This window comes from Anabas testudineus, chromosome 2 (assembly GCF_900324465.2).
Source record: "Anabas testudineus chromosome 2, fAnaTes1.2, whole genome shotgun sequence".
Taxonomy (NCBI): Eukaryota; Metazoa; Chordata; class Actinopteri; order Anabantiformes; family Anabantidae; genus Anabas; species Anabas testudineus.
The window spans coordinates 474,170-545,895 of NC_046611.1; the positions used below are offsets into that span (position 1 = coordinate 474,170).

Genomic DNA, 71,726 nt, shown 5'->3' on the forward strand with positions numbered 1-71,726 from the left:
TACCTGCTGTTGATTATCAGCCGTCTTCAGTCAACCATGGAGGGAAGTGCAGGGATGGTTGGAAAACAAGCAGGACAGTGGCCATCGAGGAGCAGGATTGGACACCCCTGCTTTAAACTATGAAAGTGTTGGGGAGTCGATTTCAGGACCACTACTTTTCCATCTGTTTATATACTAGTATGTTACGCCTTGCAGTGTCACAGAAACTTTCTATATGGCGATGACTCCACTTTGTGTGGCTGTATCTCCTGATATAACTTTACATTTTCTGTTTGTTTTAATTGTGACATGTTTGGTGATTTTACACTCAATGAGACAAACGTGCGATGGTGATGTGGAGCTGGACTAATGTGATACTCTGGTTTCTGGACTATATCATACAACTCTAAATCTGTTTGCATCAGATTCAGAATCCTGGTACACAAATACTGACCGGGACTGAAAGGAGAAACACGCTACACTTGTTTTAAAGTCCTTTCAGCAGTTGCTTTAGTGAGTTTAAATTAATTTGACTTGTTGATAAAGCCCTTTGTGCTTCTACAGTCAGTGAGGCAGCTTTTAGAAGTGTGGGAACAGTTCGAATCCTTTGACAACTAAAATCAAGAAAATTAGACTTGCTGCTTGAAACTTTCTGAAACAAACTGATGAGAAAGGCAAAAGTGTATTTTCTCTTGCGTAAGGGAGCGTGTACACATCAGCACACGACTGACAGAAACACACAGCTCCTTTCTTTATGAGGGGTAAGTAACAGAAGTCCTGTGACAGTGCACTTGGTCAATTCCTCGTCAGAACATCTTATCTGACTCCCTAAGATAAAAGTCTGGGAAAAAGGCATGCTTCACAAGAATCCCAGTTTAATGAGAGAAACAAATGTCAAAGAATAACTCAGATCAGGACGACAACTGCTCCACACTGTCAACTTTAAAATATTCTTCTTGTTCCTCTAATTTGTGAAGTTGTGGATAAACAGTTTTATTAACAAAGAAAAACAGGAGAATACATCCAATGTTTATTGTATCTGAAGATTTACTAACTATGTGGTGGTCACCATGTCTCCAATAATCCTCAGGAGATCATCAGGATTAAATAACGAGCTGCAGATGATGTAGAGCTCCACAGTCCAAATGTCTTTTATCCCTAAGCCCAGTTACAGTAGGTCGTGATGGTGACAAAGTCAAACAATGAAGGCTGAAATACCTTCGTTCATGTGCTACAGAAACATCCAATAGAAACAGGAACAGGAATATTGAGAGAAAATGAAGATTTCCAAAGATGTTTTATTTAAAACAAGCCTTTTACCTGAGCAGTTTTAAAATGTAGTGAACATCAGGTTCATATTCAATAAACAGTGGTGAACCATTTGAATGGTCTCTAGTTCTGACAGCGTGAAGTGGAGTCTGCCTTATTATATGAATTAGCTATATTAGATTGGAAGGTGTATGTTCAGGGTCAGTTGCAGCGGTCAGTGGTACAAATGTAGACGTTAAAACTGGGATCAGCCTTCAGAATTTCAGCATCAGCTCTCTTCATGCACCTCTTAAAGTATCTGTACTCTGCAGTAAACACAACAAAATTAATGTGATGAGAAGTCAGTGGACAGCTGGACACACACACACACACACACACACACACACACACACACACACACACACACACACACACAAAGGCTCCTGCTGATTTGTATGTTTGAAATATTATTATATAATAATTCTATTTATCAGCTTAGCTTCCAGGTGTTTTAGAATAAAGCACAAATACTGAATTACCTGGATATTTACTGACTGAATACAGGAGGAAACACACTGAAGAACAACTTACTGTTGGCTGAGAAATAAGTGACCGAGACACAAACGTCGTTGGCTCTGTCGCAGGTCTCCACCCTGTTAGAGCACGAGGTCCCGCCGCCAGCGGGAACACAGCGGTTGCACTTTAGAGCCAGTGCTGGAAAACAAACAAACCGTTGATCAGTTACACATTTAGCTTCATGAAGAAGAAGAAGCAGCACTTCCTCCCTCAGGAACACCCGTGTGGAGCCCTCGAGTAAGACGCTCAGTCCCGGCTGCACCAGTGGCAGCGGACCACCAACGGCCACTGGTCCAACAACAGGTCCAACAGGTGCTGTTCTGAGGAGCTCTGAATAAGTAGGAAGGACTGAAGCTGTGCACCAGTAAAAACATTGGGCTTGTTTAGCTGCAGTATGGTCTCGGGTCATGTGATAAGTTGTTTGTATTTTTCTTTATTCATTTAATAATGTTTGTTGTTGACCTTTGACCTGTGTAGTCTCTGACTCACCACTGCTGATGCAGACGATGAGGAGGACCACAGCAAGCTGGAGGCTTTTCATTCTTCACTTCTGGGGAATAAACATTTCAAAACGTCCTTATTTACCCTGAAAACTCAGACGGCACATTTCATCCTGCTGGAGATTTAATAAGCACGTAGTTAAATTCAATCTGAATTCAGATTATTTATATGAAGGCACTTACAGAATTAAACTGTTCACAGAATATTATCATTATAATATAAAACCCAACAAGCCCACAAGAACAAGCCACGGTGTCCAACGACCCTCGGAGCTCAGTAATCAAACACAAACAACATGTGAATCAGTGTCATCTAAATACCTGCTCGTTTCCTGGAGGAGACACAGAACTCCACTGGCCTCAGATCGAACATTTTATATCCTGCTCAGTTTCATCCCAGCTGCACCGATCCCAGGTGAGACAGACTTCCATACGTCCTCTGGTGTCCGTGCAGCAGGTTGAACAAAGACAAACTTTCCCAGTGATAACGTGGTGATGTAAAAACTCTCCTGTACGTATCGACCTCTGACACGGACATAAGATAAGGTCGGCTTCATTTGCCGTTTGCCTGCAGACACGTTTCTGTACATCACAAGAAAACAAAATAAGTGAAGTAAATGCCGACAACAGTACCACACAATAATACTACCTAGTAATAATAGAACCTCGGTAGACAGAGAAGCCAGGAATTAGAAAACGATGGCTTGTGGCTTGTTTTCAATTGATATCATATTATCATTTTTACTTTATTTGTTCTCTTGTTATATTTCCTGGGCCTAATTAATCCTGTTTAAATGCCAAAGAATCAGCATTTTACAGTGTAGCTGCTGACAAGGCAGTGACACAATGAATGAATGGATTTTTGGTTGTGACCTTCAGCTGATGATGACCGTTTCCACTGAGAATTGTAAATTCTAAATTTTATTTCAAGGAAAGATTCACAACATTATATTAAAAATGTACACAACTAAATCATTTGTTCTGAGAATTTAAGTCCTTTTACAAAGAAATGTTAAATACTTTTCACACCTTTTATCATAAAAAACAATTTGTTTAAGTCATTTTTTAACCTTTTAAAAAGTATTTTTCCTCGTATTAAAACCGAAGCAGCGATTTCTACACACATCACTTATTTTTAAGTATCACAACTTGCTTCTCAATACATGCTGTAAAAAAACAGAGTTTTAAAGTCTCTGTACTATCGTCTGTGTCACAGCACAGTGAAAGGATGAAGTGCTGCAGCTCAGGAGGTCTAGCTGTGATCTCAACCTGTTCAAGCTGCTCTTGGAAGTGACGTCAAACTGTTGCTCAATTTGCAGCTTGTGAATGAAACGCAGCCTGGCTCCCTTTAGATGAAACTGATAGTTTAAAGCTGCAAAAGCAGAAAAAGCACACTTCACCATTCTGAGCTGTTACGTAACAGACACTAAAAGCCTCTGACAGGAAGGGCAGCCGAGTCTGAATCCAGACCCGAGGAGGGGAACAGTCAGAGGGGCACTTGTTCTCTCTGACGACTGTGTTTCTCATTAAACCTCCACACGGCCAAGTCCGGATACTTTCCACTCACTGGAAGATAACTTTGCAAAGAGGCACCTGCCCGACCACAAACACCGTGGACGTCACTCCAGCTTTGGTTTGAACCTTCATGTGGCCTGCAGTCTACTGGTTTATTCAGTGCAGTGCGAGTTGTTCATACGTCCTGTGAATACACCCTACAGCTGTGGCCCCGCCCTGTCCCACCAGTTCCCAACCTACACTAGTTTTTACCCTGATGGAATTCAAACAAATGAACAGAATAGAACTGTTCATTCCAACAAACCTACAGGAACACGTCATCGGATCCTTCCCTTCCTTTACAGCCTCACAGGTCACTAATGGGGGTCCAGGTTAAGAGCATCATCTTGACTCCGGGACCCCGACGCCTGACATGTTTGATCCCCTGAACTCCGACTGTCAACACACATCATTTTCTTTAATGTCCACGTGTGAACCACCTGCACCTGGTATTAATGCTGTGACACAAAGCATGCTGGGAAATAACTCGGAAAAGCTTATAGTGAACAACAAAGACTTTAATCATCAGTCTGACTGAGACCCTCAAAGAGACCCCCATCCAGTTCAAAGACGTCAAAATCCTCAGTCCACGTTCAGGATCAACACTCACAATCCAGTGTCCCAGTCCCAGGAGAGCTGAGGTTGGAGCTGCCAGGCAGGAGGCGTAGAAGAAGAGACAGAGGAGGTTAATGGATGTAGACGGAGAGGACATGAAGTTAGCTGGTGAGACAGAAGAGGAAGCAGAGGAGGAAGATGATTCACTGAAATGAAAAAGCTGAAAGGAAAAGACAAAGAAAAAATTTAGATCAATAATCAGAAGCGGTTCATTTGCCAAGTGTAGACGCTCATCACTACATTTTCTAATTGTTTTTATCCAAATTTCATTAGTAATATTTTCTGTAATGTCATGAGAATATTAAATACTTTACTTTTTAGCATTTGCTGGGATTTTATTTACATCTGTTTTTTCTATTTTCCATCAATTGATTGCTTCATTATAGCATTTACAAAAACGAAAGAGAAATCTGGTATTTCTCGTTTAACCACAGACGTCCAGTCGTCCACCACAGAGACATAAACCGTCTGGTTTCATCATAGTACCAACACCAAACTAAACAAACCCCTGGATTCATGATTCTGCTCTAAATGAGTTTCCTCCAACCAGGAACACTGTCAGCACAGGGTCCAGGTTTTCCCGTGCTTTTCCAAACACACTACACTTTAATATTCTGTCATTGAGAACGTGCAGGAAACTGCAGCTGGTAGAGTAATTCTAAAGACCAGTTCACTTCAGTTTGTTACAGACACAGCTCTGCAGATTTCAATCAGATCCATTTCTGAATATTTAAAAAATCGGATTTTTCTAATCCAGAAGAGGAAACAGAACTAAAACACTGTCACAGTCTCCAGTTCCTGGTTAAAGTCAGATCGGATCTGAGGTAAAGTGTCTGGTTCTGATCGTCGGCCCGTCAGCGTGAGACTGATCTGATGTTCAGTCCAGATCCTGGACCAGGTGCTGGTGTGTCCTGTCTGTCTAAAAAAAAAAGTAGCAAAATCAGAGGGCTTCTTGTGTCTGAATGGTTCATTTGATGCCACATTATCCTGGATCACTTCGTGTTTGTGTGATTCAGTTTGATGTTTTACAGTCAGAGCTGTCGATGGTGGAGCTTCAGGGTTTCTCCTCCATGGAAACATTTCTGTGTTTGTACTTTGGTTTTATGACTGAATTCAGCTACACAGAATCCAAAAGTGGTCCTGCTGAACCTAAAGTCTCCACAGCGGACTGATTTGGATCCAACAGATCTGTAGGATGCCTGCTTCAAATTAGGGAACCTGGTCCTACGGATGATTCTATTTCACTTTAATGTCTGTGGACACACTAAGACTCTGGACTTGTGGTAGTTTTTCAGTGTGCGCCTCATCCTAAACCAGCTCACACTAAAGTTTTATTAAGCTCAGAGGAAGAAGTGATGACAAGGTCATTTGTGAGTCTGTAAACACGAGGAACAGAAAAGACGAGAGAGTCAAAAACGTGCATCAGGTTTTCTCCTGGGAAACAAAACCAAACTTTGGAAAAAGCCAAAAATAGAAACTGGAGGAGAAACGAGGAAAAAGAGTTTAAAAAGTGTTGAAACAAAGTTTCCGAACATCAGACGGCAAAAACATCATCGCCACCATGGAAATAAACTGTAGTATACTTCTAATTAAGCCAGAGGAGGCTGAGTATTACGTATTCCAACACACACTGCAGCTCAGTACTGAGAAACATCGACAGTACATTAAAACGTATATGAGGATCATAAGAAGGCATTAGAATTAAACTGTGATAGTACGACATGTTACAGAAAATGCTCATTTGTTTTGTGTGACTGTTTGGTTTTATCCACGTTATCCATCGTTTTGACCCTGAGCCAACACGAGTTTGTTCCAGGTGAACCGAGCACGTCCTCACTGTTCCACACCAAACACCATCTGGTTCCTCACGTTAGAGCCTCAAACATTCCTGCGTTCAGAAGTGGATGAAAGTCAGATATTTCCCAGTGTGTTTGTCGTCGCTGTGTCTCAGTCTGTTTGACTTTTATCTTTCACTGCTGAAAGTGAGAAGTGATGAAACGTGGATCACACACTGTACAGTGGACTGTTAAAGACATTTGGAAACAGCTTTAAACTAATAACTGAAAGAATCCTAAAAATCCAAAACAATAAATAAATAAGAAAAAAGAAATTAACATTACTAAAATTGTAAATATTGATATTGTTAATATCACGTTTAATAAACAAGAAAAGAAATGTAAGAAAATCCAACAACTCTTAAACCTTAATGATCAAGTGATCATTAAAATAAGAAGAATCTAACTCGTGAAAACCTCCTCCATCCTTTATTTACCTCTCACTCACCTGTCAGCAGGTCGTCATGGTGATGAGGTTGACGGACAGCTAGTCTGTCTCCTGTATTTGTTGAACTCGGTCAAATTCCTCCATTGGACATGTTTGTTTTCTCCTCACAATAGAAAATCAGTAGATTCTCAGTAGAAACCTCCAGCAGGAAACATCTGACTATGACTTTCGGAGGATTTAAGGATTAAAGTCATTTTGTGATAAAACATGTTTTAAATGAAAGTGATTATTTCGGAACGTTTGTTTCTCTTGACACAAACTCAGCACGTCAAACACCGTGGGACTGTGTAAAAAAGATTGTGGCTTTATTTTAGAAAAATGTGCCAACTTGCACTTACACATCATCGTTTCCATTTTTTCTGCTCACATTCTAGTTGGATATAAAATACAATACAAAAGACAGGAGAGCCGGAGACCTGCACACAGACAGGAGGAGAGAAACCGTGACGGTTTAATTCTGCTGGATCAGTGGATTCTGGGGATCAGGAGCCTGTTTGAAAACCGTCAGACTCTCTACTGAGAAACACACACAGCACATACAACGATCATTATCACCTGAGGTTCTACTGGAAACATTTCCACCTACATTTGAGATTGTTTAAGTTAAACAAGTGAAGGAAATTCTAGAAAAACATGATGTCTGGAGATATTTTGCTGGTTGTTTGCTGACTGGGTTTTAATCCTCTGATATTTCATTCTCCTCTTAGTTCAGTCTGATCCCCCAAAGTCCTGGAACAAGTCGTGTTACTTGGTTCTAAAAACGTAGCATCTTGTTCTGACCATTTCATCTCTTCCATGACCAGAATCGTCTACAACACAACACTGGACGTTGCACAAAGAAGAAATAGATCTTGCTCTTTTAACGTGACGCCTGCAGAAAACAGAACTCTTAAACAAGGTGAGTTGCACAGAACAAGAGAATGAGACGGTGAAACAACAATATCCGATGTGAAGATCATAACTTGGATCTTATTTTAACACTGACACCTGTTAGTTAAAAACACACGCACGCACACACGACACGGGCAGGCTACATGTTCTACACATGTTCTACACATGTTCTACACATGTTCTACACATGTTCTACACATCAGTTAACACTCCAGCATAGATGCAGAATTGTAAACACTTGTGCGAATGGCAGGCGCACACGATCAACAAAAGTGAGGAGGGAAAGCAGAGCAGTCGTGGAGCTATGGGAACGCTGGTGTAACGTCAAGGACATTGAATCCCAAACACGCTAACAGGGCGTGTGAAGGCACTGAGGGGGAGGAGCGCTGCGAGTCACGGCTGTCTCAAAAAAACACATCAGGAGACACGAATTCAACTCCAAACTCAAACCATCCGTCAGTGACACATTTCCTTCTGTGACAGCGGTGATGTGCAGCTCAGGACAAAAACAGAAACCCTTTAATCGAGCGGAGGATGTGAAATCCGTTTAGCAGAGTAAGACAGAGGTACCGAGCAGTGAGGAGTTAGAAAGCAAGAAAAACAGTGGCTGAAGTGTAACTCGAACAAAACAAGTATTAAAAGGTAAAGCTAAAAGGTCAAGGGAAGAAGAACAGGCGACCTCGTCAGGGTCAAAGTTCAGTTCACCCGCCCAACACATCAGAAAGTCTTCAGGAAATAAACTCCCAAAGGGTTCAGCATCTCGTCTTCTTCACTTCCAGTGGAGTGGACAGACGACGAGCTCCTCTTCCATCCTCAAGTCGAAGACGAAGGCAGGTTTCTGTAGAGGGACACAGGTGTGAGGACAGTCCACAGACTTCAGCTCCAGTTCCTAATCACACACATGACCGAACAGTGTTTCTACAGTGTTTCAACACCTTCGAGGCCGAGCAGACTAATGTTTGTCAGGTGGTATTTTAGCATCTGAACCTTTGCTAACAAAGCAGAGATCCAGGGAGGTGGATCTGCAACCATCTGAAAACATCGAACCTAAAGAGAGAAGAGCTGGAGACGTTTGGTTCTTTTTGTGTGATTTAGGTGAAGTGACCCTGAAGAAATCCCTCAGTGATCTTTTCTCATTTCTCATTTTCAGATATGATCCAATAATCGATCACACAGAGAGAGAAGACATTAAACACTCTGCCAATGGTCGACTGTCACAAAAACACATCTTGTTTCACTTCCATTTTTATTTCATATTTATTTTTTATAGTTTCTGGGTTTGTGCATGATTCACCGAGGCCCAATTTAACATTTGTTCATTAGAGCTGAGACTTTTAATCCGTTCAGCTACTGTGGGACTAATGGTCGAGAGATCTCATTTATTCCACTGGAACGAACAGTGTCCTTCAGTCCAGTGGTGCGTTTCACTTTAAATGTAAAGTGGTCAAAATGTTTCCAGAACCCGGGGCTCCAGCTGCTTTTCTACGTTAGAGCTGATGTTTTACACGCAACCTGAAGCTAATAAAAGAAAATGGATGTTTGTCATGTCTGAGAACTGATGATGAGACAACAACACACGTGACAGTTTGGAAAGGGCGATGTTAAAATCAGCAGATCAGATCAAATCAGTCGCTCCACAGCAGATCACAGCTGGATGTTCTTACCTCGAGGTCACCGACTCCCTGCCCACTATGTGGTGGAGCTCCCTCGCCTCTCCAAGAATCTGCTCCTCAAAACAAGAGAAGATTGGATTAGTTGGTGGTTTTGGTCCCCGATGAGGCACAAACAGAAAATAACCCCAAACATAAACAGGAAGCGAGAGGATTGTTTGGCCATGTATGTATATTGATGATAACTGCCTCAACACTGCATTTAATTCACTATTAGACTCTAAATGGAAATAAACCCACTCACTGTTTTAATCACACCCTTGAATTGAATTTGAATTTACAGTACCAGACTTTATTAAACCTACAGATAAGATTTTAAGATTTTATAAATCTTATAGTTAGAGATGGATCAGGTGACAGGTGGCAGGTGGCTGATACACTGAGCTCCTCTCCTCTCTCCTTTCTCCTCTATCCATTCTAATTCTACCATTGCATGTCATTAACTTTGTGTCTTCTCTCTCCTGTAGTTGTGTTTCCTCCTCTCTGTCTCCCTCTCTCTGTACTTTTCTGCAGGTATCCTCGGCCTGGAGCTGTACATCTCCAGAATCCAGTTGACTTGTCCAATGTTCTTGCTGCTTGTTGTTGTCTTTATTGCCTGCTGTTCTTTTCTCTCTTCTCTTTCCACTCACCCCAACCGGTCGAGGCAGATGGCCGTCCACTATGAGCCTGGTTCTGCTGGAGGTTTCTTCCTCTAAAGGGAGTTTTTCCTCTCCACTGTTGCTTAAAGCTTCCTCAAATAGGATTGTTGGGTTTTCTGTATCATCTGTTGTAAATTGGCGCTATACAAATAAAACTGAATTGAGTTGAATTGAATACTAGAAGAAACTGAGCTCAGATAGTGAAAACAAAATGTCAACACGTACTCGACCAAACACACCTTTAGACTGTTGACAGTGAAAATTACAGGTTTAAACTCAACCAATCGAAGGTGACAGTCACTTCCTCACATTACATTTTAGTGAAATCTCCATCTGTCTGTCTGGGAATCAACACCTGGGGCAGGTGGACAACAGAACCACAAAACTACAGAGCAGGTTTCTGAAAAATCAATGAATTAGGTGATTTATGTCCTCAGTTCATCCTCTGAGCAGGAGGAAAGTGTCCTGACAACTTGCTGAGTGGATGCTGAGATATTTTTCTGCAGAGTAACAACTGATAAAATCTGATAAAAACATTTAAATGAAATGATGAACACATGACTCACTGCTGAACAGGTGAATCTAAATGAAAGATAAATATGTGGATACGAAAAGAGAACACCTTCAACTCAACATACCCAAAACTGAACTTCTAGTCTTCCCTGCCAGACCTTCAACTCAACACAACATCAGCATTAACATTGGATCTGCGGTGATTGCCCCTACTAAGTCAGCCAGAAACCTGGGGGTCATCATTGACGACCAGCTGACCTTCACAGATCACATCGCCACAGTCGCTAGGTCGTGTAGATATGCCCTCCACAATATCAGAAAGATCAAACCCTATCTGACGGAGTACACAACCCAACTCATTGTACAGGCGTTGATCTTATCTCGCCTGGATTACTGCAATGCACTACTGATGGGTTTACCGGCATCCACGACCAAACCCCTCCAGATGATCCAAAATGCGGCAGCACGCCTCATTTTTAATCAACCTAAAAGGTCTCATGTCACACCGCTCTTCAGATCTTTGCACTGGCTTCCTGTGGCTGCAAGGATCAGGTTCAAAGCTCTGTCTCTTGCCTACAGAGTGGTCAACTCCACAGCTCCATCTTATCTCAATTCAATCGTTCAGGTCTACATCCCCTCCCGTCCACTGCGCTCAACCAGGGAACGTCGTCTGGTGGTACCAGCACCACACAGTCGACACCAAGGAAAACTGTTCAGCTCAGTGATCCCACGATGGTGGAATGAGCTGCCTATCTCTGCACGCTCAGCCACCTCACTTGCAATCTTTAAAAAACTGCTGAAAACAGAACTCTTCCGCATCTTCCTTTGCACTTAAAAAAATAAAAAATAAAAAAATAAAAAATTCTACCCTTTCTTTCTCACATCTCTTGAAACAGAAACACTTTTTCGATAGCACTCTGCTTTGATGTTGTTTCTCCTTGACTTAGATTTTGTTTGCTTGCCTTGTTCCTCACTTGTAAGTCGCTTTGGATAAAAGCGTCTGATTAATGACTAAATGTAAAATGTAAATGTAAATGTAGAACTGTTTTATTCATATCTAGAGTCTAGTGTTATCTTTTAATTTTAAACTCATCTGTCTCAGGTACAGGTGGAGGTGGAGATGGAGCCTAAATCCTGGCTCACCTTTCAGCTTTACATCCCCAGAAAAAGTTTCTCCACAAAGAGTCTCTTTAGTCTCTATGAAAGACCATTTGTGTCAGAACATTTTGACACAAATATAATATATAAATACATATCATTCATATAAAGTATTAATATAAATAAATATTCTAAAACTCAAATCTCAGAGTTTTTATTATCCTTCTGTTTTGAATTGTAGCTTTTTAAGAACAGAATCTGTTTTTTTAAAACTTGTATGCAGATTTGTAGTAAGTAAACATTCACATAAATTCACTTCTGTCTTTAGATTTCTACCCTGTGAACACACAAAGACTTAAAGTAAAAAATACATTTAACGTGTTAATGGTTGAATTTAACTAAAACAGGTTTTAGTTTGTTAATCATCTTCATAAACACATTAAATCACTCACACTTGAGTCTGTCGCACAAAGTCTGCAAAGTGTTGATCCCTGGCACACAACTCAATTATCCTCAAACGCTCCTGGATCTCCTGCAGAGAGGTCAGAGGTCGACAGAGAGAAAACATGTTTATGTAACAGTCTGAACAAGGTACAGACTGAAGATGAGGAGGAGGAGGAGGAGGAGGAGGAGGACCTGCAGGTAAAAATACTCATCAGCATAGTACAAACCTGCAGTTTAGACTTAAAACACCTCTGAGCCAAAACAATGTCACGACACCGAGCCGCCCTTTTTCCAGTCTGATTTTACTATACTCCCTGTGGTGTCAGAAACAGAAGCCAAAGCTCTCTGTCGAAGGAGAAAGTAAAGTAGGAGTTCTGGGACAGAGTAAGCGTCAGTACGCCACACATAGAGCTGGATCTCCCAGAGACACACAGAACTCTCACCTCTTTGGTGAGTGCAGTGTTCTGGTAGATCTGTTGGATGTCGTCACTGCTGACGTCTTTGGACACATCAGCAGTAACAGAGCTGCTGTACTGGGGCGGGGCATGATCACAGCGCCGGTAGTACTGGGGCGCATTGTCTTCATAGCGACGGTAATACTGGGCCGTCACTGGGTCACTCTCAAACATGGGGTTGAACTTGGTGGCGCGTTCCAGCGTTGGAATACTGTCGCCCCGTCTGAAAGAGGGACGATGCCAAACACTGAGATTTACTTCAAAAGTATTAAACAAAGTGGTCAATCAAAGTAACCTGTCCCTGCCCACCTCAGGGGGTCCTCGGTGTCCTCCCCATCGTACTGCTCTCGCAGCGTCCTTGCCAAGAAGAAAATGATCCCGGCTGCCACCATGAGGAAACCAGCCACCGAAGCAATGGCGATCCCCACCACCAGTGGCTCGGACACATACTCCTCACAGTGCTCACCGCGGTACCACCAGTTCTCGCCAACCCGGCACCTGCAGCAGAGGTCATAGGTCAATTCCCAGCAAAACCACCAAAAATAAAACCAAAACAGAAAATGTTTGGCTCAACTTTGGATCCTCGTCGGCATTTATATCACTGACCTTTATCTGCACAGACGTCAATGTTAGCGTGTAACCTCCTCTCACCTGCAGATGGCGCCCTTGCCGGGGATGATATCACATTTTCCATCGTTGAGGCAGAAGTCGTGTTGCACGTCACAGATGCTCTGACACGGCAGACCGTCCACGCTCAGATAGCCGGCGTCACAAACACACTCGGCCTCACCGGACCACTGATTGACCATACACCTGGAAAACTCGTTGCACGCCTGAAACTTACATGGATCTGCTCTGTCGCCTGAGGGGAAACAGGGTACATATAAAGAGAAGAACACATTTTAGAGACAAGAAGGGAGACCTGTGACTTTTCACATGTGTCTGAGGCTTTAGCTTTATGACATATGATTTATAATTAAATATAAAATTAACCTTCAGAGGAAACAAGCAGAGGAGCAATGGCCACATGGTTATTTCATGAGATGCTTCCTCTTCTTATTGCTAAATTAATTTCCATCAGTAATAAACATCCCTGGTCACTGAAGTGGGACAGCTCCACAATAAAGGGTCAGCTGAGTCCAGGCCAGACCCGTCTTTAGAAGTGTTTAGGTTAGAATTTGTGTTATGACAGTTGCAGATCCAGCAGCGTAGTACTCACTGTGTTTGACCATGTGCTTGTGCAATGGAAAACGAAGACTGCAGTGAAGATGAGGGGAGTAAACTGATTATCATGTCCACGGTGACTCACTGCTGCAGATTAGGGTTATCAGGCTGTCAGGAGCTGCTCTGATTGGCTCAGACAGATTAGAGCGCTGCAGCTCAGTACAGATGAACACGGTGAAGGAAATAACAGCACCTCTCACATCACAGCCTCGTCTCAGCTAGTGAATCATGTCGCTGCTCATTCATACAGACGTGAGTTCAGTTGGTTTATTCAGCTCAGTTTTTTTTTTTTTTTTCTGGTAAAAACTAATTTTAGGGCAAAGAAAACCTGTTGGAGATCATTTCAGACGCCAAATAATTAAGATTAAAAAATCTGGACCATTGTGCAGACTGATCCACAGTTTACCCCTTTATTTATTATTATTACTATAGTCCCCAAGCACATTCAAGGTTCCTTAAACTTTAGGAATCATCATTTCTAGCATAGGAACTGGCTCTACATATTTAACCATTAGGGTTATGCCATCTTGTTCTTTACAGTGGACAACTGAGGTGAGGTTAAAGTCACAAACAACCAGACCAGTGGTCCTGTAAAACTCAAACCTACTAATAATTGAAAAAACTGTGAAACCTGCCAGCGTATTATCTTTTCTATTGGCATGAATGCTTGGAGTTACGGTAGTGCTGTTTCTACTTGGTTTGACAAAAAGCTTTAATTTCAACACTTCTAGAACATACATAGGGATACTAACGCCTTTAAAGTAGCTACATCCACAGGTTCTCAGAGATACTAATAAACTGTTCAGAGAGTTCAGATGAAAATAAATACAGAGGACAGGCTCAGACAGATGGAGGTCAACAAGGGCCATGATGTTAATTCATCAGAGTGAGTGTGCTGCTGCTCACGTTCCTCCCAGACAGATTATCTCAGGTATTAGATGAGAGTCCTGACAGGAGTAACAGTGTCAGAGCTGCTGAGATGCTGCAGATACACAGAGGATCCGACTGGATCTGAACCTTATGAAACAACTAAGCGTCTAAAACACTCGCATATCACACTCAAACTCCAAAGATTTTGAACTTATCTGCTGGTTGGAGGTCCAAGTCTCCATGTAAGAAGTTCTTCACATTATCAGACTGAATGTATACCTCTCTAAGACTTCTGTGGCAGTCTGAGAATGTCACACTAATTTGTATTCTACAAAATGTAAGTAACGGAACTTAAAACTTCCTTTTTTCCTAAAACGAGAATCAAAACATACTGCGCTGGTAATTATGTTAGAAACCTGTAGAGATTCCTTTTACTTGTTTAGAAAGGTCGCAGCATTTGCAGATGTATGCAAATAATCATTATATGATCAAACAATTCTAATATTAACTATAGTATTAATTAGTTTTGAATATAACAAGTCATTTTGTCTTACTGCATCTTTAAAAAGTCTAAGGAAGATCTTTGCTTCACATAAAGGAAAATGCTGCTTCATTCTAGAAAGTGCTGCAAATACAGAAAACAAGATATTTTTTCTTTTATGTTTCTGGAAGTCAAGTTGAAAATTGAGTGTTCAGACCCACACTGTCCAAAGCCTGAAGCTTCACTCTCACCTGATTCAACATCCAGTGAGTATTTGTCGATGGCTAGGTTCATTGTCTGGTAGGCGGTGTTGGCAAAATCCTCTAGGATCAGGTAGACCACGTTTGTGACGCCACTGGGAACTGGCTTCCCAAACCTCATTCTGCTGTTCACCACGATGCTGCCATTCCTGAAGTTGAGAATTTCCAAATTCTGGAAGTTGTTCAGGTTGGACTGCAGGTATGGGACCAGCTGCAAGGTATAGACAAAGACATTATATGAAGAACATTACATAGGACAATAATCTTATCTACTGAGTCCAGACTTTTTGAGTTCTGACCAGTTCTAGGAACCGCTGCTCCAGGGCCTTGTACTCAGGGGAGCTTTTGTTAAACAGGTCCATGGAGAATGCCATGTTGGTCACCCTCAGGCTGAAGAAAACCATCAGTGCCCTGCCTGGTCGAGTTGGTAATGCAATTGCATCCAGGTCTGAGCCCTGAGCCCCGCTGGAGAAGCCGCTGCTGTCCCCTTCAGTTGACACACTGAACACATCGAAGCTCACATTAATGTTCGGCATGTCCGAGAAACCATGCTCGAAGGTTTGGAGCTTGGTAGCAGGAACGCTGTCTTTGACTTCCTGAAGTGATGAAGGAGTTGTCTGCAGGACATCTGTACGTACTTCCATCATGGAGGTAACCAAGTCTTTGTCTTGTGCTGAAGCACCTGGTGGCTTTTGTGTTACATCTGTTTCAGAACTTTCTGTTTCATTTGAGACCACCACTGACGGTGTTGACTGAGGAACACCTGAAGTTGCACTGATAGTTGGAACTTTTTCAGCATCTTCGTGGTTTGGGTGCTCGTGGTGATTCAGTTCTTCATCCTCTGGTGCCAAATCAGACACTCTAGTAAATGGTGAGTCCTTCTCAGGCGACAGCGCGATGCTGCTGCTGCGGTCTGCACTTACTGACACAGCAGGGGCAGGAGTGGCAGCGGTTGGAGTGATGACCATGACTTCATCCACAATCAGGTCTTTGTCTACGGTTTTTACTACCAGTGATGTCATTGTCGTAGGATTAGCTGTGCTTATATGCTGCTCTTCCAAGATCTCAACCTCATCATGGTCTTGAGATTCTTGTGTGGGTTTATCTATGAATTCCTTGAGTTCCGGTGGCTGTTCAGTGATTAATTCAAAGCCAAATTCTTTGGCTGTCACTGCTTGGACTTCTGAAAAGGTGGGCAGCTTTTCCGTTGTGGGGGTGTCTATATAAGAGGCTTCAGGTGCAACAATAACTACATCCTCCTTCTCAGACATATCTTCTGATTTAGACCCTTCTGTAGCCACTGGAAGCTCTACTTCTGCTGCAGAAGTTACTTTCATTACTTCTGGAGTTTCATGAAGCTCCACGGCTGAATCAGTTAGTCCTGCAATAAAAGGGGTCTCACTAGTCCAAGCTTCAGGTTCAGAAGAATGTGCGATTGGTGCCGGAATTGTATGTGTTTCAGTTGAGTAATTGTAATAGATGCCGGATGCTTCAACTGTTTGCTCTGAAAGTTCAACAGTCAAGGATTCTATGGGCGAAAATACAGGTGCTTCGGTCGTGGTTGGATACCCTGGGTCAGTGTTGAGGTGTGGTGTTACCAGGACTTGATCGAGAAAGGGGTCCTCAATGACTCTGTCTGGCAATGATTCCTCAAAAGCAGAAACTGTTGATGGATGCAACAAGGGAGCATGAGTGAATTCTACCTCCATAGTAACCAAATTATCTTTTGTAGTGGTTGGAGACGCAACAACAACTCCCTCCTCATCATCTCCGGTCTCTTCCAGATCAGGTGGTGGTAGGACCTCCAGGTTGCCATCCCTCTCATTGTAAAAGCCAGCCCCATCAGATGTCAATGACTGCTGCCAGGACCAGAGATCAGCTTCCTGGCCGTCTCCAGAGAAACCAGAGCCAGATCCATCGTCAGGTGTGACCTCAGCGCCTGTCTGAGTTTTCAGCGGAGGAGGAGGCGGGACAACAGATGAGCCTCCAGGACCGACTGCGTGGTCCCCACGGAGGGTATCATCTCGATGAGCAAGAACGTTACTGAGGAGGAATCCCTCATCTTCAACATTTCCATTATCTGCAAACAAGAAACAAATGTTTATGGCCAGGATGTTTCTCCTCTGATGGAAACTAAATAAAACAGTAACAGACATATAGTGACAGTATTTATAATCTGAGCAAACCTGAAAGAGTAAGGTTTTAACTGGGTGTGGTGGGAACAAATAATTACTGAAATACATCCATGTAGATTATAACAACATGTTGTAACAGTTATTTACAGGGATCAGTTGAAACTACTGTAGGTCAGAGGAAACAGTGATAATATTGAATCAATAACTAGCTAATCAATAACAATAACTGAGTCAGATGCAAACTATTAAAGTAGATGTATTCTACCTGATCAGCTGCTTCTTGCAGTGTAGCTATGAATAGTTTTCCATTCTGATTTCATTTGTGAATAAATCTACAGGCAGGCAATAAAAAACTGTTTATACACTAGAGATACACTCCACAGTACAAATGTTTCTGAATGTTTGAACTTTTTTACTCACTGTTTTCTATTGTTTGTTCCAGATCTAAAGTAACAGTGCGTGGCGGAGGAGTTGTACTCTCATCAAACATGAAGACGTCATTCTCGCTCACCACCTCGCTCTGAGGACCTTTCCTTGTGTCAAAGGGGTCAAACAGGAAGTCGTCCTTCTTCAGGAAAACGTTGCTACTGTCTGTCTCATGGCTCGGCGCATCGGGAGGCTTCTCTGCAGCCAGGACATTGTCCTGAAAGCAGGTTCAAAGACTTATTTAGATAAAGTTTGGTTTGACCGATTTTTTGTCATTTAGTAGTTATAGTACGCTTTTGCGATAGATCCAATTCCAGTAATTTACGATTTCAGTATTTCAATGATAATACTAGTGATAGAGGCCATAATGTTTTCATAGAATTCAGAACAAAGCCACTAAGTTGCTTTTGAATCTCAAAGGTCAAGAATGAATGTTCATGTTCAAAATGATCATCCTTTACTATTTTTCTGTTTCCACTTTCTCTTAAAATACTTCTTTGATGTATTAAATACCGAGTTTAGGCCATCCAGTATTCTCATAACTTTTTTTTTTCCTCCACAGGATTCGTTTTTTGGTGACAGCTTTTCTTAAGTTCACTGTGGTTTGTTGCACATAAATACTATATACTCTACACTATAATACTATATACTGTGGAAAATGTGGCTTCAGTTTGACTCACCATGTTGTCGTAGGTGTCAGCTGGTCGACTCGTAGGTTTCACAGCTGGCAACAGATTCTCAGCTGCAGAAAACAATCAAGGTTAAAATAAGCGTCTGAAAAAGGAAAATGTTATTATTTTACTGATGCGATCATGTCGTATGCACATTAACCATTTAGCTACAGGGATGTTCCTATGTTAATTTAGCAGCAGGTCTTTGTTAACTAGAACTAAGAATAATCCTTGTGCCATAAGATATCCATGTACAAACTTCGTAAAGCTGTAATGTATCTATAGCTCTGTACCGTTCTGCAGCAGCAGCAGGTCAGGCTGCGTGTCCAGGCTACTGTTGGTCATGAAGTTGTCTTTGTGCAGCGCCTCTGTGATGTAGTTGCGGAAGTCGGTGATAGTGTAGACGACAGTGGGCTGCTCAGCGGCTCCGGGATAATTCTTCTCCACCAGGTTGTTCTGCAGAGAGATGAAGTCCAGCGTGTCGTTGGTGATGCCGCTGCTGTCGACTTCGAGAGTGATGGTGTAGTGTACCAGGACCACCAAACCCCTGAGACACAGAAGGACAAATCAGTGATAAACACTTCAAAGTTAGTTTTTTTAAAATCAAGATTTAATGTTTGATTTCCTAAAATAAACTATTTCTTTTCTTGACACAGTTACCTACTTTTAGAAAATCCATTCAACCTACTAGTAGTAAAACTAATGAATCTTAGTCAATAAAATGTCAAAATGTAAAAACAGTAGTCATTTTAAATAATTTGACTCAATGTGACTTTTGTAAAGTCGATTGTTTTTTCTGACTAAATTTCTATTAATTCTATTAATTGTTTTAAAAGCTGCTCAAAATATGAAATGATTAAGGAAGGTGTTTTTCAACTAATCATTTCAGCTCCTTCTCTCATGACTCTCATGTTTGTAAGGTACAAATTTAATTACTCAATAACTATTAAACTGGGATTCTTTTGGTAAAAAGTGGATGTTTTTAAGACCTTACATTCACATAAATCTTGTCTAAACAACATTTTAATGACCATGTTTCATCCTGTAGTAAAGGTTGGCTGTGGAATGAAAATAATCATGTAAATTCTGTTAAAACAAGGGACACATCACTCGCTGTCTGTAAAAAAAGAGACAAATTTAACAATATTTTGACCTCTTACTTTAACTTGCTGCTAACTGCTGGGAATAACATTATCATCATCCTTCAATCTAACAACTGTTCATCTTTTCTTGTCTCCTCTGACCTCAATCCTTCACTTTGAGATTAATTTTTGAGATGAGTGTTTGAGAAAAACTGAACGTGATGACTTTTACAACTGTATCATCTTCCTGCACCTTCACGCCACTGCTTCAGGCCTTCCACTTGGCTTTCAGTGACTCTGCTGAATTCAGGTTCAGGTTTAAGACTCTCTCTGAGCTCACAAAGTGAATTTATCAGTGCTGCATAGAGGACACGAGACTGGATGCTAATTAACTTCCTTCTGCTAAATCCTGATAAGACAGAAGTACTAGTTATAGGATCATCTGCAGCTAGAAGCAAGATGTTAGACCACACCGTAACTCTAGATGGCCTTTCCGTTACATCTAGTGCAACAGTCAAAGACCTTGGTGTGATTCTAGATTCCAGTCTTTCATTTGAAGCTCATGTAGATAATGTCACCAGGACAGCTTTCTTTCACCTCAGAAATATTGCCAAGATAAGGAATATTTTGTCACTAAATGATGCAGAAAAATTAGTCCATGCTTTCATCACCTCTAGGTAATGCCTTACTGTCTGGCTGTTCAACCAGGTGCATAAACAAGCTTCAGTTAGTTCAGAATGCAGCAGCGAGAGTCCTCACTCGAACCAGAAGATACGATCACATCTCGCCTATCTTATCTACACTTCATTGGCTCCCCGTGAAATTTCGCATTGATTTTAAAATACTACTTTTGACATTTAAAGCATTAAATGGTCTTGCGCCGCATTATCTAAGTGAACTGCTAGTGTCTTATGATCCACCACGCCTACTTCGCTCAAAGGATGCTGGCTGCCTGTCAGTACCTCGTATCCTAAAAACTACAGCTGGGGGCAGAGCTTTTTCTTACAAAGCCCCAAAGTTATGGAACAGCCTTCCAAATAGCGTTCAGGACTCAGATACAGTCTCAGTGTTTAAGTCTAGGCTGAAAACCTACCTGTTTAGTCAAGCATTTGAGTAAATAGATCTGGGAAGGACTCATGGACTTAGAGCATTATGGTGAACTGGTATGTTTAGATGCTGTCTTCCCAACTCTCACTGATCACTCGGGTTTGTTGATGGTGAAGTGTTTGGTTGCTCTACATCCCAGTGCGCCCTCATGTCTGTGTTTTCTTCTGAACCCACCCTTTTAGTTAGGCTGTCATAATTAGTCCTGCCGGAGTCCCTGCTGCACTACACTAAATATACATTCACCTCAAACTTTATCTGACTGTGAATACAACTAACTGCAATCTCTCCTCTTCTCTCTCTTTCCCTCTCCCTCTCTCTATTTCCCTCTTTCTGTCTCTCTGTCGAGCTACACGTCATTCCACCCTTTGCCCTCTGGACCTGTCTGACTCGTCCTGATGCCCAACTTCTGGCTGGAGATCTCGTCGCCTGGATCCACCGTTTGCCCTTTGGGATGCGTTTGGAGACTGGATTGGTCACAAGCTACTATGATGTCGGTCCCGGCCTCGGCGGACGTCGGAAGCTGTTTCTTGGAGGTCTCGACTCAACGCTCGATAGTCAAGGAATGGAACTAGTCTGCCTGCAATAACTAACTGGACTCCATATTAACTTAAAAGACTTTAACTGTTATACTGGACTGTCTGCTGCCTACACAGCATGTAATCACCCATATGAGGATGGGTTCCCTGTTGAGTCTGGTTCCTCTCAAGGTTTCTTCCTGTTGCCTTCTCAGGGAGTTTTTCCTTGCCACTGTCGCCCTCGGCTTGCTCATCAGGGACAATCACATTATTATGACTCATACACATTCACTGTTCATGTACTGTTCTTTGGTTGTGTAAAGCTGCTTTGTGACAATGTCAATTGTAAAAAGCGCTCTACAAATAAAATTGAATTGAATTGAATTGAATAGAGGAAGGTAGGGGATGATGGCGAGCCTGTCGTAAACCAGTAACAGTAATCCTGCAGCAGCTGCAGGTGGCTGGCGAGCAGCAAGCGACTTATCCCACTTAAGAGCTGATTGACTATTGTTAAGGTCATTAAGTGGAAATTAGAGCAGAGTGGCAGCAGAGCCGTTATTTACTCTGACAAGCAGGTGAAAGGGGCTTTCAAATGGGAGACGCTCTGCCAGTGAAATCTACTGTATACCTCTAGTTGTTCTCAAATCATCCTTTATTCCCCTTAAAGGCAGCTGAATAATCTAAAGTCAGATCCTTTTGAGTTCCTGAATTTACAGGCAACTATTACCTGATTACTTTGATACTAAAGAAAATCTAAAACTAGATAAATGCATTAAAGTAGCTCAATCAGTTTGAAGACGCCTGATCCACAGTATATCAAACACACTGCATTAACACTTGTAGATAGACGCCATTCTATTGCCTTGTGAAGAAAATAAGAGTTTCCAACACAAAAACAGTCAACATTTAGGAATAAGACATGTTTTGGGGTGAAGTGAATGACATCAGAAACTTTACATCTTAAAAAGTCACTGAGGTTTAAAATCGTGGAAAGAGCTGCAGATATGGATATGGACTGCCATTATTCTGTCCTGCACCATCTGAAACCCAGCAGCTGAGTTTCCCATCAGGGCGTGTCCACTAAAGGGACAGTGGACTCTGCAGTAAAGTTGTGGGTCAACGGGATCAATTTATTGGAGCCTCTGGGTGAGTGTGAACTTACTGACTGATGTGAGTTCAGGGTTTTAAAAGTCTCAGAAAAAAGGCTTCAAAAAATAATAGTAAATAATAATAATAATAATAAAACACAAATCCACTAAATAACCAACAATAAACAAATAATGAAAACATAAAAATCACCAAATCATGTAGAAATAAACAAACTTACCGCTCCAAGTCCTTCTGTGGTCTAAAAGGAATAAAATAACATACAAAAAAAAACATTAAAAAATCTGTTTTCTCCACTGGTGTGTAAGTCAAAGTTTGAATTCAAAACAAATGATGTCTGCATCATTACATAGAAAAAGTCTCAGTTTATTTTCAAAGTACATTTGCAGATTCCATCACTTAATTTCTCAACACAGTGCATAAATAGTTTTAAGATAAATACCATTTAAGTCTGCTCACACATAGATATACAGGAAAGCTAATTATTGGGACAATAAATAAAAAATAAAACTGTACCTGAATTCAACAACGTTGACGTTCTTGAAGCCCGGCAACCTCTCAAAGGCATCTTCGATCTGAAGAGGAAACAAATTGAATCTTTCAACTAATTATGTGACTGAAGCAAATCAACCACAGTGTTTATGAGCAGAATAACTAGATAAATATGTGTAACTACTGTACAGTCATCAGCTGTCATTGGAATAAAGTTGCTCCAGCTGCTCCAACAACAAGCTGAACAGAATCAGTCCCAATTTCCTGCTTCATGAAATCCGTTTTATTTTGCTAAATCTTTTATTTTGAGTGACATGAAGACAAAGGCAACCATGACTAAACAGGCTGCCCATACGGAGCCAACATGGAGCCTCCACCCTAATGACCTCCTGTATTGTGCTTCATGGAGTCACAAACTACACTTCCATGTAAGACTAGAATGTATCAAATGTGAAAAATGACAGTGCCTACAAACAACTAGCATTAAAAGCCACACAACATCATACTGTATTAGGAAAAAATGTTGGGTTTGCTGCTTTCAGCAGCTAATGTCTTTTCTTTGGAATAAAAACCAACATTTTCAGGTCTCAGTGGCCTGTGACTGCACTCCACTCCCTCGACTCTGCTTCTCTGCTGCAGTCAAACCCCTGCTGTTGCTATTAGGCCAGTTAACCACTCAATATTCCCTCATTAATGACCCTGACCCTGATATTCAAACCATAAACTGGCTTCCCGCGTCACTGAGCCTGAAGCCCTCCCAGCGATTCGGGAATACACCGGCACTCTCTGCTTTCCTGGCAGAACTTGTTTTTCCACCAGCTCCCAGTGAGTCATCGCTCATATACACCATGTCCTCTGAAGTTTTCCAGCTCAGTTTCTGCTTCAGCGGCTCGTATAGCCGATCGCTGGCAGAGCTGAGGAAACTGAGCTTAAAAGCGTGAAGACTTTTAATGCGTGAAAAACAGGAGGAGTCTTTAAAGCACAGCCAAACTCCTGAGTCTGCAAGTCTGTAGTAAAACCACAAAGTAAGTCCATTTGCTAATGAGTGTGCTTTGTGGACGTCAGAAAGAGGAGTAAAAGAGAAGGAATGACAGGAGGAGGTGTGGGCAGGAACCACAGAAATCACAAAAACTGGCTGATAAAACCAACCACAGCTCAATCCACTAATGTTTTTCTCCAAAATAAGATGACGACAACAACGTGGGTCATACTGGAAAAGTACAGTATCCTGAGCTGCACAATAACAATTCAGCTTATTACTTAAGATCATTCAACATGAAGTATGTTTAGAATGTTTTACATATAAAGCATTAGCTTGAAACATTGCTTGTTAATTTTCACCTTGAACAACAATTCAATACAGCAAATGTTAAAAAACTCTGTGGTTAAGTCTTAGCTCTAATGATTGTGAAAAAATATTAGTAAAAAGCTAGAAATGACCACTTTTAAGAGAGAAAAGCAGGTTTTATAACATATAACTGATCAGAAATAGTGTAGACATGGTTAATACTGTGAATGACTATTGTAGATGGAAACAGCTGAAGAAGTACTGTCTTCCAATAGCACATAAGTTTATTAATTTAAAAAGAAAACTGATCATTAGAAAATCCTTAGCTATGATGGTAATATAGATGAAAATATGTATCTTTACATGAAAACATGGAAATTCCTTTTTTTCCAAAGTTCTGATTGGTTGAGTATAACCGTATATAAATGAAAAGCTTGAATAAAAATAATAATTATTATAATTATGGTTTATCAATTTCCATCCCATGGTCATGTTCACAGAGCAGAAACCTTTGACGCCCATCGTACCCTGCGTGTGAAGTGTCTGGCCAGTTGCTGGTAGTGGAAGCTGCTTGGGTCTCTCAGAGCATCGTTATACGTCTCTCCTCTCAGTTTAATGCTCAGCTCCACCACCTGGTCCTTCAGGGGCTTTGGGGGCCGCAACAAGGTGTCAGCAATCTCGTTACCAATCTGAATGTGAAGGATGATTTAGATTTGATAGTGTTACGGGAGCACTGGGTTTGAGAAATGTTAACTGATACCATACCATTCCAACAACAAGTATTTGCTTACCGAGTTTTCCCCCTCGTCCTCCAACCCAAAGCCGTTGTTTCCAAGTAAGTTGTCATCTACGTCGTGAGGCGTCTCTGTTAGATCGGGGAAGTTGCCATTGTTGTACTCAACCATGTACTTTCCTGTCACTTCCAAGAAGGTACTAGGGGTGACCGCATCGGTGATAGTTCCCTGGGTACTCTTCGCAGTGACCTCTGGGGTGATTTCCTCAGTAGATTCCAGTATTCCCCCTGCACTATTTAACGTAACATCTTGGGAAATAGGTTCAACTTCTACAGGAACCTCTGCTAGAACAAACTCTGCAATGTCCTCACCTCTTTCACCACCTTCCTCAGGTACAACCTCTGGGACAACCTTTTCTGTAGTAAACTGATTTCTGTGTTCACTTAAGGTGGAATCTTTCTCAAATGCAATCTCTGGACTGAAGTCTTCAGGAGACTCTGGAGTGACCTCCTCAGGATATTCTACCTCTGAAATTGCCCCTGGGTGGGCATGAGTCACAAAATCCTGAGATGTTCCCCTTGGAATCTCTGGGCTGATTTCTCCATCAACATGTTGAAAATCTGCAGTTTCTGTGACCTCACCTGAGGGCTGCGCCACCTGGGTCGTACTCTCCTTGGTTGTACCTGAATATAGCTCTAGCTCAGACTGTTCTGGAGGTTTCATCATTATCTCTGGTTCAGGTGTTGCCTCAATTTCAGTTCCAGGCAATAAGCCCTCCGTGTCCTCTGGAACAACAACAACAACCGGAGTGATCTCCTCATCAGATTCTGAAGGGGTTCCATCAAAGGTCTCTATAACAACATCTTCTGAAACTGGCTTGGTTCCTTCTGCTCCTGGTTCTCCAAATCCAAGTTCTTCCTCAGAGAACTCTGATGCTGCATCTTCACTGTCCTCTGATGGATCAGCTGCTTCTTTTGTTTTATCTACAAGTGTAATGTCAGGATTGAACTTGCCCTCATCAGGTAATGCTTCTGGTTCAGTTTCTTGTGCAGTTCCTCCTGTAGGTTTCTGATTTTTGGATTCTGGTTCTTCTGTGGGTTCTCTCTCTACATCTTGTGCTGATTCTGCTGTAGGTCTGATCTCTAATACATTTTCTTCTCCAAGTTTTGGTTCTTGTGCTGGTTCTCCTGTGGATTCTGTCTCTTTTACAATTTCTTCCATGAGTTCTACATCTCCTTCTGGTTCCTCTTTGGGTTTGGGCTCCTCAGTAATATCTTCTTCTTCTAAAGTTTTGGCTTCTTGTGCGAGTTGTGCTCCCTTTCCATCAGCTAGAGTCAGCTCAGCTATTTCTTCAGTTTTTTCCTCAGGTTCTGATTCTTGTACAGTTTTTTCCACATGTTCTACATGTTCTGTAACTTCTTTTACTTCTTTCTTTTCTCCCACAGGCTCTACAGGAACACGATGTACTTCTTCGCTACCTTTAACTGGTTCTTCCATAGCCTTACCTATTTCCTCCTCTGTTTCTTTTATAATTTCATCAAACGTCTCTACATGTTCAACTGGTTCTTCTGTTTGAACAGTTAGTTCTTCTTTGGATGTTTCATCAAATACAGCTTCAGTTATCTCACCTGTCTCTATCGTTAAAACCTCAGAAGACTCCAATTCAGCTGCAGCTTCAGTAGTATTATCTTCAGAAACAGCTGTAACGTCTTCGTGTTTGACTTCTACTTTGACCACCTCAGGTTTTGATGTTACTTCTTGAGACTTGTCATCTTGTAAGATCACTAAAAGAGGCTCAACCTCAGTCATCATTGTAGGTTTGTCTTCTGGTACTTTGTCCTTTCCAAAGCTTTCACTAACATCTACTTCTATCTTATCTATTGTTGTCACAATGGAGGCCTGGAGAGGAACTTCTGTTTCTGTGTCCAAAACAGATTCTTGATCTGGAGTCACATGTATGAATATTTTATCTTTTTCTCCATTTCGTATCACAAATACAGTCTGAGTTACCTCTGTGTTGACCATGGTTTCATCATGACCAACTTCCACAACACCCTCTGAAGGTTGTTCTACCAGTGGTTTTTGTATGTCACCCTCAGCCTTTTTGAAAATTGCTGCTTCAGTTAGAAGTGTATCTGGTAATACTTCAGTGATTAGCTCTAGTGAATCCTCAGTGGTTGTTTCTAAAACCTCATCAGTCAAGGCAACCTTTGGTGTGACATCCAAAGAATTGTCTAAAATTTCGTCGACTTCTGGGCCCACAGTGACTTCTACAGTTGTCTTAGTCGTACCTTCCACCAAGATGTCTAACAGAACCTCAGGACCAGGTTCTACTGACAGTTCCTGGCCTAAACCTTCCACTGTGACAGTTTCTATAGTCGGTATTATTGTGGGCTCCGTAAGAACTGCAACAGTAGCTTCTGCAAGAACCTCTTGAGCCACAGCCTCTGAGGGTGGCTCTTCGCCCCTTGGGGTTACCTCCTGGGTCACTTTGGAATAAGTTAGATCCACATCTTCAAGAAAGATTTCATCTGTCCTGTCATCTTGTTCTGAAGTGTGTACAGCTTCCCCTGCTGTATCTGAGACAGTTTTGTCTGCCCCTATATTCATATATTCAAAATGCTGTTGGGTAGCAGCATCTGTGGCAACCTCTGTGGCAACCTCCATAGTATTGCCAGGGATGTCATCAACCGCTACTTCCTCAGACCCTGTAGGAATGTCAGTGTACATGACAAAAGGTGGACTTTCCGAGGAAATGTCCCCTTTAGTCTCCTGGAGGTCTTCAGTGCTTTCTGGCACAACAGCATCAGTAGACTGATAGGTTGAATCCACAGGAATACTGGTCAGAGTTGTTGCATGAACCGAATCTTCAGCTGCAGAGAGTGAAGGTTTCCAAGCAGTGACCTCATGTCCGAGCAAAAGGTTGTCTTGATCGGCTGCAATTGTTTCTGAACTGATGATGATAACATCTTCTTCTGTAAAATTCAAGTAAAAGTTAAAGTAGAAAAAAAGAATGAGGAAGATGGAAAGTATGATTCCTAAATCCAAAGAACCTGCTTTACGAAGGAGTTCAGATAGCTGATTTTCTTGCCTAAAGTAAATTCTTTTAAACCTATTTAACACCTAAAGGACTCTAATGCCAAACATATTTAAGCACTTAGAAACAGTGATAATGTTTTTTGTCATACTCAAACACCGGAATAAGTCAAAAGTTTTCGGTTTATTAGAAAATGTGGGAACAATATACCTGCACCTGCTACTTTAACATCTCATTTTCTCACAAAGTATAGAAAATAGTTCCAAAAAATTCAACAATTTTTCAACTAGTTGCCTAACAAACCAGGGGACAGGACATAGGGACATAATCTTAATCTTAATCTTAAGTGGTCTGAGCAGCAGAAAGGCAAACACAGGCAAATCCATAATGTCTGGCAAATGTAACATGAACTAGGATCTGTTTTCTAAATAAAAATGACTCCGAAATGAGTGATTCAAACTTGAGGCATTTAAGATACTCGCTAAACCTCCAAACAGGCCTTTCAGTTTATTCTGAAAAAAAGTCTGTGGTTTACTGGTTGTTGGAGGCTGTAACTTATATCCATTTATATCCCTACTCTGAACTGCACAGTGGTGTAATGTTAGCTAACAGGACTTGACTTGTTACCCAAAGCTCCGCTGGAAATGTGCCATGGAATCGTCAGTGGTTGGACAAAAAAACCTCTGACTATAATCTGCAGCACTAGAACTCCATTTTGAAAACTTTGGCATTCTCCCAGCAGACTCTGAAGGATTGTGAATGTCATAGGTGAATATATGACAACTAGGAAAGGAGAATCTAAGATTTGATCCACTAGATGTAGCTGCTTTAAAATACCTTAAAGAAAACTGTCAATGCATGAAACAAGTGAGCTGATTAAGAGACATATGACTTTTGCTTAGAAGTTCTGCATGGACTCAAATACCAAACTGATTCTATGAGCTCAGTGTCCTGCAGTTACTCAGTCAGGTCTAGATCTCTGCTATTGGTCCTCTGCTCAACCTCTCTCCATTGACCAGACTACTGCCTGTAAATAGGCTTACAGATCTATTCTGAGAGCAAAGCGTGTGACGGAAATCAGCCTCCTGCACCCACTCCTCCCTCACACTACGCAGATTGGGGTCTAAGGTGGCGGACTGTAACTGACAGAGGTTTGTATGTCAGTACTTGTCTGGGCCGTCATCTCTCCGGGGATCATGGAAGACTTTCATTGGGTCACCAGAGGGTCACCAATAGGATGCTAGTAACCACCTGTTCTCACATAAAGTCCCTTAAAGAATCAGCTTAGATATTTCCTGGCTCCAGTCAGCATTGATATTGTCATACAACTTAGTTGTAGCTAAATTACTGTTTTTTTCCTTCTTAAATTAATTTAATTGAATTTTTTATGGTATATTACCAGTATATAGTAGTAGCCCTAAATGAGGCCTTACCTGGCAGAGTTTCCCTCACTGATTGTTCAGTTTGGACAGGTATAGTTTCAGAGCTGCAGGAGAGACAAGTAGAGACCAGAGAGTATTTAGAAACCAGAACAAACCAGTAAAGAGACTTAACACAGGCGAAAGATGTTGTTTACTGTTGTTACTGTAGTAGAATTATTGTTCATCGTTTCTCTTCTTCTTTTTAACTGGGACAAATCAAATGGGACATCAAAGCCTGGAGGATCTGACTAAAACATTAGTGAATTATTCTATATGCCCTGTTTTAAATTCTGTTCATGTGATGTTGATTATGTCACAAGCTTACAGTGGAACTTTTTTCCATAAAGCATGTTATGATTTTTAAAGGGGAATTTCACCTAGTGCAGAATCTGTCCTGCTGGATTGAGCCACAGTTTCATTTTCTGCTTTAAGGCTTTTAGAAATCACGGAGAAATAAAATCACGGAGACACAAAGCAAACACGAAAAAACATCCAAATCTGGTTCCTGTTCTAGGATTTTCAACAATAACCAAGAACTGAGGTGGAGAAACACACACACACACACACAAAAATTGTTGGAATTCCCCTTTAAATTCATTAAGCGGAGCTGGACTGAAGCGTTTTTACAGTGAGAGTTAACGAAAACCATGCGACTGTAAAAAGGCAAAAAGCAAAACACAGAAATGACAAAAAGCATCTGACACATAAACAGGAAGTCGTTCTGGTTCTGGTTCTGGTTCTGGGGTGGAGTTGTTAGGTTTCAATCCAATGCAAACAGCACGTCCATAATTTAATTTCAGCCAGTAACACCTAATATACACTGTCAGCTTTTTAATAAAGTCCACTAAAGAGTTGAAGACATAAAAAATAAGGTTAAAGGTGAAATAAGGTTGTTGTGTCATTATTGCCGCTTGTTTTCGGTGACTCCAGCCCAGTTCTGTAGCTGGTGTGTGGTTGCTGCAGGCCTACCTGCATGGAGGAGGACCTGAGGTGATGGGCACACTGCAGCAGGTGATGAAACACAGCACAGGTGTCAATACACAACCACAGTGACCAGATTCTTTGACTTTAGTCGCTCACAGCTAGAGGAACATCGTAAACGAGTGAACAGGTCATTTTAGTTTATTAGAATTATTTGGACTTGTTCCTCACTTGTAAGTCGCTTTGAATAAAAGTCTGATAAATGACTATATGTAAATGTAAATGTATATTCCATGTTGAAAAAGCCACATTTGAAATCTTACCAGGTTTTTAAGATGTTTTTTTAAGTTTTTAGTTTTATTGTATTTCAGAGAAAACATGATTCAGAAACATGTGACACTTCACTAAGTTAACATCAACAATAAAGAAGAATACATGACTTACAGCTGCCACATAATCATACACTGACCTGTTCACTGCAGCAGCTAGAGCGACTCTCTGTAAGAAAGAAGCATATCATCAGCAAAGAACAGAACAACAACCTAAAACCAACAGCACAACCGCAGCTAATTATACTATAAGGTCCATTTCTTTTTCTTATTACTACTGGACTATTTAAATTTCATTTGAGTTTCATCCCCTCCCCATTCCACCTCTACTGCCTAAGTCTGAATAAAATACATACTTCAAAATAAAAACTACAGTAAACTCACTCTCTTGATAAGGTCGACGTGCTCCTCTGATTGGCTAAAGAAGCTGCCAATGTCCATGACACTCACTGAACCATCCATGCAGCGACTGACCCAGTCATGATACTCATCCCTCTCCGGCAGCCGGTCCCAGAAGATCTTGAAGGCCTCCCACACCGTCTCCTGACACACTGCAACAGCCACAAACGACATTTAGCCTAAAGCAACTTTAAACTAGTAGTGTAGCGATAAGATCGCTGCCCTCCGAGCGGAGACCAGGGTTCAAATGCCGGCTGTGGCCTACCTCCAGTAAGTCACTTTGGATAAACACATCTGCCAAATGATTAAATGTAAACTGAAAATGACAGTGTGAGCTTTCAGAAGTAGGATTAAACTTTACAAAATAGTAAATGAATCTTCAAAGTTTAGGACAACCGCTGATACAAGAGAGAAATATCAATTAAATATGCACCATTCAGCCAAAACTTTAACATGTCCACTACTATGCAGACCCCTCTTTGCTTGCAAAACAGCCATTACCCTTCACGACATAGACTCTATAAGACCTTTGAAGGTGCCTCTGGGATCCTGCACAAGATCTCAGCAGCATATGTAAGTTGTGAAGTGAAGCCTCCACAAATCAGACAGCTCAAACCTGCTCACATATTTATTCTTGCCCAAGTTTCCTGTTTCCACAAAAAAACATTCTGTGTATCGCACTGCCTGACAGTTGTCATGGTAACAAGATAATCAATGTTGTAAAATTCACCTGTCAGTGGTTTTAATATTGTGGCTGACTGGAGTAAAAAGTAAAGGTTCCCTGAGCCATGTAAAAAAATGTGTGCACATCCTCCGTGACCAATACAGTCAGGATCCTGAATGTAGATTTTATTTTGAAAAACCCAACACATGATGACACCTGAGCTGTATTCAGAGCTTTGGATCTTTATGTGGGACCACTATGGGTCCGAAACAGATAAACACCTATATTCAGATCATGGCAACACAGGCTGAACCAGACTAAATTTGGACAAACTGTCGGGAGGTTTGTTCAGCATCACAACGAAACAGTGATTCAATGTGAAAACAGCCTAAAGTGACGCTTCTCGAAGAGAAGGCTGTAACTATTGTAACTACTGTGAAAAATGCCTTTTTTATACCTTAAGGGGCTATTTGAAAAACCAACTGGACATTGTACATCAGCACTGAACTTCCGAGCTCAAGTTTTTTTTATCAAGCAGCACTTGGATCAAGAGATAAACCGTAGGTTGACTCACAAAGCAGAGACGCTAATAGAAAAGCTCAACCTAAGATTTATGTCAATATATGTGTACTGGAGCATAAAATAGCTAAAACAGTACAAATAAACAGGAATAAAAACAGGAAGTGTTTAGTGCTTCAGATTCTTTTTTTACTGAAGCAACAAGATGAACTCTTGAAGTGACAGAAAGTACTAAAGCTTTAACCTGAAACCAAACAACTCGTTAAGAAGGTTGAAGTTTTGCAGGGCATCTGGCTCTGCATGACCTACGAACTCTTTGGCATCAGCTGCCTTTAATGGCAGACGTGGATTTTGAGCTTTTAAGTCAGTCTGGATAAGAGCTTCAGTGGGACAAGTGTTAAAGAGAAAAATGAAAAACCTCTGAAAGAACCAGTAAGCTAAAGAAAACTTGACATGAAGCAAAAACCTTGTCTACAGACAGACCTGTCCAATAAACTGAGATGAACCCAGGAAACATCCACATACCTCTGAGGTGAAAGTAGCTGAGGTGGTTGGCGATGGCCTGGTCAAGCGTCTCCTGAGTGCAAAGTTTGACTCCACTTGCAAACAAGATATTCCTTTTTCTTCGAGCTAGAGTGGTGCGTCGTCGGTATAAAAGCTGATCAGTGTCCACCATCGACTCAGCCAAATATTCACCATGCTCCTGCGAATCCCTCTTCCCCTGATAAGAGGCATCTGAAAGGCATTCAGTGAAGTCAGTGTTAAACACTTTTGTTGATGACACTCTACTTTGACCTGCATGTAGGACCTTTACTTGCATTGGTTTGTGGGTACAGCAGTGTACTGCTACTGTGACCTAAAATACCTGTTGCCAACAATGTTAAAACTCCATACCAACCTGTTTCCATGTAGATGTACCCTGAAAGCAGCACAGCCCCAAACACCCACAGTGCCAACCTCCTGCACTTCACAGCCATTTCTTTGAAAATCTCCTTCAAAAGCTCCAGCCTCGGACTCGCTGCCCCTTATTTCCACCTCCTCAGCTCATGAGCTGCTTCCTGCTCACATTCATCCATCCACTGGTTTACTCTGCATTGGTCAGAATGTTTGAATAAATAAGAAATGGAGGGATATACTCCAGATCTTGGGACGGTCCTGACGTGGCGTGGCCAAGCTGCCCGATGCTCCCTCTCAGGTGAGCAGATGGGACTTTGTTACTGGTGGAGATTTTTTCTCTTTGCCCTAATCCTATTTGTTAAGCTGCTGGAGTGGATGACTGTCAGAGCCATGGTGCAGCAGAGCAACGGGTCAGTATTGCTTAAAGGAAATCAAACTGGCTCATTACATGAAACAGAAAGGGTTCGGGTTTGTGCACTGGCTTAGCTTATATAAGAAAAAAGAAATGAAACCCAAAATGACTTCAAGAAATAAAAGGTACAGTGAATATGCTCCAACATGTACACTGCTACAGCTCTAAAGTGGTTAATTTTCCAGGATTCACCATTGTGACTGATGGTTTTTACAATGCTGCAGTTGCTACACAACTTTGTAATAGTTGCTTCTTGCAGGGAGTTCATCTTTAAAACACTTTGTCGCTCTACTGCAAATGATAGCACAGGCCTGCACAAAGTCCAGGTTTAATACAGGACCGTCCTGTTGGATGGTGGCACGATGGACTGTCCGTCTTATTTTACAGATTTTAAAGGAACTTAACGTGTGTATGGTATAAAAACATCTACACAAAGAGGCTTATTTTGGATGTAATAAAAAAAATCTAACCTAAAATCTTAGTAGTAGAACAGAAATGTAATCCCAACAAAATAAACACAAGACATGTTTGATGCCATCTAGCCAGAACAATCGGAGCTGATGAACGGGGAATGAGCCAGGTGGTCGTTACCGGCAGACCGATCAGAGTGGATTACCTGAACGCACAGTGAGGTCACATTCAGGATTTAAAGGGCAAAGGGGACAGTGGACGGTCTCAACATCATATTTGAACTTTTTACACTTTTTGCTGATAACCTAATGAGATTGTAGCATTTTATTCATCTTAAGAAAACTAAAATGTAAGACTAACTAACTACTAAGTAGGAATACAATCAATAATAGTTGTAATCACCTAATTACATAAAGCTCAGCGAATAATTGTCCTAAACCGATTCACTGAATGTATAAATCTGACTTTTATTTCTGCTACTACAGACATTAGACTTTTCTACTATTACATTCATCCTCGTCCAGACTCTGACCCCCCTCCCCGTCCCTCCCCTGCTGCTTCACAGAGTCAACAATGGCAGACATCTTTTATTGGATAATGGGATTTACGGGAAGGAGAGGACACAAAAAAACGTTCCTACTCTACAGTCATCTATTGTAGATAGAGCAGCGGCTGGATGGCACCCTCCATGCAGGACACCAGGGTTCGAATCCCGGCGGTGTCCCACCTCCAGTAGGGGTCCTTAGGCGAGACCTCCTTACATTTACTCTCCCTTCCTATTTTCCAAACACTGTTTTATTGTCAATGTCTAGCAGCGAATCAGAGAGGCTGGATTCTGGCCGTGAACCGATCTAATCTTAACCTCCCATTGCTAAAATTAGCCTTCGCGACGGCCGCTGGGCCAAATCATGGCCTCATCCCTGTACTACCAGTCCTACTGGAGTGGGCCAGAGCAGGGACAAACAAGGCCAGAGTCATGGCCTCAAAGGTCAAAGGTCAGAGTCATGAAAGCAATGCCCCCTGGAGTTTATAGTGAAGTTTCCACCATTTGTACTGTAATTCCTTGCAATAGTGTAATATTACTATATTTTATCCACTAGAGTTTATTTTTATTGTACTTTGTTCTGTAATTAGTTTAAAAGTTGTTGAAGTTCATATTTGTCATAACTATGATTCGAATTTCAACAGCTTAACCGCTTTCTGTTAATGATGGTGCTCAGGTTGTTCTGTCTGTAAACGTATAAGATCTCCTTCAGCCTTGTGCCCTTCCAGTCTTATCCAGTTAATGAGCTGTAAGCTGATTGGTCTCAGTGGGGGGCACTTGGATGAAACCCAGAGATTACCAAACCAGCCCACACACACCCCTACACACACCCTTACACTGCAGCGTTAGGTTCAAGGGAGGGAGAAGAAGTGGACCTGGAGAAAAATGGAAGAGAAAGAGAATAGAAAGTGAACAAGTGTAATGATGATGAAGATGCAGACTGAGCTACAACAGTAACCCACTGACCTTTGACCTCAGATTAGACTAATACCAAGGTCATACTCTCCTTACTTTACTGATCCCCCAACACTCACTTACAGTTAATTATCTATTTAAGTCATTAAGTAGAAAAAGTCCCTCTACTTCTTCTTTTATACACATATTGTCATATTAATCAAAAACTCTGTTACAATAATTACTAATGCAGTAATTACAGTAACTGTTAGTGTGTGATCAGTATTCAATTCAATTCAATTCAATTTTTTTTCTATAGCGCTTTTTACAATTGACATTGTCACAAAGCAGCTTTAAACAACCAAAGAACAGTACATGAACAGTGAATGTGTATGATTCATAATAATCAGATTGTCCCTGATGAGCAAGCCGAGGGCGACGGTGGCAAGGAAAAACTCAGAGAAGGCAACAGGAAGAAACCTTGAGAGGAACCAGACTCAACAGGGAACCCATCCTCATATGGGTGATTACATGCTATGTAGGCAGCAGTCCAGTATAACAGTTCATGTCTATAAGTTAATGTGGAGTCCAGTTAGTTATTGCAGGCAGACTTGTTCCATTCCTGGACTATCGAGCATTGAGTCGAGACCTCCAAGAAACAGCTGCCGACGTCCGCCAAGGCCAAGAACAACTTCATAGTAGCTTGTGACCAAATCCAGTCTCCACACGCATCCCGTAGGGACCATACGGGGGATCCAAGTGACGAGATCTCCAACCAGAAGTTGGGCACCAGGACGAGTCAGACAGGTCCAGAGGGCAAAGTGTGGAATGACGTGTAGCTCGACAGAGAGACAGAAAGAGGGAAAAGAGAGACAGGAAGAGGGAAGAGCAGAAGAGGAGAGATAACAAGTACTAAGATGTATAACAGCTGTATCAGTACTACTACTAACATTAGCATGTTAATACTGGAATAATGCAGTAATTCTGCACACTCATTATCACCATGTATATACACACAGTACAGTATTTATACATTACTATTATATTATAACTATTAAAATAAATTTTACAGGACAATGATCAGTTTTTATTTTTCATCACCCTCTGTACATCACTACAACAGATTTAAATCAGCACATGAACATGACTTTAAAGCGTCTGACAAACGGGCTCCGATTGACAACTCTGGATGCTTGTGTAGGAATTACAGCCGTAGACAAAGTAACACTGAATCTAGCTGTTGGGTTGATGCTTCACCAGGTCTTTACTGCTGCTGTCTACAGTTCCTGCTTGTTTTTGGGTTGTTTTAGCTTCAGCTGGATTTAGTTCAGAACCGTTTAATCAGTCCATCTGAGCAGACGTTACAAGTCTAAACTGTCAGAAATCAGCCTGCTGCTGCCGTCAGCCGGCGTCTTTGGCCCACGCCATAACGCTGACGAGGTGGTCATGGTTCTATTACTCTTTACTATTAATCCATTTTAGATATAACTAGTTAAGGTGACTGACCTGTCCAGGGTGTCCCCCCTCCTCTCGCCCAATGACTGCTGGGATAGGCTCCAGCATCCCTGTGCCCGTTCAGAGGACAAGCGGTTAAGTTAATGGATGGATGGATGGTTAAGGAAACTAGCATGGAGCCAAAACAATAAATGTTGAGTCGCTGTCCAAATATCTGTGAACCAGTCTTTCCTTGCATATTACTGTACCTGGATTGAGAAGTATCTGCATGAACCAGTCAATCAGTCTTTGCCTTTGCTTTACATCGCCTGCCTACCATACATGAATTAAATCCAGATCTTCAGCCATAGAGCAAAACAAAAGCTGCAGCTCAAAGTGTCCTTGTAGTTTTATTTATATTAAACTCCACATTCTGCTCTTTATGAGACCAACATGACGCAGTTTTTCCTCCAAAACCCCAGCAACATTCATGTCTTTTGGACAAACGTCATGTGTTTTAAAGCAGTTTCAAAATAAGAGCCAATAAAAATTAAATCATTGCTTGCCGGCTATTAATAACACAAATAAAACTAATTATTAAAGCAAAGTTACAGTTTTAACATTAATAGTCACAAGCTGAAATGTAGTCTGGGTTTAAAATGAGAGCCTGAGAAAAGCCAGAAAGCTCACATTAAAATAAATGAGGTAATAAGAAAAGAAATGGGATGTGGTTTTAAAATAAAATCCAAACTGCTCGAAATGAAAATGAACACATTTATTTTATAGGAAGAAGTGGATAAAATACACTTAACTAATGAGGGAAGGAAGTTAAATTAAATAGTCACTGTATGCAATATTATCAGAGCGAGACTTGTGTTAAAGTAGAAAAATATAATTATTTATTGCACTGCTAAATTAACGGCTCGGTGTGAGGATCTTTGTTTTGGTCTCAGTTTTCTTCATCATGTCGCTGACTCTGGTGCATCCTCATTATCAGACTTTGGATCTCCTCTCGTTTCTGTCGCACGCGTTGCCGCAGAAACCAGTTGTCCAAACATAACGGGAAGTCAAAGTGCACGACAGGGTTCTGGGGAACCAATCAGAGAGCGCGTTTCAGTTTGGGAGGGTTCTCCATTTTGTTTTTTATGTTTTATAATAAATTGTGTATTCACAATATTTTAGAGCAACAAATATCTTCTGTTATAACTCGATTCTCGATTCGATACATATATTCTGTGTATTAAAAGTCTACTTTTTTCCAATAAAATCCTCGTTTTGTCCCGATATTCACAGGCTCCATTTTAAATTGTGCCTGTTTATTAAAGAGAACTTTTCTGTGTTTTAGTTTTGTTTTCGGAGATGTGAAAATGTTGGACCTACTCTGTAGATACCTGACACCTTCTAATAAAAACATTTATCCAGCTTTAGGTGTGTTGTTACCTGTAAAAAGCTCTCAGCGTACTGCAGCAGGTACAGTCCACAGTCGCTGCTGTTGTCCTGCAGAGGAACTCTGCAGTTGGAGCTCTTCATGTTGTCTGATGTGAAGAGACGAGGCGTTCCCCTCCGGACCTCCCACTCCACCTGCAGGTACCTGATAACAATAATAATAATGAATTTGAATGAATTTCACCTATCTCCTATGTGCTGTGAAGGAACATGCTGCAGTGATGAAACACTGAGCCTCATGTTCACTGTTGGATTCAAGTTTTGTTGCACAACACTTGTTTCTGACTGATAAAAACCTCCTGTTCGTGAAAAGCTGCACGTTCCTGATGTCTGATCATTAGCATAATAAACCATGTAAGACTGCTTGTTCTGTTTCGTTAGTGAGAGTTTGTATGACAAGGCTTTGTCACGGTTGTGTGAAGAATAGATCCAGTGCAGACCTAAACTATGTTTAGCCCGTCAACATGCAGCTGTTTGGATCTCATCATTTGAGCGACCTGAATGTCAAACGCGTCAAACTCACTCTCTGAGGAGTCTGCAGACGTTCTCGTGGTATGACAGCTTCAGTGAGTCCATGACCAGGATGCATGGCCTGGAAAAGACAAAGAAATCTCCACGTTTAGGAAACACTGAGCACCACCTGACCTGATGCCTGAATTCTGATTTCTGAAGACTCACCTCTTTAACACAGTGTCCCTCTGGCAGCCCTGCTGAGTGCACTCCTGCAGAAACAAACACAGAAACCTGGTATGTATATCAGCATTTACAACATTAACAACCAGCTTGTCCCAATAATATGTTGTGTCTCATTTGATGTGCTCAGAAAAGTGGTAAAATATCTACAGTGTAGATTATTTAATATTTACCATTTCCCATGAGCAGTACATGTTCACAAGCTAAACATCAAAACAGTGTGACGTCACGCCTGACATCAATTCCGTCACTATATTCTCTCTGTTACTTGAGAAAACGAGCAAGATTAAAAACATAGTTTGGTTCCTCAAACACTGAGCTGACGTTTTACTGTAAAAACTGATGGCCAGTGTTGTTGTTTGTCTCCTGAAATATGAAATAAAGAAGATTTGGTGATGTATTTTTGTTAGTCGTGTCAGTTTGGATTACAAAGGTTTGTTTAGGTCTCTAGAAATAAAAACACGAAGTTTGGTTTCCATTTACCGGCGACTGCTGTGAGCTCAGACTAAAAGCTGAAGTTTTTCCTGCCTCTCGCTCTGATGCACCTGAAACAACAACAAAAGAAAAGTTTTTACTGAAGAAGAATCATGAAACAGTTGATTGTACTATTAAACATTAAGTACATTATGATCAATCTCTCAATATCAATATCTCAATACAACATGGCTTCCTCTGTGAATGTAGCTGTACAAAGATGTTTTGTAAATCTGCATATTATTGTATCAGGTCATTTATTTATTTTTTATTATTTCTTCACTTTGCTGCTCTGACACCTGAACTAATTCCTTTTACTGAACCAAATAAACAGCAAGTGACCGTCAACGACTCAGTTACTCTACAGGATTTAAACTGCTGCTTTTCCAGCCATTCAGTCAGAACTGATGAAGCTTCTGGATAGAAGGTGAAACGTCAACAACTCCAGTTGTTACTGAACAGCAACTTTGGAATAACTATGACCTGGAAGACTGAGAATCTTCACAGACAAGGAACTGAATAAACAACAATCAAAGCTCTAATTCAGAAATTAAGTCAGGTCACGTCTCTGTTGGGCTGAAAACGGACTGGGATTCAAATGGTGATAAAACCTGAATCATGCACAGAAATCTTTCTCACAAATAATCCCTTCAAACTCATTTCTACTGTAGATTAGTTGGGTCTAGCTACGTTTAAAACAGGGTGGAACAGAGTCTACAGTGTTTAAGTGTCTACACAGAGAAAGTTTAGCCAGATTCAACCTGTGCTCCACTATATTTATATATTTTTTTAAACTGCTAAAATGTTCAGACTTAAAAGCCAAAATGGAAACTATTCAAGAGTAAAGTACGAGATATTTTTCACAGAGTTCTGTTTTTAGGTGCCTAAATAGAAACAAAAAACATAGCACGAGATGTCTCCAACTCCAAGTGGAGCTCACAGTCTTCAGAGGAATGTGGAACATTTGATCCTTTAATGTTTGCTGTGAAGAACATGGAGTTTTAATCAGTGCTGAGAGAACACGGTGCCCCAAATAACACCGACACGTCTGGTGGCAATTAAAGATGTTCTATTAAACTCTACTGACTGGAAGAAACACTCTACATTACACATTCTACTGCAGTAAATCAGGTCAGAACACAAACCTGTTCGGCTCTGAAACTCCTCGAACTGAACCTCCTCCAGACCCGGGAAACAGACCACCACCAGGTACCAGTGAGCTCTAACACAGGAAACAACAGAGTGTTGGTCAACAAAGCAGAAGGTGAACAAGAAAGAACTTTCTGTTCAACAAGACCAAACAACACACGTCAGCTTCAGCACCTGACGCTCAAGTTTACGATTTTCCAATCGGCGCCAAACACGTTTTAACTTCAACATCCAAACATTTTCCTGCAGCACATCTGCACAGGGTAGAAACTAGCAGAACTGGCAGAAAGCACACATGTGCTCTCAAATATATCACACTCTCATGAAAAGAGCTTGGTGTATCTGCAATTGGTTTTAACAGGGAGCTGTATTTAAAACAATTTATCAAAATCACACTAAAACAAAAGCTAAAATCTCTCATTAAAACAATGACAATATAAAAAGTGTAATAAATAAATTAAATTATAAAAAATGTATCAAGACGTCCAAAAAACAACAATTAGTGGGATTAAAATGACAAAAACTGTATAAAATGGCAGAAAACTGTAGTATATGTATTCAAACTGTGTAAAATATTTTATAAAAATAACCTAAGGGACAAAAATGAGGAAAGAAAATGAAAATGTAATAATTACTAAACTAAAATGACATGAATATGACGACGAATATTTGAATTTGATAAGGCTCAACTACTTTTGTCTCCATTATCTGCACAAGCATCTTCAGTTTGTCTGTGGACCAAATCTTCACAAAGTGACCCTGACGGATTAAGTTCCTCAGGTTCCAGACTACAGTGAATTAGCAGCAAAAGAGCACCAAGATCTGTTAAAGCAATCAAGTAACATCAGATATGATCCAGCAGAGGTGACTGAGTCAGTCACTCTGTCACCCACTTGGTAGGTGGAGACGCTGATGAGGTGTTCGTATTAAAGCAAAATTACAGAGTTTATACTGAAACGTCCCAACAGAGGTTGAAACTCCAGAGCGGCGCCTTTAAATCTGGGACAAAGAGCTGAAGTCAGCTCTGACCCACATCCACCTCCAACAAACTGCTGACCTTCTCCACTAAATACTCTAACATGGATTTTAGAGCGTCTGCTCAACTCAGACAACTGAACTCGCGACTAAAGAAGACACGTTGTAAACTCATATTACATTTCTCTGTCACTTCTATTTCATATTTGTAGAATCATTCAGAGGGAAATCAGCACAGTTTCTTACTCTTGATTGACAGGCACAAACAGGAAGTCTTTGGTGAAAATGTCAACATGGCGGGTCCATGTTTTCACCCTGTGATGCCTCATGTGACGGTCGCTGATAAATAAGGACAGAACAAGTTAGACTGAAATCTGATTCAAAAGTCGAACAACTCAGGTACAGGAGGAACCACCGTTATCTTTCAAATTAAAAGCTCTTACGGGACAGAGGGGGCGTCATCCTCCCCGGCAGCTCTCCGTCTGCTCAGCTGTTTGTAGAAGAAGCTGCTGAAAATGTGACTCCGCTCGGCCACAGAGCCTCCGACTCCCTCCAGGAGGAGATACCTGCAGCAGGAGGAGGAGGAGAATCAGGACACCGTGGTGACTGAGAGGAACTACAGCTGCATACAGCGAGTTGGAAAGTAATGTTAAATGTAGATATAGTGAGTCTGGAGGTAAAACCAGTCACTAAGGAACCGTGTGAGTTCATTTCACAGCTGAAGTGAATCAAACCAAATCAGATTTCAGAAATATCTAGTTTTCATGTTCTCGACTGTTTGACTGACTTGAGGTAGAAGTCGATGATGACATCGTTGAGGAACTCGCCGCTCTTCAGACAGGCCAGATCCTCCTTCGTAACTGTGATCCGGCCTTTACAGGGCGCTGCAGGATACTGGATCAACCTGAACACCAACAAGATGCTTAAATTATTTCATCTTCACTGTCTTGTGGATTTATGAGACCTCCACTGGATTGTTTGTTACTTTAGTAGTCGATTAACTGTCCAACCTGACTCAGATCAACAGACTGGCTATCCTGGTTTTACCTGGAGGAAAGCTGCTGCAGACCAATAGAGGTCAGGTTGGACTTTCTCTGGCTGCTTCTAGCTGGAGTGGACTTCTAAAATAAAAGAGATAAGAGATGCTTGAAGGTGCTGATCCCAGTGTTTCCAAAAAGGGGGAGGAGTCAAAAGGGGGTGAGGTCTTACTGCAGAGTGTCCTAGCAGTTTGAGGAGGTGCTGGTCTAGAGGAGGCGGACAGCTGTGGAACAGCAGCAGCCCGTCTGTCCAGTCTAGAGGGGAGGTCGGCCCGTTGGAGGAGGTGCGTCCCCTCTGGTACTGCTCCATGTCCAGGATGGAGGCCAGCAGCGCGGTCTGAAGCTCCTGCAGCTGCTCTTTCAACACCAGCAAGAGAAAGGAGCACGGTCGACCTGAAGAGTCCAGGAGACGAAATTAAGAGTTACCCACTTAAACCAGTGTCTAGTTGTGTACTGGCCCAGTCTGCCAGTCTTTGTATCCCTCTCTATATCCTTTTCTGAGCTGAAACCTTGACGTGTTTCTCCCCACAGGATTCTTCTGCAGTGGTCAATGTTTTTCCTGTTCTGATCATTTCAGAACCATAATCAGTATGTGCAGCCAGACACAACATCTGCCATTTAACTACTCCTGATTGGCCGGTGGCTCAGAAGAAACTGTCTGATTGGATAATTTTCCATTTTCTAAGTAACTTCAGAGATTCAGTCAAATTTTCATTCAGACAATCCCCATTTTTGGACTTCAGGGTACGCACTAATGCGGAGATTGTCTGTGCAAGAGGACGGATCACTACATAGATTCTGGCCTGTAAAAGCATGACCTGTGTAGTCTGCTGCGTCAGTCTACAGACAGATGTAAGGTTCTTAATTTACTTCTTTTTTAAATGGAAATTTATAACAATCTCTTTGAAACCTCAAGGACAGCATAATTTCACAGTTTAGTGTTGTTTTTGTGTGGTTTGTGATGACATTTTTGGTTTGAGAAAACAGCATCCGAGTGAGAGCTGCTTGCATTTTATTCAACTATAGACAGTGATGGAAACTACAACACTTTTCACTCAGCGTATTACTTAGCTAATTTTAAGTGAGTGTTTGCAGGACAAACAGCAGCTTATTTTTCGTGTGTTAAATGTCAGATTAACCCTGAGTTTACCTGAGGTAGAGGTGGGGGTCTGGATGGTGCAGAGCTCCTTCTGCAGCAGGTTAGCCTGAGCATCTGACACCCACAGGAAGAGCAGTGATGGGGCTGGAGCCTCCCAACCAGCCAGCAGAGATCCACCCTGAGCAACGCCTCCATCCCAAACACCGTAACCCCGAACCTGAGACGCCACCACCGTCACCTCCCCATCCTCCACTCCTGGTGGAGACAAAACATCACATCACATCACATCACATCTTAATTACATTTTTCTAAGATGTTCGTGTGTGTTTTGTGCCAAAGCAAAATTCACAGTTTCAACAAGACCTATGTAAACAACTTGATGATAATAATTATTTTTCTTTTCAGTTTCTCTAGTGTCATAAAACCAAACTCAAATTCACATTTAGATTTTGTGTAGTCCACCAGAGTTCAGTTAAAACAGTGACATTTAAAATCTGTTATTACCTTTCAGAGGAATACTGATGCCGCTCTCACTGATCTAAACAGAAAAAAGAGAAATATTAAAACTGTGCAGCATGATTTACAGAACAGAAAAAAATAAACATCTGTACACAATAGTCCATTTTAAACATTAGACATCATTACATTATTATTATTATTTAATTAGGACACCGTTTGTGGAAATGTTCACAAAAATACAGAAAAATCTATATTTTATTTCACCTCTGTAGTTTTTATTGTGTTTGTTCCTGGGTTGGTCTTTTGTTTCCAGTTACTTTTTCTCGCCTTGTAAGATTTTGGAGTCGTACGTCATGTGTTGGGTGTTTGTTACAAAATAAACAAAAATAATTATACAAATACGAACACATTGAACAGAAAAGCATCTGTCTTCTTGTTTGTCGTTTGTAGATTTGATCAGATCCCCACTAGGTGGTTTGCTTACATGCTGACCCACTAACCTGTTCCTCTCCTGCCCTCCTGGTTTTTATGGTGCTCTAACTAAACCCGGCATGCCGCCAGACCTCATGCTTCGTCTTAATAGCTCGTTAAAGGCTGAAATGTTAACGGTTTACAGCACCGGTGGGGGGGTTTCTCCGTTGTTACAAAGTTTGACTCGCTGCCCACTTCAGCAACTCTGGAAGCTGTGAGGGGACTTTTCAAGTATTTTTATGCCAAAATAATTGAGAGGTTTTCTGAAGAGACACTTGAATGGATCCAAAGTAATAAGTTTAAATGTAAACACACAATCAAAGACAAAAACTGGCATTCAGACAGCACAATGGAAACACGTGAATGATTAAGACTACAGGTCAGGCAGCTGAAAACAATCTGCAAATGTACAGAGTGCATACTGTGTGTGTGTCAGGGCCAAAGAGAAACAAGCTGAATGTGTTGGACCTGTTTCTTTACGGTGCTTGAGGTTCCAAAAAACATGACACAAATCAGAGAAGCTGTTGTCATTTTGTAGCTGAACATGGACGAAATCTCACTCACCATCACCTTCCCGTTGGCATCAACATGTGCCAGACCAGCGTGAAGCGAAGTGAACTCCAGCTGCAGGAACGAAGGCGGCATAAGTGACTTCTCTACATCTCCTTCATCTCTGGAACAAGCCTGTCAGACAATACACGACAACATTTAACACTTAGATACACACAGTCAGGAGGTGTCATGTCAGCTTGCACCTTTAGACTTCATCGTCTTTTGTGTTAAATAGAAACTTCTGCTCTGACATAGCAGTGTTCAACGCGTCGTATTAAAAAACATTTGCTTAGTATCTGGTCTTACTCTTAAGGGACATCACATTTCAGCAACCAAAGTGTTACAACAGAGCTTTCTTAGTCTAAACCAAAAGAATCAGTTGGTGAGGTAACATGACTCAACAACTTTTATTGAAACCTGTAAAAAAAACCTGGTCTAACCTTCAAACTACTGAACAACACTTTGTGTAAGCAATAAAACTTCATGAATTCATGAGAAGACTCTTGTTTTGCCAGCAGGTGGACCGACATGACCACGCTCAGTCATAAACCAGATCTGGGTCACGCTGTGCTTCTTCATTTACCAGCACTCATCCTGTGACAGGACAAAACCTCAAAACAAATCTTTTTACGAAGACTCTCAGCTGGTTCCAGGATCAGGTCCAGTAAACACCAATAAACGCGCTACAGTCCATTCACAACCAGTCTGGATCTGCTTAGAGTCCCACAGGGTCTGACGGTTGTTTACAGGTCTGCAAACCCACAAATAATCTGCATGACTCAACCTCAACATGCAACAGCCCCGAGACACAAACTGGGTCCATCCTCTGGTCCTGCACGGGACAAAACTGCAAACAGACCAGAGGGACCATTTCATGTTTTTTCTGGAACCTCCTGTTTGAAATGACGTGTTCACGTATGTTCACCTTGTTCACACACGACCTTTTCCACATGTACCTCATTAACATCAGTCTTTTAAGGATTCCATTCCTCCACCTTCGCTCTTATTTACACACATGTTCTCCATCTTGCTCTCACTGACTTTCATTCCCCTTCTCTCCTGTGTGAACCTCCATCTCTCCAGGTTAATTTCAGTCTGCTCCCTACTCTCACTACAGTTTAAAATGGAGTCTCCTGTCTGATCTCATCTGTTAACCTGTCCATCACCACTGTAAATAAGAAGGGACTCGCAGTCGATCCTCGGTGCAAACCCACCTTTACCCTATACACTTACCAGTACCACCCTAACATATTTCTACAAGAACCTGACTTCCTCAGACCCCAGCTCCTTTGTTGGCACAAACAACCAGTGCAGCTCCTTCTGACCTCCTCCGTATCTCCATCAACTTCCCCAAGCAAACATTACATCTGTAGCGTGTTTTTTCAATTCAAAGCAGCTCTGGTATCTGAACAGCTGATTTTTCCTCAAGCCTTTGTGTTGTGTGTGGAATCTAGGTCTTTGTTATTAGCTGTTAGCTATGAACTGTTATTAGCACATGTTACACGATGTGTGCCGCGAGCTGCAGAACCTAAAGAAGCTTTTCTGCCCAACACATTCTACCGTAACGTCATTATTTAATTCTATTTTCAAGCTAGTTTGGCTGTGATGCAAAAAAAAACCTTTTCACTTTTCCTGTGCAAGTTGTGGAGCTAAAACTGAAACACAACTAAAACTGATCCCTAAACCTGAGATCATGTAGTTTACATGTGAAAACAACCACACCTGAAGCCCTCGAAACTCTATCAAAAATTGTGCTGAGCTGCTCTCCAGAAAATGAACTGTAGTGAATTCATTATTGACCCTCCTTTAGGACAAACTTTTTATTTTTATACCCAATGTTGAACCAGGTCTGATCCAGTCTGGACCAACAGTGACTAGCAGAAAACACAAAAAGAAAAGCAACCAAACAGACATGTTTGTATTTACTTTACTTCCTGTTAATCAGCTTTTCAATCCTTGTAAAGCTGCAGGACCTCAGTTTAGGAACCACAGCTTTAACTAGCAGGACGGCTGTGTCTCTACCTGTATCTGCTCTGACTTTCCTAGATGGCAATCATCCGTTCGGCTGCTGCAGCTTTGTGACGATCTTTTTGCTCCATCTCCATCGTCGTCGTCGTCTTCCTCCTCCTCTTCGCTCGACAGCACAACTGTAAACATAATCACAGATAAACTGAATTATTACTTTTAACAGTGATTTGACTACTTTATTGTTGTTGTCATTTTTAATGAGCAGATAATCTGTCATAACAACCCCTGACAGATTGGGCTGACCCAGGTTTGTGGCACTCACTGGGTTCTGCCGGAGTCTGTCTGGGTTTGTTCAGCCGCAGCCGGAGAACCGCCGATCTGTTTTGCAGCTTCTTTTCTCTGAACTCCTTCCACCTCTGTCTCTCCTTCTCCCTCACATCCTCTGTTCGGCTGTTACTGGCTGCGAGCCACGACATCCTGTCCAGAGTCCGTCTGGGGCCCGGTGACGTTTTCGGCGTCAGGACCAACTTCGCAGAGGAGGATGAGGAGAGTCTGCAGGGGGGAGTTTTATCTGCTGGGGGGTTGTTTCTGGTTGTGGACGGAGACTCAAAGTCATCCGCTGACGTCTGATCTGAACTGGAGAGAGAGGAGTTCCTCTTCTGCGACTTCAGGGGAGATTCAGGAGAGTTGGTCTGAAACAACAAAGACTCTCAAATTAAAGGACAAATCTACAGTTTAGTTTGTTACTCCACACAGAGATTCATATATTATATTAATATATATTATATATGCGTTCATCAGAGGACATTAACATCATTTTACCAACCAAATCAGACTCTAAGACAGCACAAATGTTTCTTTCTTTACTTTGAGCTTAACCTCTTCAGACCTGGTGTACACATGCGTGTACATCACATTTTCGGTTTTTGTGCGTTCTAGCTGATCGCAACTGTTACACAGCCTTTCACAAATGTGTGTAAAGAAAAGGTCATTGCTAGTTTTTAATGCAAAATGTTTTGAATGTGTTATAATTTGTTGTTGTAGGCATATGATGTCTTCCTGAAACTGTTTGTGAAAAGATGATGCTAAGTTTTTATACTTATCAGGTTCCTATAAGCCCAAATAGCAAAGAGAAATAAAAAATAAATATCAAATTAGAGCTCGGGTGTTAAGAGGTTGAATATTTCAACAAATTTTAACTTTTTAGTTTTTCGAAAATGTAGCCCAATGGAATAATAAAATATAAAAGGTCCAAAACTACTTTAAATGTAGGCATATTCTGTGCAAACTTTGTTTAACAGACATATAAAGTAATTAGATTTCTGTTAACATGAGATAATCAAACAACGTTAATGTCAAGATGCAGCACAAACAAACTGACACTGAGCCAGTGCCCTGTGCCCCAAAGAACAGAATTAATTTCATATTGTTAAAAGAAATTCAGTAATCTTGTCCATTGATGATGAAATCTGTTCCCCAACTCTGGCTGTGACCTTTGACCTTTACCTTTGCCTCATCAGCGTCTAATTTGGACTTAGTTCTCCACCACCTTCTCTCTCCCAGAGGGGACAAACTCAAATTCCCAGCATGCTTCTCTCTTCGAAGCTCAGCCAGAGAGTCCACAGACTCCACAGAGATGCTTTTAATCGACGAGGACGAACCTGGAGGAGAAAATATTTGCAGTGAATCACCATTCCTCTGATTCCTGAGGTTTCTACAGATTTCTATCGATTGCAAAGAAGTTTAAAGTTAATTACGAATACAACAAACATGTCTGAACATGTATCTGAAGAGTGTGACATAACTGAAGGTTAAAGATCAACCTATAAATGACCCAAATCTTTTCAAAGCATTATTGAAGCTGCAGGATAACTAAATAAATCTGATATTTTACCATTAAGTTCACTTTTCTTCTTCTGTGGTGGAGATGGATGCTCTAAAGCCCCTTCAGGCTGCAGCAGTCGATCTGACGCTCTCTTAGGACGCCACCTGGTGGACGTAACAAGAGGGGGTAGCTTGGTAAGAATACAGAACTTAATTCAAAAATCTGTTTCTAAGCAGCCATCACTGACATGAAAAAAAAAAATATTACAATAACAGTTTACACCAGATGAGATAAAACATTTACATTTAGTCATTTATCGGACACTTTTATCCAAAGCAACTTGAGTGATTTTCACGAGGTGTTAGTGTGAGTTTGTAGTAGCTTCAGCTTAGAACATCACACATTGAAACATTTGCCTTTATTTTAGGTTTGGATGCTGGCAGATATATCATGTCATATTTTATTATATGAATTCAATTTATGCATTTTTGCTTTGTCAGATGATCGTGAACTCACCCAATCGAGAGACAATCTGAGGATGATTCCGACCTCCGACCTGGCTGAGACTTGTGGCTCCAGGCTCCTGGAGATTTGTGATTGGCTGCTGATGATACACCTGTGTTTGGGCTGTTGAGTCCCAAAAGGGTTTTCACCACATCTCTGAATAGAGGTTTACACGGCTTGCTGGAAACACATGTACAACAAAGACTGGTTTAACACAACTGTCTTTTTTAAATAGATATAAAATATATATATACAGTGGCAAGAAAAAGTATGTGAACGTTTTTCATGAATGAAATTTAATGATTTTCTGCAATAATATGTCATAAAATGTGATCTGATCTTCATCTAAGTCAAGAGTATTACCAGATATAATGTGCCTAAAATAATAACACAAACAATGTTAATCTTTAATGAGAACAACAAAAAGTGTGAGTGGAAAATATAGTGCCACTGTAAATAGAACAAATCTTCTATCTTCAAGTCTCCTGACTCTGTACCACTACAGTCTAAATCCTCACTGTGTTGTAATGAATCGTACACTGTGTTTTGTGTCGTATACTTGCTGTCAATCCACAATAGGCTATAAATATTGATCCAATTTCATTAATCTATTTTACATATTTTACATATTCTGTATATATATATTGAGTTTTTCTGTATTGATGTTAATGGTTATGTGTATTTATGTTGGTGTTGGATCTTTTCTGTTTGTGGTTCCTTTTCTTTCTGTCTGTGTTGAGATCAACTGTAATGAGGCAAAACTATTTCCCTCTGGGATTAATAAAGTTTTTTGATTCTTGAATCTTCACGAACCTCTGCCTGAGTGAGTTCCCAGCATGCATCCTGTCTGCTCCTCCTCCGCTGGACCGATCACTGTAGCTCTGTTGAGAAAAAACAACACACACACAAACCCTGTGAAGTGGAGCAACAAAATAAAATGTAAAATTAACAGCAATAAAACATACTGAGACTGATCAGTGCATTTTGTTTTTGAAAGCAGGGTTGTACCTTGAAAACTACAGAAATCCTGACATAACACCTTTAGAGGATCTCAAAGTTACATGTGAATGAGTTACAACAACTTTGCAGAGACAACAGATCTCATACCACTTTGTAGAAATGATACCACCTTAAACTGTGGGGAGGTGTTCTGGAGACGGGACAGAGGAGACTGCACGTGTAGGTCAGTGGAATCACAACCTGTTGGATGTTTCTTCTTGGGAATTTTGAACGGAGAAGCCATGCTGACAACAAAGAAGGAAATACACAAACTCAGACCGAACCTCTAAACAAAAACACAGAATGATTGTGGATTATTTCTATGCCGAATTTATCAGAAAACGGACTAATTCGTATAAAGTCTTTACATTCATTCAGTCTTGTTTGTATTTTTTTTTTTTAGCATGAGTCCTTAAATACAAACTTTTCTTAGCGGGAATCGTGCTGAAGGAGACTTTTTATGTGAATTCCTATTTAATCTGGTCTAAGGCAATAGGTACTATTATCTGTCACTTCACTACTTACACGAAATTCAAAAGCAGGTTACTTACACGAAGCTAAATCAGCCTTCAAGATTGATTTTTACCAACCTTATGTCAGCCGGTGCAGCCAGCTAAGCTGCTAAGTGTCCGGTTAGCCTGAGTTAGATGCGAGCTGACTTCTTCTTCTTGCTAAATGTTCGTAAATTCTCCGGCCTACTCATGTGGTAGGTAGTCTGTGCTGTTCGGTTGGTTAAAAAGCAAAATCGGTTAAAAAGCACATTTCTGTAAACTAAAGGTTTGAGAAGAAGCTACTTTCCTTCAAACATTTAGCTAGCAGCCAGAGAAATGACAACAATCATACACGTAAGAGAACGTCTCTGACGTTGCAGATACGTAATCACGTTTCTATTTAGCTTTATTGATAAAAACACACATTACACTTAGTAATTAGAAAAGTTTCATTTATTAGTAATTGATATCTGATCATTTCTGTACGTTTAGTCTTTAGAACCTTATTAACTGAGAATATCTGTAATGTACCACTACTTTAACTACATAAACTACATGAATTCTTCTCCCCCACTGCCAACACAGTCAACAGGCAAATAAACAACAACAACAACAACAATAATAATAATAATAACTAAAAAATTGAAAAGCAAAGCAGCAAATAAGAAATAAAATGACGTGATTTACATTTGTATGGTAAGACTACCACTAATACTAATAATAATACTAATCATCATAATAATAATACACAAATAATACCTCAATGTTCCTGAATTGTCCAATTTCTTAAGAGGAGAAGGAGAATTACATGTTTCCTTTGAGATGTTATGAGCAACCACATTAGAAAAAAATACAATTTATATGAACAGTTGAATTTCATTTGTTTAAATATTTTTATTTTTATTATACACAGTATAATAAAAATGTATTTTATGCAATTGATTCTAAATGTGCATAAGAATATTTGATATTATTTACATATACAAAATGCAGAATAAATGAATGCAGCAGAGATGGCACAAGTAAATTACAAGAATAAAAATTACTGCATTCATTCATACATAGTATAAACTTACCGTATGTACTGCTTCACAGTTTTACTGTTCACTTCTAACCTACTGTCAGACATTGAACTGTGCAGCTTTAAGTGTCACACACAAATTTTAAGGGGCAGTTTTTCATGACTGATTAAAACATCCATCAATGATTCATACCTAGCTGATATTAAGTGGCTGATTTAAAAAGCAATTTGTGAAAAAAAAAGGAGAATAGCTGACAGCGGCTTCTCATGTGTACTTTGGTTCAGATGACTCACAGCCCACCACTGAAGTCACTGTTAGATCATTTCCTGGCAAAGCTTTATTCCAGCATTCTGGACAACAATCGTGTTCGTGTGGTTTCTGAAAGAAATATAAAAATCCCAAATCCACCATAGGTAGAACAATGACATGTTGTTTTCTCCTAACATTTGGCATGAGTGAATACACCGTTTACATGTTATACATACCACTGCCACAAGAGGGAGGCCTGGCAACAATATTCAGCTAAATCACATGTAAGTCTGTAGTGAACTTGCCTCATATTGACCTACACTTTGAGAACTATCTGTTCTGAGGCTGCAGGTTTACTTGTGGTTCCTAGAGTTTCCAGATGTAGAATGGGAGGCAGAGCTCAGTGTATCAGTAGAGTTCCCCCAGCAGACTAACCTATGTCAGCAGAACTAAGAGATGGTTCAGAGTCACCTGATCCATCTCTAACTATAAGCTTTATAAAAAAGGAAAGTTTGAAGTCTAGTCCTAAATGTAGAGAGGGGGTCTGCCTCCAGAACCTGAACTGTCCACTGTCCGAGAGCTGCAGCTTCTTCAGGATGATGGAGAAGTTTCCTTTATTGTACAGATCCTCTCTCCTTTCTCCTGTGTCAATGCAAATGCCACCATTTCATGTCATTAACTTTGTGTCTTCTCTCTCTTTTAGTTGTGTTTCCTCCTCTCTGTCTCCCTCTCTCTGTACTTTTCTGCAGGTATCCTCGGCCTGGAGCTGTACATCTCCAGAATCCAGTTCACCTGCCCAATGTTCTTGCTGCTTGTTGTTGTCTTTATTGCCTGCTGTTCTTTTCTCTCTTCTCTTTCCACTCACCCTAACCGGTCGAGGTAGATGGCCGCCCACTATGAGCCTGGTTCTGCTGGAGGTTTCTTCCTCTAAAGGGAGTTTGTTCCTCTCCACTGTTGCCTAAAACTTGCTCAAATGGGATTGTTGGGTTTTCTGTATCATTTTTTTATATAATTATACTCTGTATAATCTTAAACCTTAAAAACTGTAAAGTGCCTTGAGATGTAAATTGGCGCTATACAAATAAAACTGAATTGAATTGAACTGAATTGTGCCCTGCACGTTCAGCCAGAGACTTATTAACATCAGGTGCTCCTTTTTACCTGTGACCTTCACTCTCTACAAATCCTCCTCCCTCTATAAGGGGTGGGGAACTGACAATTGATGTCTTATAATTGCTGTCATTCCACTCTAGTCTATAAATATTGACCCATTTTCATTCATCTCACATATTCTGTACTTATATTGAGTTTTTCTATATTGATATTGAACCTTGGACCTTGTTCTACCCTGGACCTTGTTGTACCGTGGACTTGTTGAACCCTGAACCTTGTTCTACCCTGGACCTTGTTGAACCCTGGACCCTGTTCTACCGTGGACCTGTTGAACCCTGAACCTTGTTGAACCCTGGACCTTGTTCTACCCAGGACCTTGGTCTACCCTGGGCCTTGTTGAACCCTGGACCTTGTTCTACCCAGACCCTTGTTGTACTCTGGACCTTGTTGAACCCTGGACCTTGTTCTACCCAGAACTTTGTTCTACCCTGGACCTTGTTGAACCCTGGACCTTGTTCTACCCAGAACTTTGTTCTACCCTCGACCTTGTTGAACCCTGGACCTTGTTCTACCCAGAACCTTGTTCTACCCTGGATCTTGTTCTACCCAGAACCTTGTTCTACCCTGGAACTTCTTGAACCCTGGACCTTGTTGAACCCTGGACCTTGTTCTACCCAGAACCTTGTTCTACCCTGGACCTTGTTCTACCCAGAACCTTGTTCTACCCTGGAACTTCTTGAACCCTGGACCTTGCTGAACCCTGGACCTTGTTCTACCCAGAACCTTGTTCTACCCTGGACCTTGTTCTACCCAGAACCTTGTTCTACCCTGGAACTTCTTGAACCCTGGACCTTGTTGAACCCTGGACCTTGTTCCACCCAGAACCTTGTTCTACCCTGGACCTTGTTCTACCCAGAACCTTGTTCTACCCCAGGAAAAATCTGAACTGTTGTTCATTGTTATTTTAGTATCCGTTCATTGTTTTGTTTTTATGGTCTCATGTGTAGCGATGAGTTAAATACTTTTCATACTTTTCATGTTCATGATTACGTAACAGTCAAAGTGATTCATTCTGTCATAAAGTGGTAAAGCAGTCATTACCTTTATCTTACGGAATAGTTCTTAACATTTCATTTTAAAGTATCACACGTATATGTCCTGTACCTCACCACACACCTACTCATGAAGTAATAGCTATCAAGGAACTGTCAACGACAGGTGCTGAACATTAGTGAATGCTGATGTTAATTAACGTGTATTTAATGAGGTCATTAGAGAGAAAAGTGTATCACTTCACAACGTCTGAGATTTGCAGACTCTGATAAGGTTGTGTGAAGCTCCTTTTTTTAAAAACATACAGTTTCTTAAGACAAAATCAGTAGCTTCTGATTTCTGACAATAACAGTGATGCAGGGTGCAGAACATTAACGAGAAAGACAAAAACTACAAGGCGTTAAAAGACGATGACCTGTGATGCGTTCAATGACGCCTCAGTGGGAATTACTGCTGGTTTTAGGTGCTTTCAGGAACCCCACCCACCTCACTACCAATCCCTCTCAAGTTGTTCTCTTTAAAAACAGCTTCTCTTTGCTCTGACTGATCTCTTCTCCTATAATATTCAGGGATGAAGCATAAGAATGCAAAATAAGATGATGCCTTAAATGTGCTTCTGTTCCTTTTTTATTTAAAATGTATTTCCAGTTTCATTGTTAGTCACAGACACTCTTTCATTTGACTTTGGGATCTTGTGTGGATTGTCACGATCCCTGCCTGGCCTTGCCCTCTGTCTATCTACCCCTTATTATCAGCTTCAACTGCGCTCCAGCCGCCCTTCATAAGCTCCCTCACTCAACACCACTGTCAGGTTTCATGCTGCTCCCAGCAACACAACAACTAGTAGACTTGTCTTCCCGGCTCTCTCTCTCTCTCTGGAGCCTCTTCCTGGGTTCTGCCCCTGGATTATGGACTTTTGTAGGGTTTCTCCTCCTTTTGGTAGAGATATTCTGTTGCTACTTGCTTACTTGAGTTATTTGCAGTGATATTTTTTGTTGTAACACCGTTTTATGTTCTTGTTTATTGAATTCACAGTTTGGGTTGATGCTCTTTGGACTGAGCTCCTTGAGTGTTTATGTTTAGTTGCTGCTTTGGGTTTTCCCACGTGCCTTCTGTTACCCTCTTTCCCTGCGTCCCACTTCATATACCCGTGTGCAAATAAAGTGTCTGGCAATTTAATCGGGTCCTTAAAACACTGATATAAGTCAATATGCAAATAAATACTCGGGCAGATGCATTTCTTGCTTCGAGGAAGTTCATCTGTAGTTCTGTTGGTTTCCTCAAAGTTTCAGGGCTACAGGTGTGGAGCCAGTGGTGCAGACAGAGGACGCAGTGTCTCTCTGCAGATGATATGTTTAGAAACCTGGGAAACTGAAAGATCAGAGCTTCACGGCATGTTGGGCAAAGTGACGTTTCCTGTGGTGTGACTGAGAGGAAAACTAAACCACATCACACGCTCACTAATTCCAAAAGTGAGTGTGTGAAAAATCTTTTATTTGCATGTGTCCAGATCTGATCTGCTGCAGGTTTTCATTTCACCATAAAAATAAATATGATCAAAAACGAAAAACGAAGATACGTTTAATGAAACTATGAAATGCAAACTCACGTACAGAATACATCTAATATTATATTTGTACTACAGTACAGTTTATATACATGTGTATTTACAGGTTCCTGGAATTGAACATGAACCGTGATCTGATTGTCACCAAACTCACAAATCTCATCAGACGCTATGTTTACGAGCTGATAAAACAAACAGTTCTGATCTTTCACCTTATTTCTAAACAAGAAAAAGTAAGTGTTTTAATAATTGGTTTGAACTTTTGGCCACAACAACCTCTTCCCGTAGCTGTGGATTAGACCTAAACAACAAATCAACTCCTTTGGATTCAGGTCTGGGTTCTGACTAGTCCAACACATTAGGTGGATTTTGTGTCTCTGATGTTCTTTATTTACTCTGAATTTTAGGGTTATTGTCTTGTTCCTTGTCCTGTTCCATCACCCAGCTTCTCCAGACATCATCCTGCAGGATTTCTTGATGAACTTAATGTTTGGGAATTCATCTTCCCTCAACAATGACAGGAGGTCCAGGTCCAGAGGCAGCAAAGCCCCAAATAACAGTGCTTCACTTTCTTTTTCTATCATATTTAGTGCTGCATGTTCTTCACAAACAGCTCTGTTGTGGTTTCATCTGTCCAAGACATTTTCTCAGTAGGGTTGTGAGGTGTTACAGGGGTCTTTGACAAACGTCAGGTGTGTTGCTGCGTTTGTCTGGAGTGGCCTCCTCCGTGCTTTCCTTTAATGAAAACCATGCCCATTTTATGGTTGACACATGAACAAAGACGTTAACCAGCTTCAACTAATCCTTTAACTCTGCAGCTGTTACTGGTTCTTTGTCACCTCACTGAACATCCTTGTGTCTTTGGACTGATCTTGGCCTAAAGAAAGAAAAGCTAATATAAAACAGAGCTAACAAAGGCCAAAACAATTAGTACAAAAACCGGCTCATTGAGAAACCAAAGTCCAAAGACATCATCAGGTCCTTAACCAAAACCTACATTGTGTAGCTCAGGGTCTGCCGAGGTATTAAAATGTCTCAGGAGTACTGCAGGTAGAGAGTAGTACTGATGACAGTACTAGCAGATCTGGACATGTCTCGTAGAGGTCACCACTGAGAGCTTAGAGTGTCTCTCTGTCTGTCTTATGAAGCAGATAGGAACAAGACAAATATCTCTAGAGGGAAACAGAACGGTTTAAAAATGAACACTGAACTATCACTGAAGAATCCAGTGATAAAAATAATAGTTACGATAAAGACAACAATACTACTGCTCAGCAGTATTTATAGTACATTATATACTGCATTCAGTAGACAGTCACAGGTTTAGTACTAGGAGAAAAAATGAAAATACGTATTGGACAGCAGGAAAAGTATCAGTATGTGTTACAGTAGAGGTAGTAGTGATAAAGACAGTAGCACTAGTACTTGCAGTACAGTATCATGCAGTATAGTTACAGTGGTAGTAGTAGTAGCTCTATCTGGTGTCACAAACTTGTTACTGCAGAAAAACTCTGACATTTAACTTCGGGTTTTATTTCAGAGTAGAGTCAGTTTACACACAGAGTGCAGTAGAGTACAGATATACTGTGTACTTCATACTTAATTTAGTAGTTTTGTTGAGATTCACACTCACATGTTCAGGGACTCAGTGGACGTTTTTATCCACGTGGGTAAAGTAACATTTTTATGATACCAAGTGTGTAGCAAACCTTCAGGCAGCAGGTTCTGTGATTTTGGATTATTTGTTTCCATTTCCTGGTTTCCTTTTCTTTACATTTCTACTTCCCATCACAAGTGGAGTTGGAAAACACCAAAACCAAACAGGTCCACAGAGTGAACAGGAAACGAAAGCAAAACTGTGAGGTCGTTGTTACAGCACAGGTCCATCAGTTTGGTAGTTTGTCGGGTTTTAGTATGTGCTATAGTACTATAATATAATATTTATTTCTACACATTTTCATTGGGTTTAATAGAAACTAATAATGATGATCTGTCCTATTTTCCAACTTATTTCAGTTTCGTTCTTAGTGACTGCTGCTGATCATTCGACGACTGAGTTCGTGTTGGGATTCGTGTTGATATGCAAATAGAGACGCAGTTAGTTGTGTCTCTTCTTTTGAGAGAGTTTACCAGTAGTTCTGTTGGGTTTCCACAAAGTTTCACTACTACAGGTGTGGAGCCAGTGGTGCAGAGAGATGACACAGACAGCATGATATGTTTAGAAACCGGGAAACTCACCAGTTTACCGTATGTTGAGTGGACGTGGTTCCCTGGGACTCAAATTAAAAGCTGGTTGTGTTGCTCACTACCCCTCATGTTCATATGGCCTCTAATTAGTATCTGTCTGAAATAATTTATCACATATATAGTAGGTTATAACGTGCGGCCGTCTGTGGATCCATCTCATCCTATATTCTCACCTCATCTGAAAAGTGAAAGCTTAGTGATTCAGTGTGGAGTTTCACGGAGGTGGAGAGTTGCCACAGTGTGGACCTTCACTACAGTCCATCGTTCTGAGCAGAAGAATAGGGTCAACAACATTGTTAAATGTTTCTCCTCATGCACCAGGACGTGGTAAATGTCCTAAACTTGCTGCTTAATTCCATTTTGAAGTGTAATGTTATTCCACAAACTGGACACATCGTAGGATCTTATAAAGATTTGTAACAATCACGTTTTCTGGATTAAAATAGTCTCTTAAACATTACGTTTCAATACAACTAATCAGTCACCATGTAGTGGAAGAAATAAAAAGGAGATGAACAGGACGTCTTTGACTTTTGATTTGCTTTCCTTCGATTCATGTTTTGTTTCAGGAAGGTTTTAATCTCTCTTAATATTTTCTGATTCTAATAAGAATTCTAATAAAGCGTGATGCACTCACTGACCACTGCCACGTGTGGATGTTCAGTAAACTGACACAACAATTCTCATATAAAACACTGAAGTCACTCAAGAACAAGGAAGAAACAGTTTCTGTGCAACATTTATTTCAAACAGAGAAAACTTCAAGCTGTCAGACATTGTGACAAACACAGCTATGGATACAATACAAACGCCACATTTGAAGCGTGTTCTGCTATTTGTCACACTCCACTGAGTTGTTAATAGTCTTAGACACTCCTCGGGGCCTCACGATCCGATCGTTCCCGACAGGCCAGACGTTGCAGGAGAACATTTTCTTCCCGTTCCACTTTTCTGGGCTGGTCTTGTACACACTAGCTACTAAGTAGGACCCAGTTTTGGTCTTCTGTGGAGGGAAGTCGATGCCATCCTCATAATTTCCGTCCCCTTCGGACCAGGCGATGTAGTAATCCTGCAGCACCCGACCAGAGACCAGACACACCAGAGAGACCTCAGCCGAGCCGATGTCCTCCTCAGGGAGGATGTGGACCGTCACCGTCGGCTCTGACCCATCTGAAACAAACACTCGGTTTCTCAGTCTGACATGTTTGTGTGTGTAGAACAGATTCACTGATCACGGCTCCAACTGTTACCTCCTGTGTGGACTCTCAGCTCTCGGGTAATCGGTGTCATATCTGCTCTTCCAGCAGAACAGCTCAGATTACTGGCTGTTTTCCAGACACTGTGAGAAGTAGTCAGAGTGCTGGTTTTCCTTGACCCATCACTGCTAGTGTTGGTTGTTACATTAGGGCTCTTGAAAACTCGTCCATCGATCTTCCAGGTGACTGTAGTTTCCTCCACTGCGCTCTTGTCCTGTCCAGTGATGACGCACTCGAACTTTGCCTGGTTGTGGGTGAACACTGTTTTGGAACTTGGACGATTCAGTGTCACATTGACACGTGAGCCTGAAGTAAAGAACAAAGATCAGTGAGAACCTTTCCAAACACTAGATACACATGTGAACATTATGGTCAGTATGTTCACATGACCACAGTTTAACCACTTACCGTGTAACTGCTGCTCTAGCACATTAACACCGTGCTGAATAGATGTGACCTTTATCTGAGTATGAAAATCTTTTTGTGTCTCCAGTGATTCATACCTTCAGATGTTGCTCAAATACCTTTGAAGTCTCGTTTCTGAATGTACAATCTTTGTATTTAGTATTTAGTTTCGTACTTTTCCTCTGTCTGGTCTTTTAAAGTAAGGTGGAGAGAAGGTTGGAAGTTTGATGCACACATTTGGCAGCGTGACAGCAGAGTGATCAGAGTTAGCAGCAAGCAGAAGCCCTGAGTAACCACCCAGGACACAGAGCGCACATTTAAATACTCACCATCGTACCATAACTTACCGAGGTTGGTACAGGGTTTTTAAACCACTTGAGGTGCAGAAGAGTCTGACTGACGAGGACCCGGACTCACCTTCACACGTCATGAGTTAATATTTCATCTCTCTTTCCGTTGACAAATGCAGCAGTTCATTTAAAAAATCTGCTGCATCACAGCGTAACTATTAAAAACATAACGCCGTTTGCACTTTAGTTAAAGAGAAACATATTCAACATAAACCTTTTCCAGTCAGTGAATGAATGTATCAGAACACTTACAAGACAGATCCAGTAAGATTTCAACATCTGGATCCAACTGTATTTGTTGGTTTTCTCAGCTGGAAGATTTTATACTGAAGTCAGAGACGTGAATCACTTTCATTTGGTTCCACTGAAATCTGAAATCAAAAATTGATATAATCACATAAACATCACAGGTCTTCACTTGCTCATTTTAAAGAATTCTTTTCTCAGTTTAACCTTTTTATTTTATTGTAGCTACTGAAGCAGTACATTTTTTTTATGAAGTAAGTTAATTGAAAGTTAAGGTATAGTCTCTCCAATCATTTTAAAATGAGGGTTACCTGAATCAACTGGGACTTCTCGTGCTGCACCACATGTGTTGCTCTCTGGAAATTGGGAAGTGATTCAGATTGGATCCGACTGAGAGTTTCCATTCCCACAGAAATGTTTGTCCATTTCTCCGGTCCAGTCCTTCCCCTTCTCGGATTTTCCTTCATCTTCACCTAGGGACAAAAAGAAGAACAGACATCATACATGTAGTGAAAGTCGTGGTTTTGTCTCCTCATCAGTTTGCAGCGACATAAATACTGATGAAGGAGATACAGAATTTGCATGGACCCCTCCACCTAGTGATGATCAAATGAATATTTATTAGCTGAAGCTCAGACTCTGGATTTCAAAAAGTCGTCGTGTGATTTAGACGCTGATCAGAGATAAACATCAGTAGTTTCAGCTGATGTACGTGTGTCAGACAAAATGTTGAGTTCAAAAGAAAATAGTAAAATGTGAACACACTCCAACCAGGAGATGAAGAATCCTGGTGACTGATCAGCTGCGGGTCACTCTACGATCTTCAGTAAATATGTTCAACAGTTTGAATTATCCTGCACTAAAATATGGCACTAACTGAAGTTTGTGGTGTTCATTACTACTGTCAGGCCTAGTGTTGGATAGAAGGGTTTACGAACGCTGCAGCTTCAGACCTGATGAATCCATGTAGTACTGATTACTGTGCAGGTCAATCTCTGATTGTCTGGCCGTAGCATCCGACCGGCTGCTGGCTCCAAAGACCAAACACACACATTCATCACACAGAGCACATCAAGTATGACGTACAGACATAGAGTCTTACAGCTGTCCCTCAAAGTTCAGGAGGATTTGTGAATTCTGTGAAAAATATCAGAGCGTTTTAAATTGTGAGTGGAAGCATGAAGCTGAATGGTTTCAGTGGCTGCAGTAGTTCCTGCAGCATCCAGAACAGCAGCTGCAGCGTGAACGGACACTTGATATTTTGAGAAGGGTGAAACATGCTGAACTGGTGGGATCAAGGAGAACAGCATTAATGAAGTAAGTACAAGTAATACTAGTAAGAAGTAACAGGTACTTACAGTACAGCAGTAAAAGGATCAGCCTTTATGACAGTGGTGGAAATGGTGACAAAGACAATAGCACCAGTACTAGTAGTCGCAGTACTACAGTTGGCTTCAGTAGCTCAGGTGGTAGAGCAGTCGTCTACAAACCTGGGTCAGGGGTCGGGGGTTCGATTCCTGGTCCCCCTGGCTTTGGACACACTCTCATGTACTGTCTGACAGGGGATGGCAGAAGTGGCTCCATCTTGTGTCACAAACTTGTTACTGCAGAAAATCTCCAAAAGCAAATACTTAACTTGAAGTTAGTACACACAGTACACACAGTAGTGTACTGTAGTTGTAGTAGTGGTAGTAGTAGTAGCAGCAGTAGCAGTAGTAGTCGTACTGCAGTGGACACTACTGTAGTAGTAGCAAGTAGTAGTCGTACTGCAGTAGTAGTACTGCAGTGGACACTACAGTAGTAGTAGCAGCAGTAGTAGTACTGCAGTGGACACTACTGTAGAAGTAGTACTACTACTAAAGGTCCTTTCAGCCTTTTTATTCACAGTATCTGGAACGAAGCGTTTACACTTCTTCACATTTCTCACTGAGCTGCAGATCAACCAAAGGTTCTTTTAGGAAGTCCAGACATTTAACGTTGATTCTTTTTGTCGTTTAGAACATGTTCCTGGAGGTTCTAATATCACATGTTCCTGGAGGTTCTAATATCACATGTTCCTGGAGGTTCTAATATCACATGTTCCTGGAGGTTCTAATATCTCCGCCAGCAGCAGCAGGTGGTGAGACTAGGTACGTAGGTGGAGGTCTGGATCTCCTGGTGCTGACACACAGCAGTAGTAGTACTACTGACAGTACTGTCAGTAGTACTACTACTACTGTAGTAGTACCACTGACAGTACTGTCGTTAATAGTAGTAGAATAAAAGCAGCTCTCCCTCTCTGGTGGATCACGTCACCTTGGACTTTACATCCTGTAAAAATGAAGGATTATAATAACTTTGAGGTTTAGCTGCATGAAGGCTGATGGAGAAGTTCAGACTGACATCAAACGCCTGTTATTTATTGTACTGCTGAATATAACATAAAAACTATGATCCAGATTAAAACAGTAATGTTAGTCATGCTCTTTTTATTAGTGGCTCATCAACTGACGCCTGAATTCATGTTTGGCTTCATGCTCATATTCAAATAAAGACTTGGACAGGTTCCTTTGTAGATTTTTTATATACTCGTGTGCAAATAAAGTGTCTGGCAATTTAATCGGGTCCTTAAAACACTGATATAAGTCGATATGCAAATAAGACTTGGGCAGATGCATTTCTTGCTTCGAGGAAGTTCATCTGTAGTTCTGTTGGTTTCCTCAAAGTTTCAGGGCTACAGATGTGGAGCCAGTGATGCAGACAGAGGACGCAGTGTCTCTCTGCAGATGATATGTTTAGAAACCTGGGAAACTGAAACCGTCTCAGCTGAACTCATAGGAGACGTTTATGGTGCGCAGAGTCGTGTTAACTGAAAGTAAAACTAACCCATAAAAGGTCACATGCTCACTAATACTCATATTAGTATCAGTGTCTTTAGTTAGTTTTTATAAATTCACATAAATTAGTAGGAACTGCAGTTTTTTTTTATTGTTTTACAATAAGATAAAAGTTTAATGACATTTTTGAATTTACTTAAAATGATTTATCCTCATGCTCCAGGACACAGTCACAGTGTCTAACTTGTTACTTAAAGATGAATTTGATTTTGGATTTTCCTACAATTGTAGGACAATAACCGTACCATCATTATTACATACAAAGTGGACAATAATAAAATAATAATAACAATTTAAAATGGATTGATTTTGTGCATATTAATTAAAAATACACAGAAAAACTGAAAGAAAAAATTTGTGTGACGAGTTATTCATAGCATTTTATTAATGTCAGAGAAACGTCGTCGTCCCTTCACACACCTCAATAATCTTTCTCTAACCTGCCTGAAGCCAAAGACGTCACCGTTTGTCTCCTGCTCTTCTGTGCTGAAGATGAGAAAAGGAGATCAACGCAGCACTGTCTCTGTTGAGACCAGTCAGTCACATTACTGATGAACACCGTATATCTTATTGTAAATGAATCTGTAGCTGTTCTATTTTAGAGAACCTGCAGTTGATCAGGCTCAGTATCACAGTGCAGAAGACAGAGGAGCTGAAGCAACTCAGAACAAAACCGAGAGAAGAAACAGTTTCTGTGCAACATTTATTTCAAACAGAGAAAACTTCAAGCTGTCAGACATTGTGACAAACACAGCTATGGATACAATACAAACGCCACATTTGAAGCGTGTTCTGCTATTTGTCACACTCCACTGAGTTGTTAATAGTCTTAGACACTCCTCGGGGCCTCACGATCCGATCGTTCCCGACAGGCCAGACGTTGCAGGAGAACATTTTCTTCCCGTTCCACTTTTCTGGGCTGGTCTTGTACACACTAGCTACTAAGTAGGACCCAGTTTTGGTCTTCTGTGGAGGGAAGTCGATGCCATCCTCATAATTTCCGTCCCCTTCGGACCAGGCGATGTAGTAATCCTGCAGCACCCGACCAGAGACCAGACACACCAGAGAGACCTCAGCCGAGCCGATGTCCTCCTCAGGGAGGATGTGGACCGTCACCGTCGGCTCTGACCCATCTGAAACAAACACTCGGTTTCTCAGTCTGACATGTTTGTGTGTGTAGAACAGATTCACTGATCACGGCTCCAACTGTTACCTCCTGTGTGGACTCTCAGCTCTCGGGTAATCGGTGTCATATCTGCTCTTCCAGCAGAACAGCTCAGATTACTGGCTGTTTTCCAGACACTGTGAGAAGTAGTCAGAGTGCTGGTTTTCCTGGACCCATCACTGCTAGTGTTGGTTGTTACATTAGGGCTCTTGAAAACTCGTCCATCGATCTTCCAGGTGACTGTAGTTTCCCTCACTGCGCTCTTGTCCTGTCCAGTGATGACGCACTCGAACTTTGCCTGGTTGTGGGTGAACACTGTTTTGGAACTTGGACGATTCAGTGTCACATTGACATTGACACGTGAGCCTGAAGTAAAGAACACAGGTCAGTGAGAACCTTTCTAAACACTGGATGCACATTTTAATATTTCAATTACATGATTGCTGTAAACACTAAACTGTCCGTGCTGAACAGATGATAGATTTATTTATGTGATAGACCATTTGCAGGTTTATCTTTACAAATATCAACAAATTAAAATACATACAAGTGTGTTACGTGTTTTTCCACCAATGATCTTTGACCCCTAAAACCATAATCATGAGCATAAATAAAACCTTGGTTACAGATCATAAACTCAACAACCCTGTCTTACCTTCGAGCTTCACGGTGCTCTCTGTGGATCGGAAACACTCGTGTTCTGCTCTGCATGTCACATGCTTCAGTCGTTCCCACTGACTTGAGGAAACGCTCAGTGTACTGACCACATGAGTCGTGTTTCTGTCCCGGTTCACCGTGTTACTTGGTGAAACTCTCCCATCCAGCAGCCAGGTGACCTCAGCATCAAATCCAGTGCAGATCACACATGTTGCTTTCACTGCTTTCACTGACTCCGTTCTGAAGCTGGATATGTCCACGTGAATGGAAGGAGGGGTTCTCGGTTGAACTGCAGGAACAAATATTTGCTCACATTCTTGTGATAGAGCAGCAGCATATTAGCACGTGTAGCCACAGATACTTACTCTGACAAATACTTATTGACTTAAGAAACTCGGCGCCGTTGTGAGTGGATCTGCAGGTGAAGCTTGATCCTTTCTCCCACTCGTTGATGTTTGGTTTAATCTCACTGCTCAGACTGAAGGTTTTCTCCACTCCCGCCACACTCTGCAGCTTCTGCTGGGTTTCCTCCGTGTTCAGAGGCCGATTGTTCTGTTTCCACTCCACACTCAGTCTGTCTGGGAAATAACCACTCAGGGTGCAGGTGAGTCTGACTGGCGTGGCCCCGATTTCACCTTCCCACACAGGCTGCAGGGAGATGTTTGGAGAGACGACCCGTGACTCTGAGATGGAGCAGATCGTCTTCAGTGTCATCGTTAGACTTGAACATTTGAAATATCTCATTTCCAGTGATTCATACCTTCAGATGTTGCTCAAATACCTTTGAAGTCTCGTTTCTGAATGTACAATCTTTGTATTTAGTATTTAGTTTCGTACTTTTCCCCTGTCTGGTCTTTTAAAGTAAGGTGGAGAGAAGGTTGGAAGTTTGATGCATACATTTGGCAGCGTGACAACAGAGTGATCAGAGTTAGCAGCAAGCAGAAGCCCTGAGTAACCACCCAGGACACAGAGCGCACATTTAAATACTCACCATCGTACCATAACTTACCGAGGTTGGTACAGGGTTTTTAAACCACTTGAGGTGCAGAAGAGTCTGACTGACGAGGACCCGGACTCACCTTCACACGTCATGAGACGACACAGTCCTAAAAGGAACAGAGCTGTCAAATCTACACATGTACCTATTGAGGTGATTGACAGGTGATGACAAACATTTTGAAACAATACAACTTGATCAGAAGTGTTGTCTAAAGCCAACACAGGATTCTGGACTTGGATTCGGGTCCTCCCTCCACACCAAACGCAGCAGTCACTCTCCATTAATACATGTAGCTTCATTCTTTCAAAAACACATGTGTTTCAGTTTAGCTGCTTAAATGTTATTTTCTGGAGACACAATGAAAATGGTAAACCAATATTACAGAGAATTATACTGTTAATTTAGGGAAATTCATTAATTAAAGCGTTACTAAAAGTAAAAAGTACAAGTAAGGTAAGATTAAAAAAATAATATGAAACAAATTGCATGTTACAAATAAGAGATTAAACTTTTATTTAATAAGATAAAAGATGAACAAAATAATTAATGTGACACTTACAAAACAAATTCCATCACATTTTAACATCTGGATCAAGCCGACTCTTAAAAATCTTTTATACTGAAGTCAGAGACGTGAATCACTTTCATTTGGTTCCACTGAAATCTGAAATCAAAAATTGATATAATCACATAAACTATGCATTTGCTTATTTTACAGAATTAAATAATGGGGATCTGTATGTTGAAGTAAATAATATATTAAATAAATGAACATGCAATGTCTGAAATATTAATTAAAATCATGAAACTTAAATTCACATTTCTAATTACTTACCATAAATTCATTATGTAATACTAATATTCTACTAATGACAACAAACTATATATATGTATATAAATACACATACATATTATTTATATATATATGGTAATTGTAGCTAATGAAGTGGTGAATGTTACAACAGGCTTAATTTAACAAAGAACAGAATCTAAAGATCACAACTTACTGTAAAATTCTCTGTCACCAATAATCACATTTAAAGATGAAATACAGTCACTAAAAATATTATTTTAAAATGTGGATTACCTAAATAAACTTTGACATCGAGCTGCGCTACACGTGTCCACGTGGCGGTTCTGTTTTCTCTGGACATGGGGAAACAAAACGTGATAGATTTATTCCACTGCCACAGTCCAGCTCCAGATCCTCCTCCTCATCGTCTGAGGTTGGTTCCTTCATGTTTCCTGCACAGCTCAGTTTCTGGTTCAGACTCTGACTCAGACCTGGGAGACAGACGAGAAGAGAAGAAGCATCATACATGAAGTGAAAGTCGTGTGATTCTGTTTCCTCATCAGTTTGCAGTGACATAAATAAACATAGAGATTGATCATTTGCATTGACGCAAATTGATTGATGAATGTTTAGCTGAAGCCTGCGACTCAGAGAAAATGTTGAAATATGAAACAACAGTCTTTGCTTTGTACATATATCCTGAATTAAATTGGTGTGTTTATTAAATACACACAGTACACACAGTACATATACTGTATGCAAATAGAATCTACACTAAAGTGCTCTCGGACTTCTGAAGTGTAAATGTGCTAGTATTAGTACTACAGCGTAAGTAGTATTAGTAGTGTAATGTCACATTGGATATAATTTAATTTTTAAAACAGTTACAGTACCTTTAGTACTAATGTACTGTTACTAATGTACTGTTACTGTTACTAATATAATGTTACTGTTACTAATGTACTGTTACTAATGTACTGTTACTAATGTACTGTTACTGTTACTAATGTACTGTTACTGTTACTAATATAATGGTACTGTTACTAACGTACTGTTACTGTTACTAATATACTGTTACTGTTAATAATGTACTGTTACTAATGTACTGGTACTGTTACTAATATAATGTTACTGTTACTAATGTGCTGTTACTAATGTACTGTTACTAATGTACTGTTACTGTTACTAATATAATGTTACTGTTACTAATGTACTGTTACTAATGTACTGTTGCTAATGTACTGTTGCTAATGTACTGTTGCTAATGTACTGTTACTGTTAATAATGTACTGTTACTAATGTACTGGTACTGTTACTAATATAATGTTACTGTTACTAATGTACTGTTACTAATGTTACTGTTACTAATGTACTGTTACTAATGTACTGTTGCTAATGTACTGTTACTGTTAATAATGTACTGTTACTAATGTACTGGTACTGTTACTAATATAATGTTACTGTTACTAATGTGCTGTTACTAATGTACTGTTACTAATGTACTGTTACTGTTACTAATGTACTGTTACTGTTACTAATATAATGGTACTGTTACTAACGTACTGTTACTGTTACTAATATACTGTTACTGTTACTAATGTGCTGTTACTAATGTACTGTTACTAATGTACTGTTACTGTTACTAATGTACTGGTACTGTTACTAATATAATGTTACTGTTACTAATGTGCTGTTACTAATGTACTGTTACTAATGTACTGTTACTGTTACTAATGTACTGTTACTGTTACTAATATAATGTTACTGTTACTAACGTACTGTTACTGTTACTAATATAAACTTCAAGCTGTCAGACATTGTGACAAACACAGCTATGGATACAATACAAACGCCACATTTGAAGCGTGTTCTGCTATTTGTCACACTCCACTGAGTTGTTAATAGTCTTAGACACTCCTCGGGGCCTCACGATCCGATCGTTCCCGACAGGCCAGACGTTGCAGGAGAACATTTTCTTCCCGTTCCACTTTTCTGGGCTGGTCTTGTACACACTAGCTACTAAGTAGGACCCAGTTTTGGTCTTCTGTGGAGGGAAGTCGATGCCATCCTCATAATTTCCGTCCCCTTCGGACCAGGCGATGTAGTAATCCTGCAGCACCCGACCAGAGACCAGACACACCAGAGAGACCTCAGCCGAGCCGATGTCCTCCTCAGGGAGGATGTGGACCGTCACCGTCGGCTCTGACCCATCTGAAACAAACACTCGGTTTCTCAGTCTGACATGTTTGTGTGTGTAGAACAGATTCACTGATCACGGCTCCAACTGTTACCTCCTGTGTGGACTCTCAGCTCTCGGGTAATCGGTGTCATATCTGCTCTTCCAGCAGAACAGCTCAGATTACTGGCTGTTTTCCAGACACTGTGAGAAGTAGTCAGAGTGCTGGTTTTCCTGGACCCATCACTGCTAGTGTTGGTTGTTACATTAGGGCTCTCGAAATCTCCTCCATCGATCTTCCAGGTGACTGTAGTTTCCCTCACTGCGCTCTTGTCCTGTCCAGTGATGACGCACTCGAACTTTGCCTGGTTGTGGGTGAACACTGTTTTGGAACTTGGACGATTCAGTGTCACATTGACATTGACACGTGAGCCTGAAGTAAAGAACACAGGTCAGTGAGAACCTTTCTAAACACTGGATGCACATTTTAATATTTCAATTACATGATTGCTGTAAACACTAAACTGTCCGTGCTGAACAGATGATAGATTTATTTATGTGATAGACCATTTGCAGGTTTATCTTTACAAATATCAACAAATTAAAATACATACAGGTGTGTTACGTGTTTTTCCACCAATGATCTTTGACCCCTAAAACCATAATCATGAGCATAAATAAAACCTTGGTTACAGATCATAAACTCAACAACCCTGTCTTACCTTCGAGCTTCACGGTGCTCTCTGTGGATCGGAAACACTCGTGTTCTGCTCTGCATGTCACATGCTTCAGTCGTTCCCACTGACTTGAGGAAACGCTCAGTGTACTGACCACATGAGTCGTGTTTCTGTCCCGGTTCACCGTGTTACTTGGTGAAACTCTCCCATCCAGCAGCCAGGTGACCTCAGCATCAAATCCAGTGCAGATCACACATGTTGCTTTCACTGCTTTCACTGACTCCGTTCTGAAGCTGGATATGTCCACGTGAATGGAAGGAGGGGTTCTCGGTTGAACTGCAGGAACAAATATTTGCTCACATTCTTGTGATAGAGCAGCAGCATATTAGCACGTGTAGCCACAGATACTTACTCTGACAAATACTTATTGACTTAAGAAACTCGGCGCCGTTGTGAGTGGATCTGCAGGTGAAGCTTGATCCTTTCTCCCACTCGTTGATGTTTGGTTTAATCTCACTGCTCAGACTGAAGGTTTTCTCCACTCCCGCCACACTCTGCAGCTTCTGCTGGGTTTCCTCCGTGTTCAGAGGCCGATTGTTCTGTTTCCACTCCACACTCAGTCTGTCTGGGAAATAACCACTCAGGGTGCAGGTGAGTCTGACTGGCGTGGCCCCGATTTCACCTTCCCACACAGGCTGCAGGGAGATGTTTGGAGAGACGACCCGTGACTCTGAGATGGAGCAGATCGTCTTCAGTGTCATCGTTAGACTTGAACATTTGAAATATCTCATTTCCAGTGATTCATACCTTCAGATGTTGCTCAAATACCTTTGAAGTCTCGTTTCTGAATGTACAATCTTTGTATTTAGTATTTAGTTTCGTACTTTTCCCCTGTCTGGTCTTTTAAAGTAAGGTGGAGAGAAGGTTGGAAGTTTGATGCACACATTTGGCAGCGTGACAACAGAGTGATCAGAGTTAGCAGCAAGCAGAAGCCCTGAGTAACCACCCAGGACACAGAGCGCACATTTAAATACTCACCATCGTACCATAACTTACCGAGGTTGGTACAGGGTTTTTAAACCACTTGAGGTGCAGAAGAGTCTGACTGACGAGGACCCGGACTCACCTTCACACGTCATGAGACGACACAGTCCTAAAAGGAACAGAGCTGTCAAATCTACACATGTACCTATTGAGGTGATTGACAGGTGATGACAAACATTTTGAAACAATACAACTTGATCAGAAGTGTTGTCTAAAGCCAACACAGGATTCTGGACTTGGATTCGGGTCCTCCCTCCACACCAAACGCATATAATGTTACTGTTACTAATGTGCTGTTACTGTTACTAATATAATGGTACTGTTACTAACGTACTGTTACTGTTACTAATATACTGTTACTGTTACTAATGTGCTGTTACTAATGTACTGTTACTAATGTACTGTTACTGTTACTAATGTACTGTTACTGTTACTAATATAATGGTACTGTTACTAACGTAATGTTACTGTTACTAATGTACTGTTACTGTTACTAATGTACTGTTACTGTTACTAATATAATGTTACTGTTACTAACGTACTGTTACTGTTACTAATATACTGTTACTGTTACTAATGTGCTGTTACTAATGTACTGTTACTAATGTACTGTTACTGTTACTAATGTACTGTTACTGTTACTAATATAATGTTACTGTTACTAATGTACTGGTACTGTTACTAATATAATGTTACTGTTACTAACGTACTGTTACTGTTACTAATGTACTGTTACTGTTACTAATGTAATGTTACTGTTACTAATGTACTGTTACTGTTACTAATATACTGTTACTGTTACTAATGTGCTGTTACTACTGTACTGTTACTAATGTACTGTTACTGTTACTAATGTACTGGTACTGTTACTAATGTAATGTTACTGTTACTAATGTGCTGTTACTAATGTACTGTTACTAATGTACTGTTACTGTTACTAATGTACTGTT

General features: G+C 40.9%; 2 protein-coding genes and 3 gene segments (V, D, J or C); all 5 read right to left on the reverse strand.

Moving 5' to 3' along the window:
• Positions 1-7,063: 7,063 nt before the first annotated feature.
• impg2b (interphotoreceptor matrix proteoglycan 2b) lies at positions 7,064-34,338 on the reverse strand. Of its 2 annotated transcripts, XM_026361950.1 has the most exons (20): positions 33,045-34,338; positions 32,672-32,881; positions 30,949-31,115; positions 30,705-30,733; positions 29,327-29,379; positions 24,914-27,831; positions 24,650-24,811; positions 22,859-22,917; positions 22,563-22,583; positions 18,825-19,078; positions 18,541-18,602; positions 17,855-18,077; positions 15,599-17,379; positions 15,291-15,510; positions 13,116-13,326; positions 12,774-12,962; positions 12,453-12,687; positions 12,018-12,097; positions 9,311-9,369; positions 7,064-8,484 (listed from the first exon to the last, which is right to left on the reverse strand). In XM_026361950.1, exons 1-19 carry the CDS (start codon positions 33,121-33,123, stop codon positions 9,336-9,338), a joined length of 6,987 nt encoding a protein of 2,328 aa, XP_026217735.1. In that variant the 5' UTR covers positions 33,124-34,338; the 3' UTR covers positions 7,064-8,484; positions 9,311-9,335. The 2 variants fall into 2 exon arrangements, with proteins under 2 accessions (XP_026217735.1, XP_026217734.1); XM_026361949.1 differs by having other exon boundaries at positions 32,672-33,123.
• Positions 34,339-35,119: 781 nt separating this feature from the next.
• On the reverse strand, positions 35,120-51,233 carry LOC113163385 (sentrin-specific protease 7-like). Of its 4 annotated transcripts, XM_026361954.1 has the most exons (23): positions 50,980-51,233; positions 50,520-50,634; positions 50,204-50,271; positions 49,403-49,570; positions 48,956-49,050; positions 48,568-48,722; positions 47,384-47,753; positions 47,116-47,240; positions 45,106-45,225; positions 44,116-44,149; positions 43,663-43,866; positions 42,685-42,905; positions 42,523-42,596; positions 42,263-42,379; positions 41,919-42,041; positions 41,722-41,814; positions 40,497-40,573; positions 39,361-39,422; positions 38,863-38,906; positions 38,708-38,776; positions 38,179-38,329; positions 36,811-36,869; positions 35,120-35,285 (listed from the first exon to the last, which is right to left on the reverse strand). In XM_026361954.1, exons 2-23 carry the CDS (start codon positions 50,631-50,633, stop codon positions 35,243-35,245), a joined length of 2,586 nt encoding a protein of 861 aa, XP_026217739.1. In that variant the 5' UTR covers position 50,634; positions 50,980-51,233; the 3' UTR covers positions 35,120-35,242. The 4 variants fall into 4 exon arrangements, with proteins under 4 accessions (XP_026217739.1, XP_026217736.1, XP_026217737.1 ...); XM_026361951.1 differs by lacking the exons at positions 35,120-35,285; positions 36,811-36,869 and adding an exon at positions 37,499-37,825; XM_026361952.1 differs by lacking the exons at positions 35,120-35,285; positions 36,811-36,869 and adding an exon at positions 37,499-37,825 and having other exon boundaries at positions 50,941-51,233.
• Positions 51,234-58,854: 7,621 nt separating this feature from the next.
• On the reverse strand, positions 58,855-65,929 carry LOC113164919. The segment is given in 3 exon segments: positions 58,855-59,301; positions 59,382-59,890; positions 65,847-65,929. Coding segments are annotated over 2 exon segments (378 nt in total).
• Positions 63,951-65,859, reverse strand: LOC113164916. The segment is given in 4 exon segments: positions 63,951-64,397; positions 64,478-64,795; positions 65,085-65,375; positions 65,452-65,859. Coding segments are annotated over 4 exon segments (1,326 nt in total).
• A 2,766-nt stretch (positions 65,930-68,695) lies between the features above and the next one.
• Positions 68,696-71,726, reverse strand: part of LOC113164913 — a 35,212-nt gene continuing 32,181 nt past the window's right edge. Inside the window, 4 exon segments of the C gene segment in view lie at positions 68,696-69,090; positions 69,171-69,488; positions 69,778-70,068; positions 70,145-70,858. Of these exon segments, the coding sequence occupies positions 68,753-69,090; positions 69,171-69,488; positions 69,778-70,068; positions 70,145-70,523 (1,326 nt within the window).

Bases quoted from the DNA above. Each gene is read 5' to 3' on its own strand.
- LOC113163385 (XM_026361951.1), bottom strand. From the start codon at position 50,633: ATGGCTTCTCCGTTCAAAATTCCCAAGAAGAAACATCCAACAGGTTGT. The intron at 47,754-48,567 runs GTAAAGGTCAAA...TTGTTGTTTCAG, and splicing joins TAGACGCTGATGAGGCAAAG to ACCAACTCTCCTGAATCTCC. The intron at 37,826-38,178 runs GTAACAACACAC...TTGGTTCCCCAG, and splicing joins ACGCTGAGAGCTTTTTACAG to AACCCTGTCGTGCACTTTGA.
- impg2b (XM_026361949.1), bottom strand. From the start codon at position 32,966: ATGCAAGTAAAGGTCCTACATGCAGGTCAAAGTAGAGTGTCATCAACA. The intron at 17,380-17,854 runs GTGAGTAAAAAA...TCTTGTTTGCAG, and splicing joins GGAACAAACAATAGAAAACA to ATAATGGAAATGTTGAAGAT. The intron at 9,370-12,017 runs GTGAGTGATTTA...TTTGAGGAGCAG, and splicing joins TTTGTGCGACAGACTCAAGT to ATTCTTGGAGAGGCGAGGGA.